We start from the raw sequence: 67477 nt of genomic DNA, 5'->3' as shown, positions 1-67477 counted from the left end.
TTTTTTAAAACCGATAAACATTTTTTTGTTTATACACAATTTAAGGCCAAAACTATTCCAAAAAAAAAATTTTTTTTTTGAGAAGCCGCCATTTTGTCAATAAATTTTTTTTTGCTTATTCCTTCGATTAATTACAAGAATATACAATACTTTAATCAAATCCGTTTGGTTTTTTCATTTCAGATAATCCACTTCGGAGATATAGTGGTCACCGTAAAACGTCTTTTTTTGGAGGGGTTCCTGGAAATCTGCTGTAGCAGCTATAAAAACTGTCATTCTTGCAAATAAAATTTTTTTAAATATTACTCAAAGTTACCATAATATGTGTACAAAGGCTTAAAACAATTAATTCAGAAGTTTTCTCAGGAAAATTTTTTTAAAAACCTCATTTTTCAGGGCTTCTAACTAGATGTAACCCCTTAAATTTTTACAATTAGATTTCAGTGCCATTTGGTGCGTAAATATTTTCCAGAAGTATTTTTCTTTCCTTTAGTAAAGTAATTATTATTATTATATTATGTTTGGCATATCAGCCGAATCGGACCATAAACACGATTTGTAGCACTCGCCAAACCTTTCCATAAAATTCTTAAACTTATTTTTTTAAGCACGGTAGACCTAAGTAGCTAGCGGGCTCCATTAATTAGTGAAATATTTCACAATGCTTCAATAAATAATAATAATAATATTATTTTAAGATATGTCTGTATATAATAGCTATACAAATTTTATTAAATATTCTGTTAAGATTGGATCAAGCTAATGTTGTCCTCAATAAAGAATACGCAACGATTGATTAGTTTTTTATCTCGTAAATTTTAAGGAAAGTTGCATCGTTTATTTACTTTCATTTTCGTCATATTTTTTAGAAATATTTTAAATTGTACTCGTTTACAAATATTTAAAGCCTTTTTTTCAATTTTAGTTACAAGAAGTATCGTTAATTTAATACTATATTTTAAATATTATTTACAATCGTAAGTCTAATTATTTTTGTAGAAAATAAAATATGCAAATAAATAACAATCAATATTTATAATTAACAAAATATATATAGTATTTAGAATTACTTTACAAAAATAATTTACTAATTTATTTGTCTCAAATATTCACATTAATAATTCGGCTAAATTGTCCGTAAGCCATTGAGCGCTCTGTACAATCTCCCTCTTCTTCGCTCTCTCTTTCTTTCCAATCGCACTCCCTTTCGTTTTTGCTCAGTATAGCAATTCTTTGTGATGGTCATAAGCACTCGCCCACACCTTAGTCTTCGCTAATTCTGGCCATTCTATCAATTTTAGATCGTCACTTATATTCAAACATTTTATGCTTGGTTCACTTTTCTTGAGCTGTTCCCACGTCAATGTCGCCATACCGGATATTTGCTCGTCGTTGGGATTTCCCCTGCGCGCGAATTGTGTCCAAAAGCCGATCATGCGTTCTATTGTGCGATATTCGCGACTTTCCTTTGGCAAACGATGTGAAAATAGATTTGAAAATATAAAAGAAAGTTCGTCACCATGCGCTGCACCCCTTACGCCGCGTCCAAAACGAAAAATACGATACGGATGTGGCAATTCTTCAGAGTCGAAATCGAAGCGATAGAGATAAAGTGGCGCTCCGGCAGCGTATGCCCAACGAGAGCGTATCAGGCGGTAAAGAGGGAGGTGAAAGTAAGAATGTTCTATTATCTAGGAAAGTAAAGGCAAGTCAGAAAAAAAACTTTAAAAATTATCACATTTTTAACTTATAAGTACTCACTTTTTTATATTCTTCAACCGTTGGTATTTTGCCATTGACATGCGCCGTCTTTAGCTTCTCCACAAATTTTTCGTTCTCATCACTGTCGGCAACTTCAAAGGGCACAAACTGTTCCAATGAATAGGTTTTATGTTTTTGAGCCAAGCCCGCGAATAGTTTAGCGCCTGCAATGATATGTTGTTGTTATAAATATTGCATATGGGTTATGAGTTACTTTTATCAATTTTAAATAGAAGAAGGTGCGGTATTTTAACCCTCCGTTGGGCACTCGGGTCTGGCCAGACGGGCTTTTTCGACATTGAACGTGAATTTAACATATTTCTATTATAGCCGAAGTCATTGGCTTCTAGGCAGCTTCCTAAAATTTAATTTTTTTTCGATTTATGGATATAAACTTTTAAAAAGGATCCTTGAAAAGGACGAAAAAAAGGTCAGTACCGGGTGCTCAACCGAAGGTTTTAAAAAAGGCGTCCAACGGAGAGTTAAGGCAAATGTCTGCTTCAAACCTTTAATTTTTCTTTTTGCATAAATTGAGTAAACTTATAAAAAAGTCGTATCTAGAAACCCAAATTTGTTAAAACAAAAAATCGAAAATCATTCAACCGATTGTAGTACTTTTTTTTGTTATAAACCTTTGAAATGTTTACTGCCGCTCTGCATTAATTAAATTTGCCCATTATTTCTTATTACTCATAAAATTTTAAAAACAGAAGGAAGATTTTATGCAAAAAAAAGTTTGTGTGTATTTTCGTTAAGTGGAAATAAGCAGGCAAAGAGCAGATGGAAAATACCTCTGTTTTCTATGCTTATTTGTATATATCTTTCCGCTTTGTTTAAATTTTCATAAATCTCATATAATACTAAGTACGCACCCTGTAAAAAGATCAGACCCTCATCGGATGTATGGCCAACCAATAGTGGTATCGCATTGCCCCACGCCGTTTTCATCATTTCTCTAATCGGTTTTGGTATCACACATTCAGGCGTCACGTATGGCTCCACGCAGTACACGAAAGGCGACGATATATTCCGTGCGCGATCCTTCGCTGTTAATGTCCGACTCTCCAGTGCAATCAGATCTTTCGCTTTACATTTTTTCAAAAAATTTAGCACATCCTTATCGTCATCCACACCTTTGTAGCCAGCCAGCTTGGCGAGATCAAAGCCACGATAAACTTGATCCTCTGTGTCCCACAAAGGCAAGGCATTACCCGACATTAAAATGACGCGGTGGAAGATGCCTTGCGTCTGTTCGGTAAGCATCATACAATGCGCAGATGTAGCACCAGAACTTTCGCCAAAGATAGTAATACAATTCGGATTTCCGCCGAAGCTTGAGCAATTGTTTTTCACCCATTTGATAGCTAGCACTTGATCTTTGAGGCCAGCGTTGCCAGGTACATTTAGTTCGGGTGTTTTGAGTGAAAGAAAGCCTGTGTGGGTGAATGAAGAAAATTAAAAATACATTTAGCAGATATTTTCTTACGAAAATATTAAATATGTACACACACTTACCCAACACCCCCAGGCGGTACTGTATCGTTACCAGCACAACATCTTTTTCCATGAAATAATCAGGTCCACACCAATCACGTGTAGCCTCACCGGTGTAAAATCCACCGCCATGTATCCATATCATAACAGGCCGTGGCTTATCAGGTTGTGTCTGTGCGAATGAAATTTATTGCAAATTATGTTGGGTTGAATATTTTGTCATGACTCCTGCATACTAACATTATTCGTATACACATTGAGGTAGAGACAGTCTTCCGATCCTTCCAATACTCCGGTTATGACATGGTTTTGTACCGCCATTTCTTTGGTATTTTTACAATCTCTTACTCCCTCCCATGGTATGGGTCGTTGAGGCGCTCTGAAGCGTAGCTCGCCTACAGGTGGTTGCGCATAGGGTATGCCCTCGAAACTGTAGTAGGGAATGTCGTAAAGAGTCAACCGTTTAACGCCCTCCACTTTTCCATACTCAGTCTCCACAACTGATGTTTCGTCGGTTGTGTGTCGATTCTGTTGGTACTTGTGTTCGTAGACTCTAGAGTTTAGATGAGAAAAAAAAAGAGCATTGAGAAAAGCTGCATTAAATTACGAATATTAAATGCGAGTACATACATATGTACATACATACATAATAATTTTATAAATTTCTATGAAAGAACATCACCCAAAAACTAATAGGCCGATTTAGTATTTTTTGGAAGGTTATTAGCTTCGGATGGTTCATGTATTCCATTCGTTTTAACAGAATGATGTCTTCTACAACTACATAATATGTCGTACATATATATCTATTTAAAAGAATAATTTATTAAAAAGCAGACATAAATGCTACAAAAAAAACAACGAAATTGCTGAGAAAACTTCAATACGAATCGAGTTTACGAAAGCTTTGCTAAAGGGTGTTTTTTTTAGAGGTTAGGTTTTCAAGATGAAATAAAACGTATATAATTTAATGTTATGGCCAAGAATTTAGCTTTATTATAAAGATAAGGGTTTGCCATTATGTTTTAAAAATGATTTCGGGCAAGTGGCCGCCGCGGTTGGCTTGAATAAATTCCAGCCGAGAGGCCCAATTTTCGACCACTTTTTGCAGCAATTGGGGCCGTATGTCAGCAATAACGCGCCGAATATTCTCTTCCAAAACGTCAATCATCTCGGGCTTATCTGCGTAGACAAGCGACTTCACATAGCCCCACAAGAAATAGTCCAACGGTGTTATATCGCACGATCTTGGAGGCCACGCCACAGGTCCACGGCGCGAGATAATGCGCTCACCAAAAGTTTCCTTCAATAAATCGATTGTTGCGATGGCTGTATGGCATGTAGCGTCGTCTTGTTGGAACCAAAGGTCGTCCACATCAACATCGTCCAATTCAGGCACGAAAAAGTCATTAATCATGGCCCTATAGCGCTCTCCATTGACTGTAACATTATGGCCGGCTTCATTTTTAAAGAAATATGGACCAATGATTCCCTCTGCTCATAGAGCACACCAAACAGTGACTTTTTGAGTATGTAACGGCGTCTCAGCAATGGCTTGTGGATTATGTTCACTCCAAATGCGACAATTTTGCTTATTGACATACCCATTCAACCAAAAGTGAGCTTCATCGCTGAACAAAATTTTCTTGTGAAAATCGGGATCGGTGGCCATCTCGTTTTGGGCCCATTCACCGAACGTGCGACGCGCTTGATGGTCGTTCGGCTTCAATTCTTGCACGAGTTGGATTTTGTAAGCCTGCAAACCAAGATCCTTCCGCAAAATCTTCCATAAAGTGGATGGGCACATCTCCAATTGCTGCGCGCGATGGCGGATGGACTCATTCGGGTCTTCTTCGATACTCTGCTCCACAGCAGCAATAGCGTCTTCGGTGCGCACTGTACGACGTCTCTGAGGATGCGTATTATCCACTAGAGCAAACGTGGTGCGAAACCGATCCATGGTTAATCGAATTAGTGACTCTGATGAACGATTATGTCGACCGAATATTGGACGCAGCGCGCGATGCGTCGCGCGGACCGAACCATTATTTTTGTAATGAATTTGCACGATTTGCAAACGTTGTTCAGGTGTAAGTCTATTCATTATGAAATGGCAAACCAAACTGAGCATAAATCAAGTGACAGCTGTCAAAAAGACCATCTACGAAAAAAGTAGTGCCAACTTGAAAACCTAACCTCTAAAAAAAACACCCTTTACTTATTTTTTTCTTTTTCGAAAATATAAACTTACTGAAGTAAATAATAAAATAAAGAGGTCAGCCAAAAATTGTTTAAGCAAACTGGAATAAACAGATATTTTTGAGTAGCGTTGCCACCTAATTCTTAGTTACAAAATAGAAGCTCACTACAAAACTTAATTAATAGCTATTACACAAAAGGTGCTTAAAAAAATTTAATAAATAATTTTTTAACGGTGTTGCCATCTAATTTTTAATTATTAAATGGAAGTTCAATACATAACTGAATTAAATATTAGAATATGGATATTAAACAAAAGATGTTTAAAAACACTTTAATAAATAAATATTTTTGAGCGGTGCTGCCACCTATTTTTTGATTAAGTTCATTACAAATCAATTACATTGGTTGACAAATTTTGTTCGGGGCAGGTTGACTAATTAGTCAACCAACCCCAGTCGCTCCTACTTTCATGATCATCTCTCATGGAATTGCTCTATAGTCTTCTGTCACTGAGGACTTACAAAAGAAAATCTGAAAAGGGTAATTGTCCATAATATATCATAGAAAGAGCTTGCCACGCGATTATCTTCGATAATGAAAGCATAAACGCCACGTCAAAGCAATACCAAATCCCGTACAAAACGTTGCATCGTTATGTAACTAAACTAAAAAATAAGTTAGAAAGTAATCCTAACCTCACGAGAGCTGATTGAAGACGGCTGCTGATATTTATTATGGATTGACACCGTATGAGACACGCAAGTTTGCATTTGAATACGCAAAAAGGAATAATAAAACTATGCCTGAATCATGGAAAACAAAATTAATGGCTGGCGAAGATTGGTTTGTTAATTTTTTAAAACGTCATCCCTCATTATCAATAAGATCACCTCAAGCTACGAGCCTGAGATTTAAAGTGAGAGAATTAAAGATTGTTTGTTAGATTTATCAAAGTTCTTTGTGACCTGAAAAAGGATCTTGAATTTAAGTCTGTTTATTTTAATTAAAAAGTTTCTAACATTTAGTAAATTTTTGTGTTTTATTTTATTCCAATCCATCCTCTTAATTTGTACTAATTACTACCTAAGTCAACCTACCCCATGCATATAGTCAACCTGCCCCGGACATGGGGTATGTTGACCAAGCGTCAGGGGTTTACAAAATAAGTATTATAATAGTGAATATATAGGTCATATTATCGTATCTTAGGTACCTGAATAGTTCTTTTATCGGTAGCAATTGTTGTTTTTGTTATATTAAATTAAACATCAGAGATATACGAGCTTAAGTCAAAAGTTAGTCAACCATCCCCGGGCTCCCCTATATACTAGAATAATTTTTGAATGGTGTTGCCACCTAATTTTTAATTATTAAATAGACGTTCAACACAAAACTGCATAAAATATTAGAATATGGATATTAAACAAAAGGTGTTTAGAAAACTTTAGTAAATAAATATTTTTGAGTGATGTTGCCACCTAATTGCAATAAAAAATAATATTAAACAAAAGGTGTTTAAGATAACTTTAATACAGAAATATTTTTGAGTGGTGTTGCCACCTAATTTATAATTTAAAAATTTCAAGGTTCGTAGAAAAACAGAAATAAATATGGAAATATGTACATACAGTGGTGGTCACGATTTTAGCACACTATACACAACCTTGACACTGTCCCACTTTCCTCTTTGCTTTTCGACAATTCACTACGAATATTTTTCTCTGGGTGTTGTTTACAATTAAAATAACAAGAACCGTTATAATCCGTAGCATTTGTTTTGCAATTTTTTTCTTAAAATTCAGTTGAGTGCAAGAGCTGCTTGTTTGAGCTGGACACGAAGTTAGCACATATCAATAAATAATTCCTCCCACTAAATTTTTTCTAAGTATTTGAACTTTATGGTAAGTTTTTATATTTTAGCTATTATGTTGATTGTAATTAATGTGAAAAAAAATATGTTAGACATGGCGAAAGGTTCTTGGTGCTCCGAAGCGCAGCGGGAAGTAATTCAACGTATGAATACTTCTGGGAGCTCTGTGTCTGAGATATCCCGACTTCTAAGGTGTTCACGCAAAATGATTTATGATGCTCTGGCTCATATTAAGCGCCATAAGACATTTAAGAAGGTAAAACAACGCCCACGACGCCGAAAGACAACAGCTAGGGAGGATTTACTAATATGCAAAGCCTCGCGAACAGACCCTTTTAAGAGTTCTAATGCCATGAAATCGCAATATTATCGGAATATGGAATAAATGTTTCTTCCAAAACCATTAGAAGGCGTTTAAATGAAAACGGGTTGCGTGGGTGCATAGCTCAACACAAACCTTTGGTGTCAAAAAAAAATTTGGAGGCCAGGCTGAACTTTGCAAGGGAACATATCCATAAACCAATAAATTTCTGGAAATATATTTTATGGAGCGATGAATCGAAGTTCTGTCGTCTCGGATCTGACGGGAAATAATATGTTTGGAGACCGCAAAATAAGGAACATGATCCTCGCTACACATGAAAAACGGTGAAGCATGGTGGTGGAAGCGTCATGGTTTGGGCATCATTTTCCTGGCGAGGTGTTGGACCCATACACAAAATAGATTCGCGTATGGATCAATATGTTTACAAAAACATACTAACTGATGTCATGATTCCTTATCCGGAGGAAAATATGCCCTTAATATGGCGTTTCATGCATGACAATGATCCTAAGCACACTTCACGATTGGTGAAGAGTTGCTTGGGGGATCACAAAATTAGTGTTTTGAAGTGGCCAGCTCAATCACCGGATCTCAATCCGATTGAGAATTTATGGAATGATGTCGAGAAGCATATTCGAGCCGTGCAACCGAGGAATTTGAACGATTTGTGGTCGGAGATTAAGACTGCTTGGTATGGAATACCCCAGACGAGATGTGCTGCCCTAGTGGAAAGTCTACCACGCCGATGCGATGCTGTTCTCAAGAGTGGTGGATATCCAACTAAATATTAAGTTTTTCTTTCACTAATGTGTTGTTCTTTGAAAATAAATGAGAATTATCCATATGTGTGCTAAATTCGTGTCCTCCATTATTATAGGGTGCTTGTATTTAAACCAGTTTTAATAAGTAAGGAGAAAAAAACAAGGTCCTGGTTATAAGGCCACTCTTTCTCCTTTCTACAAAGACCCGCCAGGGATAAATATTGCCGCTAGATTATTTGAATATAAGCAATAAACGCAAAATGAATGTTACTGCATTATAGTGTGCTAAAATCGTGACCACCACTGTATATGATATAGAATCATTTGTTAATGGTGTTGCCAACTATTTTTTAATTGAAAAATGGAAGTTCAATACAAAAGAGGGTTAAGATAAATGTGTTTAAGATAACTTTAACAAAAAACAATATTTTGTTAGTGGTGCTGCCACCTAATTAATAATCACAAAAGAGATGTTCGCTGAGAAACAGAAGAAAATATGGGAATATGGATGTTAAACAAAAGGTGGTCCGGAAAATTTTTGTGGAGAAATATTTTTTTAGCTTTTAATAAAAATAGAAATTCATTGGAACTCGGAAATACATAAATTAATATCAATGTTAAACGAGATGTGTTCGAACCAAAGAAGAAAGAAGATAAGGAAACTATTATTAAATTTGAGTATTTTTTATTCATTTATAGCAGAGATATCACGTCTTCTTTTTCTTTTTCAGAAATTACTTTTATATGGGAGATGCGCTTGGCTACTGACCGATTTCGCCCATTGTCAATGCCAATCTACCTTAGACTAAGAGTAGAATGAGTACTAAGTTTTATTGAAATGTATTCATTTTGGCTCGAGTGTACACGGACAAACGGGCAGAGATGTTTAAATCGACTCCGCTCATCATTCTATTACAAACAATCGTTGAACAAGTGAGTGGAGATATAAAAACATGCAAGTGGCAAAAAAACTTGCAACATCACGAAAACCCTTAGTTTGTTTATTAGGACTATTTTACTTCTTTTGCTCCATAATATTATCTCCTTAAATATGTTGAATTCGTTTTTTTATTACCATGTAAATTAAGTGACGTAAAATCTCTTAAATGTTTTTCGGTAGATGTCTAGAATACCATATACACCGTGCATGCATTTCACAAGACTAAGAGAATCTCCCCAATGGGGCCAACAATGGAAGAAGTGTTCCAGTACTTTGATTTACAATGCCGTGAGAAGAAAAATTCTATAAAGAAAGTTTAGTGAAACTTCCCTATTGCCCCCAATGATTTCCCAATGTGCTTGCTTTACATAGTGGCTTTTTTTATGAGAAAAACATATGCTAAATACATGCTAATGGATCAATTAATAAAACTTTTGTCTAAAACCCATTACGTTTAATAGGGATTTTAATTGTAACTGTATCTTAATTAAATCGCATTCACGGATTTTGATAAAAGTCTTTCTTCCGTGAGATTTGCGACGTTGATGGTTGGTTGGTTGGTTTTATTGGTGACTCTTCCAGAATCCAACTAGTGCTTCCGCACAATTTTGTTGCCACATCCTCGCTACCAACTTGTTTACTCGTACCAGTTATTTACGGCATGACTATATCCAGTCTGTGTCTGAGTGCTGCACTTGCTAGTTGTTCCGACGAAAAAAAATATCCAGTCTGTGCGGTTTCAGAATCTTATTAGGTTGCTGACATCTAAGCCAGACAGTTGTTCGAGACTCTCGACAGTTGACGTTGAAGTGCACGTCAATTTTTGATGAAGACTCAAAAACAGGACGAAAAACTCCTCTAAAAATATGTGTAAAACATTCTGACCGAATTTGCCAGATGTTAATATCTACGTCAAGAGCCATATAAAAATAGCTCACATTGTGGAAGGGTATGGTTATACCGTCGGGAAGGGGATTTAGAATATAAATATATATATTTTTTTAAACTATTTCCAGCATATATATTTAACTACATACATATAATAGCGCCCGCCAGCGGTGGTTCTCAATGTCACCCACAATTAATAAAATTATTGGGTCATTCATCCCAGAATATGGCAACAGCTTTAGTACCCGTTAGCTGTTTACTATATTAGAAATCGTCTCTGAAGGCCGTAACAAGATTTGTAAAAGAGTCGTACTGAGTATTTCAGACAAGACAGTAGATTGTATTGTATAACATGAGCTCTGGAGCTTAAAAGAACTCTAGACTCTTCAAAATCGCTGAAAAAAACAAACTTATAAGCTTCTTCTTGAAGTTATCGAACTTTTGGATCAATTTCAAGAAAGAATTTAGATTCGGTTGGCTCCTTCACAACAACCTACTCTGTAGATGAAACGGATGAAGTTTTAAAGAAAAATACGCTTTATTCAATAGAATTGGAAGCTAGTGATGAAGAAAGATAGACTAAATGCAGTTGAAGTTTTAATAAATTTTATAAAGTATACAGGGTGAACGATATGAAGTGTTACCTATTCAAAACACCATAACTTTTTTGTGTGAAATTAGTTTTTATTGATTTTAAAGACAAAATTGTTCAAAAATGATTACAATTCATAACAACATATATTCACTTTAGCTCGATATGACCACCTTTTGCCTTGACTATAGCCTCCAAACGATCAAAAAATGAGTTGCATGCTACACGAATGTGATCTTGTAATATTTTGGCCCATTCTCGTATAATCGTTCTTTTCAGCGCATCCATACTGGCATATTTTTTAGTCCTCATTTTGCTCTCCAAAATGGACCAGATGGAATAGTCCATCGGTTTTGCGTCTGGCGAATTCGAAAGCCATTGTGTGGACGAAATGAAGTGTGGAACATGATTTAACCATTCTTGGTTCACACGAGCTTTATGAGACGGTGCCGAGTCCTGTTGGAACGTCCATGGTCTACGACCGAAATTTTTGCGTGTCCACGGCTCTAAAGCAGCTTCTAAATCATTTTCCCGATAATACCTAAGGCGCATTCACTTTGACACCAGGCTCGATAAAAACGATTGGAAAGCGTCCGTCAACGGTCACTGCGGCCCAAACCATTACTTGCGATGGGAAATTGCTTCGAGTGGCCATACGTAGGCTCAAATTCACGTACGAGCATTCAGTCAAGTAAACACGATCATTTTGAGTGCTTTTGAACTGCTCAATTGGGAAATTTTTTTCATCAGAAAACACAATGTTAGGAAATTCGCCACGTTCGTGCAAGCGCAACAACTCCTTTGCTCTTTCGCACCGAACTTTTTTTTGCTGGGGTGAAAGATCGTGTGCTTTTTGGAACTTGTAAGCCTCGACCTTGAGCTCATTTTTCAATAAGCGTCGAATTCTGTCTTGCGATATTCTCAGTTCATTGGCCATTTTTCTTCCACTTCGACGTGGATTTCGTTCAAGTCTGAATGTTCGAACTTTCCGAACCATTTCTGGTGTTGTTGCGGTTTTGTTTGGTCCCCGTCCATAGCATTTTGCAATGCTACCAGTATCATTGTAACGTTTTATAGTGCGTTACACAAACATTTTATTCACTTTGAGGTGACTCAGCTCTCGAACAATGGCTGGTTGTGATTTTACAGCCAAATATAACGCAATCACACTATTACGTTTGACTTCCATCACAACAGAAAAAGAAAATTCAACAAAACTGAGGCACAAATGCTTATAAACAATATTTTGAACTGTCATTAGAACAATTTTGACGTTGATGTCATAAGCTGATTTACAGATGCAAGCAGTGCGAAGTTGGTAACACTTCATGTCGTTCACCAAGTATATGTTGGGGGTCATATTTACATCGAAAATGTCGTTCTCTAAACTTATAGACTTTGTGCTTGCCAAGTCTAGATCTATGCTTGGATTTGTAATAAGGAATTCAAATGGGTTCCAGGATATTTCTACGCTGAAGAATTTGTATTTTTCCTCTTGTCAGATCAAACCTAGAATATTGCAGCATTATTTGGGACTCATTCTTTATGGGTTCATCTTTAAGAATTGAGAAGGTTCAGAAACGTTTCACCAGTTTTGCGATTCATTCTCTTCGTTAGTCTTGTAGTCTGCCCGTATATAAAAGTAGATATCTTTTGTTAACATTGCCAATTTTAGAAATGCGAAGAAAAATTGCATGGCTAATATTTATAAGGGGCATAGCTACGAATCATACACATATCAAATGCCACTTCTTGCTGGAGCTAATACTTTTTAACTAATCCACTCCTAACCCATTTACTTTGTCAAAAGACCAATTTTAGTCGTAATGAACCGCTTGCACGTTGTCTAAGGCAGTCTAACCAATTAATGCAGTAAAAATTTAGATACACTCTCAACTCACTAGAGATTTTCAAGTCAAAACTTAATTTGGAGATACACTTTTTGAATTGTGACTAATGTATCTCACCATATTGTTTACCATATATAATGTTTAAGCTTTAGTATTAGTAATAATAAATAAATAAATAATAATAAAATTATATCCGAAACCAACTTCACATCCTTTGCGTATCATTGGAAAATTGTATCTCCTATAGATAGAAAGAACATTAAAGCAGAATGCGGCTATACAGTCTGCTTTATGTTTATTAGACAGCTTTACTCCTATGAAAACGTTTACTGCAAAAGCCAGACTCCTTTCTTCGCTTGGTTTGCGCCAAAAAAAAATAGGCATCTTGTTGTTTGTGTTTTATTTCTAAACCAAGATCTAGAATTTTTTAAGTTTTAGCATTCCAAGGCATCTATCATAGAAGTACCCGATTCCATTTTTCTCTACAAAGGCTTACACTAAATAAGAAACAGAGAACATTTTCACCTGCTCAGAATTATCAAACATTTTGCAATGCTGGTTATAATGGCATTAAAAATTATGCTGCAAATTTTATAGCTCTACGCTATCTTTATGATTTTTCTTTATCATTGAAAGTTGTCTACTGCCTCATAGTGCAATGCATAAAAAGTTCTCGCGTTTCAAATAATGTTTTTCTCATCCCAGTCTTTGTCTCACTAACTGTCTGCAAATGAGTTTCCAGCCCTTTTCGCTAAATGAAAGCAGGAAATTTTCAAATATGTTTTGGGCCGCTATGGTTCACTTGAAGAATTTAACTAAAACGATATCCATTTTCCTAGAACCGAAGTATTCCAAAAAACTATCAAATCGCAAATGACAAATTGGGGAGGAAGATGAAAGAAAAGAATCATCAAGTCGTGTGCGCTACACGATTATTAATAGTCTATTACAAAGCTGCGGAATTGCTAATAATAAAAATAATTAATAATACTCAGCAGACATATTCATTCCCGGAATCTACTTAAATAAATTAAATGCTTCTCTTATCGTTTTTTTTTTTCAAAATATTGGTATGTGCGCTTGTGCAATGTGTACATATCTCAAGTTCAATGCGTGTGACCGCATGACTCACAAAACTTTTATATTAGTCGGAAGCATTAGGAATAGCAATGCCTCTGTGAAAAGATAAATCAAGTATTCCGCTAAAAAGTAGAGAGAAACTCAACAAAAGATCTATTGTGCATAGTTATTTATATAATTAAATCGCTCGAAACAATTTACACGTAACTTTTGAGGCAAACCATCAGTCATTAAGCAATTGTTTATTGAGAGAGGATAGTACCGTGAAAACTGAAAGATGCTGGAATGATAGTTAAAATCAGCGCATTAGCATTTAAATGGATTATTAAGTTTTTAATTTGTTTTACGTTGTTTAAAAAACAGATATAAAGAGGCTAAGGGAACATTAAGAAGCAATGGGCTTGAGATGCCGCTAATCAATCATCCAATTTCCTTTTTAAACAACTTTTCTATTAAATAAAAAAAACAAGATCGTGGGAGATTGTCAATGCGGTTTTAGAATCGGACGCTCGACAACAGATCAATGATTTATCATGTCGCAGATATTCGAAAAATGTTATGAATTCAACAAGAATTTACAGTGTCTCTTTATGGACTTTAAGCGAGCGTTTAATAAACTCGACAGAAAATATATCGACCATCACCTAAAAGGACTGGGTATACCACAAAAATTCATAACTTTTATACACTCAAACGTTAAAGTAATAATGAATGGCGGAACATCTGACGAATTCCAAATGAAATCCGGCAAGGGGACTCACTATCAACGCTTTTATTTAATTTAACACTGCATTCAACAATAAACGAAATATCTCAAAGTGGGACAATATTTTATAAATCATTTGTGTTGTGCGCATACGCTGATGACATTGTGATTCTTGTGAGAAATAGCTCTAGGCGCTTCAGAACGTTTTCATGCGCTTAGTGCAAGCTACAAGACCAGCAGGCCTCAATATATCGTAAATGAAGAAAAGACGAAGTATATGACATGATCCTTTCATGATAGTCACATCAGAATCATGAGTTCATGCAAAAGTGTAAATACTTAGACGTAGTACTCAGCATAAATAAGGATTCGTCTTTATCAATACAATATCGTATTCGAGCAGCTAACAGAGCATACTTTGTCCATATCAAACTTATGAAGTCTTCATAGATATCAAAGGAACAAAAACTCCAGATGTACAAAACTATAATACAAGTAAGACCGTTACGGTGAGTATGGCTGTGAAACATGGGTCCTTAAAGTTAATTACGTGAATTTACTGATGCGATATAAAAGAAAAATTCTTAGAAGAATATTCGATCGTATACGATTAGAAGACGGTACATACCGTACACGGTATAACCACGAGCTCAGTGTTTTAATCTCGGGAGGAAATGTAACCTGGTTTATAAAGTCCCAATTATACGGTGGTATGGACAAGTTTTAAAATTGGACAGCGAAAGAACGACCAAAAGTATCTGAAGCAAACCCTGAAGGAGCAAGAAGGAGAGGTCGGCCAAGGAGACGATGTGTGCAAGACGTAGAAGACGATATACGAAAGATGAAAATCTCACAACATAGAGCGTAAACGGACTGCCAAGAAGAATGGAGGCGTATTGTAGAGGAGACAATCGTCCACCTCGAACTGTAATGCCAAGATGATGATGATGATTAAATAAACAAAAATGACTTTAATATGAATGATGTACGACGCCATTTGTAAGAATTATTAATTTTCCGATAGGGAGATTATTTTGCGCTACCTTGTACGAGGTGTGTTCAAAAAGTAACGCGAATTTTGTGTTTTTTCAAAAATTAATTATTTATTCATTAATATCTATTTTGTCCCCTTCTAAGTAATCCCCATGAGATGTTATGCACTTGTGCAACGTTTTTTCCAATCTTCGAAGTCCTTCAAAAAATCATTTTTTTTATCTTGTTCAGCTTCTCCTTCGATGCCGTCTTCTTCTCGTCAAGCGTAGCGTAGCGTTGTCCTTTGATGGGCCTCTTCAGTTTCGGGAACAAGAAAAAGTCACAGGGGGCTAGATCTGGGGAATCCGGTGGCTGTGGCATCATAAGTGTATTGTTTTTGGCCAAAATGCAAGGCGCACAAGCAACGATGTGTGAGCAGGGGCGTTATCGTGATACAAGAGCCAATTTTTGTTCTTCCACAAATCGGGGCGTTTCTGGCGCATTGCTTCGTACAAATTGCGCATAACTTGCAGATAATATTGCTTATTGACCGCGGCAAGAACTCATGATGCCCAACGCCCCTGTAATCGAAGAAAACGGTAAGCAAAACTTTTACATTCGACCAAACTTGGCGCGCTTTTTTCGGTCTTGGTTCGTGCGGCAGCTTCCATTGAGATGATTGAGTTTTGGTTTCCACGTCATAACCATAAGCCCAAGATTCTTCACCAGTTATGAGCATCTGGAGCAAATTTGGGTCGTCGTGGACAGAGTCCAACATCTCGTTAGCAATGTTCATGCGATGCTGCTTTTGGTCGAAATTGAGCGGTTTTGATACGAATTTTGCGGCGACCAGTCTCATGCCCAAATCATTGAAAACAATCGAATGGCACGAGCCAATCGATATGTCTAGGTCCTCAGCAACTTTTCTAACGGTGATTCGACGATTGGCCAATACCATTTTCTTCACTTCTTCAATTTTTTCGTCTGTTGTTGAAGTGCTCGGGTGTCCGGCACGCTTTTCGTCGTTCACATCTTCTCGGGCCTCTGAGAACATTTTGTACAACCGATAAACGTTGCTTTGGTCCAAAGTAGCTTCTCCGTATGACACAGTCAGCATTCGGAATGCATCCGCGCACTTAATTTCGTTTTTTACACAAAATTTTATACAGGTTCTTTGACCTATCTTTTTGAATAGGTAAAAATCGAAGACGAGCCGAAACACGTGCAAGCGAAGCAGCTGTCAACAATTAGCTGAACATTCAAAATGGCCGCACTTTCGTCCAGTTTGGAAGAAAGAACAGCTAAGCTTGACTCTTTGGAATAATAATCGCACTCTTTCATATATGCATACCTATATTTTATAATAAAGGGGACTTTTAAAAGACGCACATAGATGTTGTTTTAAAATAAAACATGTAAAAATTTTGATTCTTTTAGATTTCATTATTATTATTCAAAATAGCCTTTTAATAATTTTCAGTGAAAAATGCCATCATTAAATGTCCGCCACGAACACGTCTACAGGTAAAATCTGCCAAACAGTTGATTCATGAATGCCTGATTTTAGAGAACGTCGAGATATCGCTGCTGAAGGTTGTTTAGCAACTCTTTGCACTACAGCGGTAATACTCTCAACAGAAGGTCAGGTTTTTGGTCTCTGTCTCTACCCTAGGATACGGTACGCTAGACAGGGCAAGTTTACTGGGGCGGCAGCCCTTGGTCAGGGAAAACCCGAGTCATATCGGTAACGTAGAACCGGCTGCCATGGTAATGTCTGTCTCGACAGAACCAGTTACTTTTTCTCACCAACCTTTGAATTGTTGACTCATTCGGTTGGTTATTTTCTCAAAAAAAATAACGAATTTTGCGATATGTTGATTTTAAAGATCGACCTTTTTCATAAGTTTTTTCGTTGTAACCCACTTTTTTATAGCGTAAAATTTGGAATTTGTCCACTTGGAAAATATGAAAGATGACAAAAACAAATTGTACCTTTTTAGGCGTCCCCTTTGAAAGGCCTTTTATAAAGTCTCCTAATATAATATGTACAGCCATGGACAGATAAATAGCACAAACCTGAACCTTATATGTTATATTAAGTTTTTAGTACGAACTCTGCTTTGATCAAATAAATTTGATTGTTTACATTTATTACCGTTATTAAGCTTACAATTAGTTATGCGAGGAATTTACCGTTTTTTTGGATGGAATTTTTTGCGTTCTATTTTATTTATGCTTATTGCTGTTTTGAAGTGGACACAAAAGTAGCACATTTTAACTTGTGCAGCGGAGAGTAAAACTTTAATATTGTTTCAGCGATTTTTAGTATAATTTTTTGATTCTTAAATTAAATTTTAAAGTAAGTACTAAAAATGGGATGTGGAAAACATTGCTCGCCGGAGAAAAGAGCTCTCGAAAAATGGTTTATAATGCTCTTAATTTAATTAAGAAAAATTCATCCTATCTAAGCAAAAAACGGAAAGGAAACCAAAGTCGCGAAAAACTGATGTTAATGTGGATAGAGCTATAATACGCAAGAACAAAGCAGATCCTTTCAAATCGGCAGGGCAAATAATGCTTGAAATAAACCAAGACTCTGGTCTACAGGTGTCCAGGAAGCTTGTAGGAAGGCGACTTAACGAAGCCCAGCTGTTTGGCCGCATAAGCAGAAAAATACCACGCCTCTCAAAAAGACATATCAAACACCGACTTGCCTTTGCAAAAGCCCACAAAGACAAATCTATTCAGTTTTGGAAAAACGTCCTTTGGACCGGCGAAACCAAAATAAATACGATGGGACCAGATGGGAAAACTACTGTACGTCGTCCAAAAAGTCAAGCGCGAAATCTTAGATTCACAAAACAGACGATTAAGCACGGCGGAGAAAGCATCATGGTTTGGGGAGCTTTTTCGTGGCATGGTATTGAGCTGATTGTTCGGATAGTTGGTAAAATGGATAGATTTCAGTATCTGGATGTACTCCAGAATAAAATGGAGCCATTTGTGTGAGTTTATGCCATTAAATTCGACATTTATGCAGGGCAATGATCCAAAGCATACTGCAAAGACAGTGAAGCAATGGCTCAGAAGAGAAAAAATTAATGTACTGGATTGGCCGGCGCAGAGCCCTGATCTCAATCCAATAGAAAATTTGTGGAATGACGTTAAGGTCAAAATAGCTAACAAAAATTTTAAAAATTTTGATGATTTGTGGGCCGCATTGGAGGAGGCTTGGTACTCGATACCAAAGGAAAGATGTCAGCGACGGTGGAAAGCATGGAGCGACGGCTTGAAGAATTGATTACTGATTACGGTGAATATTGTACAAAATACTGGTAAAACAATATTATTACTAAACTATCTGATTTGTTTACTATTTTTGCTTTTATTTGGAATTTTTTAGGATGTGCTATTTATGGTAGTAGCCCGATGTGACGGGTTCAAAAAACCAATTTTTTTTTACATTTTTCGAAAGAAAAAGATCTTAAAAATATATGGGAGGTTGAATTAGTTTTAAAGGTGACACACAGATGGCGCTATTTATCACTTTATCGCGTTGGCAATACTGAATATATATTCATGACAAAGTCTCATCCCTAGGCTTTGTTTATCAGTATCTGTCATTTGGCTGAAGTATAAACAACGCAGTGTTTTCGTGCTCCGAGTATGTCAACTTTCGTGCCGTCGAAACGCAATTTGCGGGAAGCTTTGCTTTTCTGCTTCAATTTGAAAAAAAATACAGCCCAAGCCCGTGAATTGCTGCAGGAGGCCTACCCAGACCATACTCCGTCGATTTCAACATGTGAGTACTGGTTTCGACGATTCAAAAGTGGTGATTTTCACACCGAAGACAAGGAGCGTCTTGGCCAGCCCAAAAAGTTCGAGGACGCGGAATTGGGGGAATTGGTAAACGAGGACTCGTGCCAAACCCAAGAAGAGCTTGCTGAATCATTGGGCGTTGATAAATCAACCGTTTGCAAGCGTCTAAAAGCGATGGGAATAATCCAAAAGCAAGGACATTGGGTCCCGTACGAGTTGAAGCTGCGCGACGTCGAACGGCGATTTTTTACGTGCGAATTGCTGATCGAGCGACAAAATCGGAAGGGTTTTTTGCATCGGGTGGTGGCTGGCGACGAAAAATGGATCCACTACGATAACTCAAAACGCAAAAAATCATGGGGTTTGCCCGGCCACGCATCAACGTCGACGGCCAAGCAGAATATTCACGGCAAGAAAATCATGCTCTGCATTTGGTGGGATCAGGTCGGCGTCGTATATTTTGAGCTGCTCCAACCGGGCGAAACAATCACGGGGGATCGTTACCGACTGCAATTGATGCGTTTAAGCCGGGCATTGAAAGAAAAACGGCCGGAAACGGTAAAAAGGCACGACAAGGTTATTTTGCAACATGACAACGCTCGGCCGCATGTTGCTCAACCTGTCAAAAAATACCTTGGAACGCTTGGCTGGGAAGTGTTACCCCACCCGCCGTATAGTCCAGACATAGCTCCCTCCGATTATCATTTGTTCCGGCATATGAGTCTCGATTTGGCGGACCAGCGGTTCTCCTCGTACGAGGCTACCAAAATATGGGTTGAGTCATGGATAGCCAAGCAGCGGCCAGAATTTTGGAGAAACGGCATCCGGAAATTGCCCGAAAGATGGGCGAAAGTTGTAGCTAGCGATGGCCAATACTTCGAATAAAATATTTTGTACCGTTTTTCACAATAAAGCCCCAAATCTTCGAAAAAAACATTTAAAACTAATTCAACCTCCAATACTATAAAAATTTCAGACAGAAATTTTAATTATTTTTAAAGTTATAGCTAAAATAAGAGAGCGCGCCGTAGTGTGTATGAAAGCGTATGACACGCCAGCAGCAGCTGTTGTCGAAACTTTAAACGCGTTTTTCTCAGAACCATGTTTTCGAAATTTCGGGGAATCACTGACTCGAAACTATTCAACCTATTTGGCTAAAAATTTAACCCGTTATTCTAGACACACATATCTAGGTCCCGGCCCTTTAAAACGTTTAATTTTTTAATAATAAATTTAATTTAAACAATTTATGAAGAAAAAAAATTGGATTTTGAGAACTTTTTTCACAAGTCCACCATTTTGCTTTTGTTTTTTTATTTTTATGTATATTTTAGGTTCGGGACCTAAAATAAAGTCTACAGAATAATAATCTCTTTGAATTTTTTATTTCAGATGACTTTGGAAGGCTGTGTGTTTCCCCGAACTCATCTTTTTTTAAGGACTCCACTTTGACGCCAAAAATTTTAAACAAATTAATATAAAATTAACTTTAAACAAGTTTTTTATATACTTCAAAACACCAATAAAAACTTGTAAACACTTTAAAACGATCGCATTTTATTTTCTTTTAAAAAAAGATTGATGAAAAAACGTCGAAGTTTCGGTCGTTACACCGGACTACTACCTTATGTGTCCAGAAGGTTTCGTGAGTTATCAACATTCTCGTAAATTAAATCAGAACTGAGATTCTTTTGGACCATTTTTTTGTTTTAAAGTGGATGTAAATCAGTTTTTTATTTTTTATGTTACTTTTTTCCCAATAAAAAATAATTATTTAAAAACATATTCAACTCTTTGCTTTCAAAGTCTAAATGCGCTATGTATGCTCGCTAATAACTATGCGGGGAATGCTTTGATTTGCATAGATTTTTTCTTTTGTATTTTAAAGCAAATCTCTCTTGCAAGGTTTTTTCTCGACATGAATTGCGTAAGCTTAAAAACGGCGTGTCTATAAAACAAAATATGTGGAAAAATAAAAATAAAATCTTTTCAAACTGCAATAAATCACACATGACCCAACCGTTCAGAGAACTGTTTTTTTGTAAAATATATTGTATTTAAAAAATATTTGCTATCATTCAGTGCTAATAAAATATGTTTCCTCTTACTACTAAATTTTTTAAAACAAAAGCAGCATTTTGTCAAAAAAAAAAGCCTTTTAAGGGTATGTTCGCTATGTGACAAACAACATTAAGCAGGAATAAGCAGATAAAGCTTATATGAAAAATGTACCATATACATAAATCGATGTATGTAAAGTACGTTTTCTGATTTCTGCACCTGCTGTTTTTTTATTGTGTTGCTTGCTGTTTTTTCGTAAATGCTTTTCTTAGCGCCAGAGCTGGTTATTTGCCTGCGTTTTATAAAAATAAGTCAGTAAACACCAAAACCAAAACAAAAAAAAATTACTTTGAGTTATGGAAATTTATATTTTGACCCGAATAGCCTACACAGACGCTAGTGTTAAACGGGATTAACGACTTAATTCCGAATTATCTCAGGAATTAAGTGCAATTAATGCGAATTGGCAACTAGACTTAATTCTCATAATTTAAGCGGGTTAGGGGAATTTTCGATGGCAGCATTGCCAAAAAATGACGGTTAAGATTTATTGGGAATGAAAAATAATTAAATTTTTAAAGAGAAGAACAACCAAGACTGAAAACAATCATTACAACATTAAAATTGTCCAACAATATGATGAGCACAACAGGTGGTTTGAAAAATTCCGAAGTGGTGATTTTAGCGTGGAGAACGAGGACCCTGGCCGGCCACCGAAAAAGTTTGAGGACGCCGAATTGCAAGCTTTTTTGGATGAAGATGATGGTCAAACGGAAGAAATGATGGCGGAGCAGTTGGGAGTGAGCCAAAAAACCATTTCCAAACGCTTGAAAGACATCAAAATATGGGTGCCGCATGAACTGAATTGATGACAATGCACCGCCACATCGAACAAGAGCGACACGGTAATTGGTGGAGACATACGATTGGGAACCGCTGGTGCATGCGGCTTACTAGAGACTTGGCGCCTTCCGATTATCATTTGTTTGCATCGATGGGCCACGCACTTTCCGAGCAGCGCTTCAATTCTCACGAAGAAGCCGAAAAGTAGCTCGATGATTGGTTTGCGGCCAAAGACGGCCTATTTTTTTGGTGCGGCGTCCACAAATTGCCTGAGAGATGGGAAAAATGTGTCGCTAGCGATGGCTATTATTTTGAAAATAAAATTTTCAACCATTTTTTGTTAATAAACGTTTGAAATTGAAAAAAAGGTATATAGGCATATACCTGGTAAGTATTTTATAGCATTTTCATTTTATTTTTCAGTTTAAAATGCGTTTTTCCAAATTCAGATGACACGCAGAAAGAAGCGAAATGACAGCTAAAATCCGTTTTCCTCGCCTGCGATCTATCTTTTACTGACAAAACTATCCAATAAACATATCAGCTGTTCACTAATCCGCCTAACAGCCGTCTGTCACATTACAATTTTAATCAGAATTAACTGCGCAACTAATCCCGATTAGCGCTGCCGTCTATCTAGGCTTTTATACTGCTCCTTGTTGCTCCCTCATGTATGTACATACATACATATATACTCTTTGAAATTTTTCAGTTTGAGAGGCTTGCTCCCCACGTGTACTAGTCGTTTAACACGTGCATTTCACTTACTTGGAAAGTTGAGCAAAGGCGTACAAAAATTATGGAATTACCTAAGGTCAGGTAGCTCTGAATTGAGAAACAAAAACAACACATATCCCAATGTGCAAATATAGTTTGTGTATACGAGTATATACAGGCAACGACTTGTTACCTCACTGGTCATTTGTTAATGGTGTGAGGCATTTAAGAGAGAATGAAAGTAAAATTTTAGGAGGCACATATGTGTGTATGTGAATATGTGTATGCACATAAGTATGTATGCATGAATTAACATGAAAGTTTTGTTAATAGTTGAATTTTATGATGACAAAGCCAAAACTGTTGTTCGTAAAATGTCGTGCATATTTAGATATCATTTTATTGTATAGATACGTATACAACATTTTATTACGAATCATACACTGTGCAACAAAGTGCAATATTTTTTTAAATAATAAGTTTTTGAAAAAGGAGTAAAGGGGTTTATGAATAATAGGGGTCTGTCATATGTCATTTTTTACTTATTCTTTTTAATTTAACTTACATATACCTCCGATTTACCGGTAGCGCTCGAATTTTACTGCTTCCTAGGAAGAAACGATTCGCAAAATCACGCCTGAGGTGTGTAAGGTTTTCAACAATTTTGCGTGCAAAACAACAAAGATAATTCTGGCGGAATATATTAACCCTCTACTACTACATATAGGGGTATTTTTTCTCCTTTTCACAGAAAACTCCTAAAACAGGTATAAGAACTTAAAATATGACAAACAAAATTTTTGTCATGAAATTTCGGTACGTATCTCTGCATAGATATACCGCGTATGAAAGTAGGGGTTAATTAAAAATACAAAATTGTGTGTGAAATGAAATAAAATAACTATAAACATAAATAAATCGACTATTTGAAAGTGAATGCTTTGCGTTTGTATATTCTAACCTGCTTTTCGCTGCCCCAGATATTTGAAAAATGTCATGAATACGAAATAATGCTAAGCTGCCTTTTTATAGACTTCAAACAAGCGTTTAACAAACTTAATCGAAAACATATTGAACATCGTTTAAAGATATTAGGCATACCTTGTAAACTAGTACGTCTGATTAGCATAACTTTAAGTGAGCATAACTAAAGTGAGAATCCAAGAAAATGTCACCGACCGTTTTGAAGTAATCTCAGGTGTAAAACAGGGAGATGCGCTTTCATCCCTACTTTTCAGCTTGGTACTACACGCTGATTTAGCTGACATATGCACATCCCGGAGGCACAATTTTTTGCAAATCTGCACAAATTTGTGGCTATGCGGGTGCCATCGTAATTATAGCTAGAAACAAACAGGCTGTGCAAGAAACATTTATGCATCTAAGATCATCTGCTAGGATGGTAGGACTTATCATCAACGAAAAAAAAAAACCCAAATATATGGAAGGTGCAGCGCGCAACGCAAAACATAACTAAGAAATCAGCAGCTATAGCATTGAAATGGTTAAAAATAAAATCGGATCAGATCTTCGAAACAAGTCCACAAGGCGACAGAAGCAGAGGCCGGCCGAGAAAACGATGGAGAGATGACATTGAAGGCGACTTTGGAGCTATGGATACATCGGATATCAAACGCACAACTGATGACCGAGTGGCGTGAAGGCGATTTGTGACGAAAGCAATGGTTCACCCCGAACTGTGATGATATGATTTTTGTATTATGTATTTTTTTTTACTTATAGAAAGGTACAAATATGAGCCATATGTGAAATAGGTAAAGGGTTAATGTGATCCAAAGAAAATTCTCCTTTAAGTTTTTCACAACAAAACACTTTTGTGGATCATATCTTGTAAACTGCTTAGGTCCTGCATTATTTTCAATCTAAGAAAGCGTGACAGATCAATAAATTCGCAACCTACTTAAATTATCTAAACTGTGCATTAAAGACAAAATATAAAGTTCTTAAACTCTCCATACAAACACTTGATATCAATATGGATCGATTTCAGATATATACGTGATCTACAGTATCAGCCAAGTTCAACCTAACCTAACCTTGTAACTCATATTTAAATATCCTAATAATAATAAGTAGATGATCTACTTTTTCGCGTTTAACCCAAAATCCCTAATTAAAAAGCGCGATTTCCCATACAAAATTTCTCTGCCAAAATCTGAGATTATAAAATAATCCTAGATAATAACGATACTTTTTGACATACAGCCCTGTGTTTTCAGTGTTATCGATAATTATTATTACGAATGTAAGGAGAAACATCAAAATAAAAACTAAATGAAATGGACGCCGGCAAAGAAAACAGGTCTGTAAGCATAATTCTAATAAAATTTTTGTTAGATATTATTAATTATGGATTCATTTTACAGAAAAAAGTGTGTATCCACAATTGTTTTGTCCTCTTATTACTTACTATATTATAGAATGTAATATAAAATATCCCATGCTGCCATAATTTTTTGCAACCTCAGTAAACGTCGCATACAGATTTCCTCCAACTGTTTATTATTAGCAGCCGATTGCGCAATTAAATTAGCTATTCCTTCTCCTTGTATTTTCTTCATATCGTTAATAATAATTAAAGAAACCAAAAACACCGAAATATTCCACCAAAATAATTTCTATGAAGAAAATCAATTTTGCAGGTAATCTGCCATATGTGAGCGGGTAGATTAATTTGGTGGATTTATAAGTGATTAATGCATATGAAAACGTATAATAAGAGGGAGTAAAGTATGATTAGCTTATCTCTCAAAAAAAATGAAAAACCGCAAAAATATCGCATGACAGATATTATTTCTTGATTTTCCCAATCATAAACCGTTGTCAGAACTTTACTATTTTTGTATTGTACAGTGTTCTCACTCCATTTCAAACTAAGCTACCTACCTACGCTATAATTTTCTTATTATTACAATTGCAAATACTTTGCATACTTTTGCTTTGGATATAAACCAATTCATCTCCTTTCAGAAAAATTACATGCAAGAAAAAAAGCATGCAACAAATAATGCATTCGTCAGAGTTGCATTTCTCATGAGGGTTAAACACCAAATTGATAAATGTTGTGTGAGGCCTAGGAGCGCCCATGTGCTCTCAATACTAGATTTTGATGCATGCATTTCACACCCTTATGCTCATTCATTTCCAAAAAAAAATTATTAAAAAAAAAATATTCTCTATCGCTGGTAACTCGGAAATTGCGGGGTGGAAAAATTGATGCGCGAATGCATACGTGAGTATGACGTAAAAATTGAATAAACAAGAAATAAAACGTATAGAATATTCTATTATTACGTCAGCAAATCAGCTGATTTTGTCAAGCGCTAAATTTGGCGAATGAGGAACGAAATTTGTGATAGGACCTATGATGAAATGGCCAGCAGGTTTCTCTAGCTGTCTCATTCTGCGCTGCAATAACTCAAAAACCGGAATTTCAAACCGAATAATTGTAAAAATATGAAATACCTAAGTATTTATGGAATATTCACGAGAACTTTGAAAAGCTCGATGTCGCGCGAGCTAGCAGAAGCCGAAATCACATGGGACGGCGCACAAACAATAGCTCAGAACTGTGTACGATGGAAAAGTCTTGACGAGGCCCTATGCTTCTGAGCGGAGTGAAGAAGGGTGTAAAAAAAAAATCTTGGAATATTAAGAAAATAAATGTTCGATTTTTCTTTTTTGTGATGGATATTCGCATCAAATTTGATTTATCAACTAAGATTGAAGTTTAAGTAGGCAGCTGATATAAAAAATCACATCATTTGTAATTTGTCATATGTGATGAATATTTACTTCATCGTTCTGAGTATCATTAAATTGCGGCTATATGCTTAGTTTACCCATAAAATCCACAAGTTAAGGGAAATTTCCATCAACTTTTTCATATTGGCATTAAAATGTGATACCCTGTGTTCTGCGCATTGTTGACTGTTAATGTGTCAATGCACTGTGGAAATCTTTCTACGTAATACAAATTTTCCAAGCTTCTTCAAGGTTGATGTTGATCAACATTTTCCAAAAACAAAAAAAAACATTAATTTTTATTATAATTTGCAATATGCGCAAAAATCTGAATGCAATAAACAAAGTGTATTTATTGTTTACACCGCTTTTGCTTGAATACGAGGGTGGTGTGAAAAGTCCGTGCAAAAATAAAAACTATTTTTTTTTTTCGACATAGTCTCCTTTAGGCTTATTTTCTTGTTTGCTGGTCCATTTCGAATAATAATATAAGAAAAAAAAATATATAGAAATTGAAAAATAGCCATTCGTTTCTGCAATCTTCTGCTCGTTTGAATTAAATATTTTTCACGCCAGCCATTTCTTCAAATTGAAGAACAAATAGTAGTCTAAGGGACCGAAGTCTAGAGAATAGGGAGATGTGAAATGAGTTGGAACCCTATTTCCATTCGTTTTGCGACCATAACTGCAGAGGCCTGAAATTCCACATACGAAATTCATTTTCCTCCATTTTTTGAAATCACTCGACTTTCTCGATTCAAACGAATGCCAAGCACAAAAAAATAGACCGATCGTGCTAAAACTTGGTGTGTGCTTCTAAGAGCAGCTACTAATTTCCCTCTTGCGCTGGACACTATCAACTGACTGTATCGTGTAAACCAATTTTTAACGAGCTCTTGCTTGGAAAATTTTCTATTCAAACTTTTAGCAGAGTGTGTTTAACAATTGCATATAGCCAGAATATTTTAGTAAATGCAAAGAAAATTAATAACAAATTAATTTAATAAATCAAGGACGTGCCTTTCTTAGGACGCCGTTTTGGACCTCTACCTCTAAGCAATGTGGAAGCAGTCCAGGGGTGGAAGGAAAAATCCAAGAGAAGAGGGGTATGTTTAGTGGAAGCACCACACACGTAGTAGCGACGGTTACTATATGGAGCGAAGGCATTTTTAACCCAACCTCACCGCCAAAAAACATAACAAATTAAAAAAAATGTATTAATACTTTTGTGACATACATATTTCAAAACAATCAGAAATGCGCAGTGCAACAAGACATTTCTTACATTTCCATGCAATTTCACATCATTTGTTCTGTTTCGCGCATATTTGACATCTTCGTTGAGGCTTTTGTTTATTTTGTGTAGGCGAAATTTTTCTTGAAAAATGTCTTGCCAGTAGACGCAATGATGTTTTGTCTAAATAAGTCCTTCCGCGAGTTAAATATTCAGGAATATTAACATTTTGTAGAATTTCTTCTGCAATATCCAGCCAAAATTCGGAATACGAATATTACTTAAAATTTGGACTTAGTTTTGCTTTTCGAAATAAACAACATGCTTTTTTACAGTTAATTCAGCAAGCGTACATTGCACGTTTTTCCAAAACAAGAGTTTTTAAAAATAATCGCCCCAGTAGTGCCATCTCTCTGACTTTGCACGAACTTTTCAAGGCACTCTCGTATGTATGCAAGTAAATTTGTTTTGCCAAACCAGTTAGCTACGACTATTAGTCATCACAGCTGATTTGGTCAACTAACTGACTAACTTCTTGGAATGCAATGTACACGTGTGTGTATGTATGTTCGTGTGTATCCGGCATATAACACAGGTAGCAGCGCAGAGTGATTTCGTTTAGACTGGTTTTGAGTATAAAAATAACTCAAAATTCAAAACACGCAGATGGCTTGGGATGGGCGCTAAACTTCAAATGTCGATTTAAATGAGATGCTGCGGACCACTGCAAGGAGACAATATAATCGAGTTAGCATTTTCTGTCTGTAGGCCAAGAGTCACAGAGTTTCACAGCAACATTTGAGACTTTAGTTTTTCATAGCTACATATATGTATGTATGTGTGTATAGATACATACAAATTTTGAATGAAAGTGTAAACACGTGTGGACTTGTACTTTTATAAAAAAAAATGGTTTATTGAGCCCAAAATATTTACTATTAAAATCAGAAAGGTAGTTTTGCCAAGAGTCTGCATATACATCATTTAACTGTAAATAATTTTGTACTACATATACACAGATTAAACGTTTTTTATATTATATCTTTACGCAATTTCGAATTTCATCACAAACAACAACACTCACTTCAATCGCCATCGCAATTTCTCTATAAATCCAATATTTGACTGCATACTGATAAAACACAAGAATTGTGTCGAGAGTTATGGCTTATGATATTTTATATCCCACCACACTTTGAAATTCTGTAGATATGCGTTAAGTTTGTAGGATTATTCATAAACTTAGTCTAACACTCCGGCCACTTAAGGCATATTATCTATCATTTGAGTTATGTATCAATGAAGCGCAGTAAATCGATCAATTGATCAGCACCAAAAATATGTACGTGCGCAAGTATATGTATCCACAAATATCACAATACAATGTAGGCAATAATTATTTAATTTTCCGGCACTTTTTAAATATTATATTTTAGCTATGGCACCACGAACCGATACACGCAAACAACAACTGAATGGCAACACACAAGTAACTCTACTGAAAAAAAAACTTTTGAGCGTAGCGATCAAAGGCATAAACAATCGCAGCTTCAATAGAGCGCTAGCAGGCCGCGCGGGCACTACCCATGCACGTACATATGTTTGTATGTATGCAGGAACAACGAAAAGAAATAATGCACAGGAAGAGACTGAGAAAAAATAAAAGATTACTCATACATATCTATTGAGTGGATGATACCAAGTAGGAAAGATAAATAACAAAAAGTGATAAACAAATTTCTATATTATACTGTATTTTACAAAGTCGGACAAACAAACAAAAATTAAATAGCAGCACTTGGCGCGCACTTGAACTAGGCTGCGTGAGTACATCATTCTTGGAGTGAGTGTACGTAAATGCTCTGTGAGCGGGAGAACGAATATAAATTGCTCTTTTAGTGCTCGTAGTATGTGTTAAGACTTTTGACTTCCCCCACGCCCATACATAGGTATGTACTCATGTGCATGTGTACATACATATCTTGCGCTCACTACCGGCATGAGCAATTCATTGTTGATACACACGCCTGCCTGAAATATCAATTAATAGGGAGATAAAAAGTAACACAAAACAAACATATGTTTTGACAATTTACAATGTATGTATGTAAGCGTGTACTTGAAATTTATTTACTTGTGCACGTATATATTCTTATGTATATTAACCAGTTAGCAATAACTTGAGAATTTGAATAGAGCCATGTGACTTTTTGAATTAACGCTGAATTTAGAGTTTATGTTTGTTTGACCAAGATACAGCAGGCGGAAAAACTATAGTCCCACAACATTTTGAGCAGTTTTAATTACTTTTTCTTTGTTTCTTTTTAACATCCATTAATTTTATAAGAATATATACATATACCATATACATCATAGAATATACAAAATAATAAAATAAAATATAATCATACAATATCATATAACCAAAAATTTAAAACTTTTTAGTCAGCATTAAAAAAAACCGTGTAAACAGTTTTATAGCCCAGTAAATGTAAATTTACTTTATTTAAAAGGTGCAAGTTTGAAGTAATTTAAGGTTTTCTTTGATTTTTGAAAATTATTTTCTCTGACAGTGTTACGTATTTTCTCCATATGCGCATTCGGTATGTGGAGAAAGTGCACAATAAAAAAAAATTCTCAAAAATCAATATGATTTTAGAGGCACTTGAAAGTCGCCAATTGAAAGTTGTCTGCGAGCCGAATTTTTATTTGATTCTTATTAAAAAGAATGATGCAAATTTTTCGAGTTTTTAAAAAACCTTCTGAAAAGTTTTAAACTTTGATTTATATGAATTTTAATTATATGTATGTATGTTATGTTCTTTATTTAAACAATGCAAAATACAATGGGTACTTGTCTGTGTCAGAAGAAAATAATCGTTTATTTTCTCGTAACTTCAAAATATATTTCGTTCTGCTTTACGCTGCATAATACATAGTTCTACTCAAGGGCTACGACGCTAGTGCTAACTCAGGTTAGTGTCGTTCGAAACTTTCCCGTAAACGCAACTAAACAAAAGCGAGTGAGAAGTACGCAAAACGTTTTGAGGTGGTATTTTTATGAACGCATTCGAAGGGATCGAAATTATCTTACGCCGCGGCTGCAAAAGTGATTAAAAAATCAAAAAAGTTTGTTGTGATATGGAATCAGCGGTATAAGGTGTACAAAAATGTTGATGAGTTTTCCGAGCGCGGCTTGAAGCGAGTGACGACGAAAAAGCAGGAAAGTGACTGTCCAACTTTTTAAGCGAGACGCTTCTTTGTGACTACGCCAAGCACAATCAGTTCTTGCTAAACAGGAAATAGATGTGAGTATCAACACCATCGAACGTCGACTGAAGGAGGGGGACATATCGTACCGTCCCACATCATCAAAACCACTGCTCTCAGAAAAATACATTGAGAAACAACAGAACAAGAAAATGGCGTCACACTATTGGACTGAATTTTCCAGTCCCCAGATGCCAACCCCATTGAAAATGTGTGGGGAACTATGAAAGCGCATCTTCCTGGAAGGCCAGTCCCTTATTTAAAGCAACTCGTGCGTGAAGTTCGCAAAATCTAGTCCTGTTTGTCGACGAGCTACGCAGAAAAGCTGGTTCAAAGCATGAAGAAGATGCCTGGCTATACTCGATAACGATGAAGACTACACGGCTTATTGAGTAATTGAGACTCGTGGTTTTGTGCATACTTTCATATAAAAAAATTTAAATATATATATTTTATACTTCATGAATAATCGCGGTTCCTTTTTTCTGACACAGACTGTATGCTGTCAGTCGGAATAATTTAAGTAAGTATATGACGGTGCATTTTCTGCTTTTTTAATTCAAAGGGTTCAGGTTCAAGTGTATTATTATAAAATGCAAAGAATAACTAAAACTTTAGTATGCATAAAATATTATTATTTAAACTCAAAAGTGTAGTTATGAAAATTCATTTAAGATCATTACCCTTTATTTGAGACAGCAGCATAAATATTTTTATGAAATGGGCAGATGTCTATGACGTGTTGAATGTTTTCGCGGTCATCCAAGTTATAAACTGTGCAGGCGGTAGAAAGTAAATTTTTAAAAGGTCTCGCATTTAGGTTAAGAAGACTTCGTCTAGCACGAAAAATTAAGTAAATAGCTAATAACCTAATAGTAGGCAGAAACATTATCAATGAAATATTGAATATCTCAAAGTCTTAAGTTAGCATACAAATCGTGTGATTCTGACTTAACAGCAGAGTCCAGAAAAGTCGAAAGTTTTTTATTCTTAAGATTATCTAAAAATGAAGATATGAACGCAGTTAAAGTCTCTGAAGTAAAAGCACTAAGAGGCTTCATATTTAACATTAGTGAGATGCTCTTCCACTTTTTTACCCAATGAGCGTCGAGGCGTACAGTCTCCTTAGCAAGGATGCGTGGAAGCCTGTGACTTCTTCTTCTTAATTGGCGCGATAACCGCTTACGCGATTTTGGCCGAGTTCAAGAAAGCGCGCCAGTCGTTTCTTTCTCTTGGACACGCCAAGTGAAGCCAAGCCCTTCTCCACCTGATTTTTTCAACGCAGGGGAGGCCTTCCTCTTCCTCTGCTACCATTAGCTGGTACCGCATTGAACACTTTCAGAGTCGGAGCGTTTGTGTCCATTCGGACGTCATGACCCAGCTAGCGTAGCCGCTGGATCTTTATTCGCTGCACTATGTCTATGTCGTCATAAAGCTCATGCCGCTCATCGTTCGATCGCCTGCGATATTCGCCGTTGCCAACGTGCAAAGGTCCAAAAATCTTACGCAGAATCTTTCTCTTAAACACTCCAAGCGTCGCTTCATCGGATGTTGTCATCGTCCAAGCTTCTGCGCCATACGTTAGGACGGGCATGATGAGAGTCTTGTAGAGTGTTAGTTTTGTTCGTCGAGAGAGGACTTTACTGCTCAGTTGCCTACGTAGTCCAAAGTAGCACTTGTTGGCAAGAGAGATTCTACGTTGGATTTCAAGGCTGACATTGTTATCGGTGTTAATGCTGGTTCCTAAATAAACGAAGTCCTTTACAACCTCGAAATTATAACTGTCAATAGTGACGTGGGTGCCGATACGCGAGTGCGCCGATTGTTTGTTTGAAGGTAGGAGGTACTTCGTTTTGTCCGCGTTCACCACCAGACCCATTCGCTTTGCCTCTTTATCCAGTTCTTCCCTACAGAGCATGCAAGTTCTATTGGGATATATTCAAGTAACCGTAAGGTAATGGTTGGAGTTTACATTTGAAACAAGAGACGATGATTCGAAGAAGATGATGATCCATTTTTCAGCGCCTTGTTAGAATTTTTGTGATGATTCTAAAATAATTCTCACGCTTACCTGATATTAGCCAGTAACTTTACCTATTTATTTATTCATAAATAAGTAAATAAATAAAAAATTAATAATACTATTACATTAAAAAAAGTGCGTGTAGCGTAGTACACATAACAGAAGTGAAACTTTCAAGGCACACAAAGAAAGAAGGACAGTCCCGAGAGAGAATGAGAGAGAGAGAGAGAGAGGGGGAGAAAAAGAATATATATCTAAATAAATTCACAATATTTGCAGAGAATACCAATAGATAAAATTTATATTACAAAAAACGGAGAAAGGTCGACCGGTGTAGGTAAACGCCGGACACAAACCGTGGCAACAACGCACACTACTCCGAGCGTTTACCACCCGCACAAATGCAGCGATGGCAGGACCGCAGGAAAGGCACAAATCACCGCAAGGCAATACCAAATAATCCGACGCTGGAATGGATAGCACTTTATAGTACGCACAAGCACTAGCCAGGAAACGGAAATGAGTGTCAAGAAGTAGGCACCAACAAAACGCCAAAGAAATTGGGAATAAAAAATGCCCCAAAAAGTAGGCACCAAGGCAATATAAGGCCAAAAAGTAGTCACCAACAATATATTTCCTACAAGTTTGCACCAACAAACAAGCGCCATGAAGTAGGCAGTGTTATTTCTCACTAAAAATTAGCAACCACAAGGAAAAACTCTAGTGTATCTAAGATATATATAAGGTATAGCTCTCTCTCCTTTTCCTCTACGTTATATCTTTTTTCTCTCTCGCGGAACAAAAATGCCCAAAACGTTGCATAGCCTTGAAGTTTTACTCTCTATTCTCGCTCGTCGATCGACGCCTAAGAAGTTTCACTTCAAAAATTACTCTATCAGCCGGTATAGTTATTTTGATATTTGTTTCTCCTCCAAAGATCTTTTTTATGGTCTTGAATAATGAAAATTTATTATGGTTGTTAAATTTTGTACAAATCTTTTTATTAACTAAATAATCAACAGACAAATAATTCAAAGCAATACTCATTTAGTATAAACATCAAACAAATTTAATAGCGGAATGTTCTCAAATTCAAGGCGCATTCTTTAAAGGTGGTAACACTAGGCCAACAACAATGTTTTATACTTTGACGGTCACAGAAAAGTATTGGCAAAGCAGAAAACAAAAATTGCATTCGCCTTGTTTCATTCTGGGCTGATAGCCAAATGGATAGGGGGAAAAAAAAACACAAATCAACCGATTTACCGATTTACACCTTAAATAGATTCGCCTGGCTCAAAATCAATTAAAAATTTTAAAAGTACTTCATTTGATAGATTCCTGATTTTAGATTGTTGAAATATTTCCGAAAGATTGGAGGCAGGTATGAAAGTAAGATTCTTATATCTTTAAGTTTTTCCGCAGACACTGATCTTTGGATTGAATATAAAATAAATAAATCAATATCTTTGGTCTTTCTCTACTCGGTGAAAGTTCCAAAAGATAATATTCAATAAATACTGATTATCAAAAGATTTTTTGTAGAGCATCTTTTCATTCAAGTGACAGATTCGCCCGCAGTATTTTTTTACTTTTCTTGTCGTCAAATTCTCAAATGGTTTGATCTTCCGGACACGAAAGAAAATTCTCAACATCGTTCACAAAAGGAATTAAAAAAAATTAAAGCGATTTTTAAGTTACTTCAAATTTACACTTTGTTACATTAAATTGAATGGGCTGCACACCCAGAAGTTTTCTAAAGATTCTTATTATGCCGTTGACAATGGAGATGACATTTTTTTTAAATTTGTTAAATTTTTGTGAGATTTGTACAAAGTTTAAATTTATTTTATTGAGCTGAACTAAGTTTTTATAAAAAATGTACGAAAAAAATGCAGCATGAAAAATATTGCGAAAATTGTTAACAGTTAAAGTGACTTAATTATGTGACCACAAGTGTATATAAAAGGTTCGGAATCCATTTGTGCATTGCAGTGTTCGAAAACAAAGGTAAAATTCGATATATTTTTCAGTGGTACTGTTACCAAGGTGAAGAGGTGGATCAAGCGGCCAAACAAATTTGTGTTGGACGCATTGAGGTATTGAATGCAAAAGGAAAGCGGGGAATGGCAGCCGTTTTCCAAACGGAAGTTTTTGCCATCCTGAAAATAGCCGAATGGATAATCGAGAGGAAATGGAGCGATAAACAGATTTGAGTTTTCAGTGACAGTCAGGCTGCTCTGAAGGCCCAGGAGAACGCGAAGCAAATCACAAAGATTGTTCAAGAATGTAAGAAGAAGCTAGGCAATCTACATAAAGAGCGATGGTCCGGTCTAGAGCGCTGCAGAACTGCAAAGTGTTTTGTGACAAGTCCGAACAGAAAACTGTCAAATTTTCTACTAAAACTTTGAAGGAAAGACGTTCGGTTGATGGTCGGTATCACTACAGGGCTCAACCCATGGGGTCAGCATATGACCACCATTGGAATCATTGAGTACCCAATGTGCCTGTCATGCTTGGAGGAGGCGAATAGCACTGAGAACTTTCTCTGTGAGTGTCCTGCCTTTGCTAGAGCACGGCTACGAGTTTTGGTTCCGATGTCAAGAGAATATGAGTTCGTTCTCTAAAACTAGAGAATATTTACAGATTTGTCAAATAATCTTGAAAATTATCACATGACTAACTATCTCTATCTCTGTCTATATTCTTGCCTATCTCTTTCTCTGATACTTTTCTCCTTCCCTTCTTGACTATATATCGACTTTCCAGAGCTCTAAATACAATGGGCTTTTTAGCCTGAGCGTTTTATGATCCACCAATCAAATTTAAATTTCAAAGCGGTGGTCACAAAGATTTCGTTCTGATAATATTATATAAAAGTTAAAAAGGAAGCATGCTCTAGTAGACCAATGGTCCAGTATGACCGTTGACCAGGACTTACGTTGACCAAGACTTAAATATTATTAAGAAGAATTAACCTTTATCGGATAATTCCATCTATGTGAATTTCAATAAAGTCAAATAACGCTCAGAACGTTTTGCTTCCTGAGCGTCGCATTCAAGTCTTAAAGATGCTTGAACTGGACTACATACCTTTTACTTTATATTTTTTTGACCCCACACACTTCTCTAGCGTTCTATGTATGATATGATCAAAGCTGCTTGTATCTCCGCACAAGAAATTGAAGATACTTTCCTGGTTATTGCTTAGGTAACAGCTGTGATAAGCCATGTCATAAATGCCTCCCAATCTCCTACATACATACCTGCAAGACCACGAGAGTACAATGAAATTGAGCTTTGCATTAGATGAAGCGGGCATCACAATTCTTTAGTCAATGCGTCCGTGTCGCTCGTGTCAGTTTGTGTTTCTATGGCAACGACTGATACGTTGATTTTAAATGATATTATAAATGAATAGTACAGCCTGCCCTTGTAAAGGTATTGAACTTCTGCTTCTTAATTGTAACAACGAAGAAAAGGTGGTTTTACGATAGTAGTAGGAATACTAAAAGGTAAGAATGCTAAATATTGCGAAGCATTAAAAGTACAGCTCCCGACGAAGTGCATCCTTGGAAGTGGCACCTTGGAGCCCCTTTCACTTTACTGTAAGGAATTTTGCGAATATTAATTTGCCCTTTTTGATTGTCCGTACTTGCCTTCCCTTAAATATTGTATATTGCGTCACTTAATTTTATTGTTCGCTGGGTTACGCTGGCGCTAGGTTTTTTCATATATACAAACTTGCACATACAAGTGTCGCATGACTTAATGGCATTGGCATTGGCATTCGTTGAACACAACACACATACATGCCTATGCCAATGATGCGCCGGTGTCAGTCAATATCAACTCGATAGAAATGGTGAGACAACGTTTTTATTATGGAAGCTTTCCCAATTCAATTATTTTCTCAGTGCACTCTTTACTTTTATGATTCCTATTGAAAATTTTTAACATCAGAATTATTTGAAATGGCATTTATATTGAGATAAATGAGAGATATTTGCTTGGTGGTTTTGTCAAAGAGGCTACTTCTTGACAGGTAATGGCAAGCGTCCGCTTGCGGTTCTAGTATGAGATGGCTGTTATGAGATGGCTTAAAAACCTGTATGCGGTTCCCGGCCGCCGTAAATTTGCCTCCATTACAGAATAAATAGAATAATAACAATAAGAAAATGCAAACCGCAAATTGCTTCGATATACTTGCATTATCATTATTTTTGATATGGCACGCCGGGGTTGCGCGACACTTACTAGGTAGATGATGCAATTCATAAATTTTTTATTGTTTTTATTTAGAGATTGAAAGCCCAGTCACAGTATGACGCGTGTGGCCAAAAATTGTAAAAATGGATGGGGTAGGTTAGTTTAGGTTAGCCAGGGTGCTTGTCTAAGACAAGACACTCGGTGGCCGTAAGGCACATTCTGATACCTGCATTTGATTTCCATCTCCTAACTAACTACTTAGGTTTGCCTGAGGTAAGTCTATGTCTATGGCGTCGACAAAGACACTATAACGGCTTGGGGGCCTAAAGAAACAATTTAAAGATAATTGTTGCGACTACACTCCCTATCCAGTGCTATTATCCATCATTGAGCCGTCAGTATAAATATGGTGACCATTACCTTCTGAAAGCATCACATGGAAAAGGTAGGTATCTCAGACCCTGTCTAGCTTGTGAAGAGGAGCATGAGACGGCTGACCACTTTCTGTGCGAGGTCTTGAGGTCTTTGGCACTGATGTGTTAAGAAGTGACCCCCTTGGCTCCTTGCCACCACAAGATCTACTCAGATTTCTTCGGAGGTTGGGTAAATTTCGTTCGGGAAACCTTGATACCTCATAGGAACCCTAAAATAACTGATTGGTCACTTTTTCATAAGGTTTTCAGCAAGAAGCAGAACAAGGATAAGTTTCTAACTACCACTAGGGACTACAACTGGGCATGCAAGAATACACTTAGAGAAGTCCTATCAGATGCCTTTAAAGTGGCCAGTATCCTGTAGCAAGAAAGACTTTCCTCTCTGGTGGAGTAAGATGAAAGAGAAGGTTGGGAGAGTCGTCAATAAATGTTATCAAACAAGGAACTTTCAAGATTACCGAGTAATTTTGAAAGAGTTCTAGAAAGTCATTACAGATACGAAGCGCAGCTCTTGGAAAGAGTACTGCGAATCTATTGAACAGACTCGGCCAGACTCAGCAGAGTCCTCTCCAAGGACCACTCTGTGTAAAACTCTTGTCAAAAGAGAGAATGGGGAGTGGGCTAAATCTTCAGGCGAATCTTTAAAAACTTTGTCCATGCCCATTTTCCGGAAAATTCTATTGCTGCAGTCTGTAATGAAGGCGCGAATCGGCAGGAGGGGTTACATTCAATGTCACTGAAATCTGTCCTGTTTGTCAATAGAATAAACTGGGCAATCGATAAATTTTCCCCTTTCAAATCTCCAGTTATCGATGATAACTAAATCTTCAGGCGAATCTTTAAAAACTTTGTCCATGCCCATTTTCCGGAAAATTCTATTGCTGCAGTCTGTAACGAAGGCGCGAATCGGCAGGACGGGTTAGTTACCTTTGATGTCCCTGACATCTGTCCTGGTTGTCAATAGAATAAACTGGGCAATCGATAAATTTTCCCCTTTTAAATCTCCAGTTATCGACGATATCATGCCAGCGATGCTTCAGAAGACTAAAACCTTGGTGGTTCCCATTCTTTAAAAGATCTTTTTGGCGAGTATCTCGCTAAACCACGTTCCTGCAAGCTGGTAGAAAACCAAGGTGGTCTTCATTCCTAAGGTAGGAAGGAGAAACCACGCCTTGGTCAGAGACTTCAGACCCATAAATCTTACCTCCTTTATTCTCAAGAAGTTCGAAGGAGTGATCGACTATCACATTCGAGACTACTGTGAAACCAGACTTTCTCCAGCCCAACACGCTTACCTGAAAGGAAAATCTACCGAGACAGCCTTACATGAGGTAGGGATTGTAGAAAAATCTTTGGAAGGAAACCAATTCACTTTGGCGGCCTTTATAGACATAGAGGGTGAATTTAGTAATGTTACAGCTGAGTCAATTGTCACTGCTCTAAATAGGCTAGGGGTAGAAAGACCTATCTACCTCTGGATCTCGTCCGTGCTTGGTGGTAGGAAAATAAATGCTGTGGCAGGAGGGCGGCGTCCTCTCGCCTCTCCTTTGGCTAGTAGCTGTAGATGAAGCCTTAATTCGCTTAAACAGGGGTGGGGTTAAGGTAGTAGCATACGCCGATTACTTGGTCCTGATGGTCTCAGGACCCTTCCCATCAGTAATGGCTGAAATTTGGAAAGGTCACTGGCTACACTCAGTAGTTGGGCTGCCCGTAGCGATCTCAGAGTAAACTCTGACAAACCGGAGTTGCTGCTATTCACCAGGAAATACAAGCCTCCACCTTTTGAGCTTCCAAGACTAAACAATCAATGTCTTACACTCTGAATAGAAGTCAAGTATCTTGGTGTAATACTTGACTCCAAGCTTCACTGGAAGCTGCACATAGAAAATCGAGTTTAGAAGGCCAGTATAGCCTTCTACGCCTGTAAATCTATGTTCAGCCAATTTTGACATATAGTTGACTTGTTTGGTGGGTAGCTCTTCAGAAGTGCTACAACATCACTAAGTAGAGAGAGTGCAGAAAACTGCATGTGTGGGCATCACTGGTGCTTGTAGAACATGTCCCATTGCTGCCTTCAACGTCATTCTGCACTTAATTCCCGTGGATCTTCAAGTTAAATCCATTGCTGCTCAGACCGCTATTAGGTTCAAGGAGATTTGGCCTCTGGAGGCAACTTCCTGTAGGGCATAGTAGCATCTCCCTTCCTTCTCTGTACTTTGCACTGATCTCTCCATCCGCAAACTGGGTTTTGAGGATTGTGCTAGGGCTACCTTTCCGAGCAGGCAAGATTTCCAGTTAGTATTATGGCAATACATAAATAAGTTAACAGAAGAGCTTCTCTTTATGGGAGCTTTTGGAGTAATTTGACTGTAATAAGTTCAAAGCGTGGGGATTTAATTGTGTTCAGATTTTTAATGGTCACTTCAAATTTAGAGAATGCACGTATGGGTGGCTCCATTTGCTAGGTTTGTGTTAGTACAGAATTTACGTCTTCTAGGGTACCGGGTGAAGAGACCATTAAGTGTGAGGTAAATACTCTTTTTAAGTGCCGGGCAAATGTCGCTGCTTTTTCGAAGCATTATTTTCCATTCGAAGGGCAGGTAGCCAGAGTTTAGTTCTTTTTATAGGCTGCTAAAAGCCCTCCCGAGCGAATATTCAGAATCTGTTGTAGCGTTAAGACTACAGAGGTAGCGATTAAGTTGTGTGCTTCGTTCATTAACAAAAGCTTCTTTAAGTTGCCTTGTGAGTGCATTTAAGTTTTTTGTTTATCCACCGGGTGTCTAGGTCGCTGCCATCACTGTTTTTCTCGTAGTTTTTCTTTAATACTGGGAGAAATTTGTAGTGCCTTTTTTGGGAAAGAGATAGGCGCGGTCGAATTTCAAGCAGCTTGTCGTAAACAGCAGTTTAAATGTTCAGCAGCTTCAGGAATATTAATTTCCATTTTTAGTGGGAGTTTTAAATTATTCGGTGGAGATACTACATAGATATCGAAAGAGATTCCAGTCAGTTTGAGCTGGTGTGTCGCCAAGGGGGTTATGAAGCTCAATCTTTACGGGAGAATGGTCAGCGGAGAGCTCGAAACAGCTGGAGACAAAATAGATCTTTCAGATCACAGTGTAGAAGTCGCTCATAATAATAAAAATAAAAAAATATTATAACCACTGTACGCCTGCTTTGCTTTAAGAGCAAGCAACAATAAAGAGATATTAAACAAAAAAACAAAAGAAAAAGCATTGAGCTACAGCAGCGCAGGCACTGTATGGCTAGTTTTGATAATAAAAACACTTCCTTCTGGAAGCTTTGGCCCTTTGTAGTAATTTACTGCGCTCCACTTTAGCTGATATCCATTATTACATTTTCTGAGTAAACAAAACTTTTATGACAATGCTATTTTAAAATATTGGCTTGCATCTTTTCAAATATTTGAGCAGAATATATTTTTCTTGGTATGTCGAGGTTGTCTCGCTTGCACATTAAAATACAGGCATGCAAATATGTCAGTGCAAAGAATTACATTAATTGTTGCACTTTGGACGTAATATTATATTTAAGCTTACAACTAATCCACTTGCGGCAATTGCATTTAATTACAAGTTTGCTCTCGAATTAAGAATAAATGACACCATATTTGTTTATATAAATAGCACCACCAGATACTGAGTTTATGCTTTTGCCACTGATAATAAGTGTTTGATATTAAAAGAAGTATTCAAGTGAAATATTATTTTGCTCAACTTTCCGTTTTAGTATTAGTGAAGCTTAGCTTTCATTTTGCAAATTCGTTTCAATTCTAATTAATATTAGATAGGTTGGTGAGATTTTGTGACATTTCTACGAATTCATTTTAGATAATTTTACGTTATATCGCAAATTAGTAGTACTTTATTGCCCCGCACAGGTTCGCCTGAAAATTTATTTGCAAAGCTTTGTTGTTGTAGCACTCAATCCTTGTGAGCAGAACTAGGAAATAAAAATCAAATGTAATTTTTTTTCAATGATTAAGTCGGCACACAAAAAAAAAAAAATTTTTCTGTACACCGGGCGCCACCTACGGGCGTGTTTTTCGACCCGCTGAATACGAATTTCAAGCCAGTTTGGGCCGTCCAGCCTTCAATTTCGAGTAAATTGCAAACAAATCCAAAAAATAGCGAAAATTCAATGTTTTGGCAAAAGAAAAAATTTGAGATCTAAGGAAAGCATAATTTTTTATGTATTTTGATCCGTTACATACTAATTTCGATCGTACTTACTTTTATCGGAATAGAGAAGAGGAGTTCCGGAAGTTTTTCCAATGTTAAAAGCTTGGTTGATGAATTAAAACCTAATATCTATAAAGACGATGAGTGGATACTCTTTATAGATTCATCAACTAGAAGTCTCAAAGCTGTCTTGCTTCACATTGGAAACATATTAGCGCCAATTCCAATAGCCCATTCGACGAAGCGTAAGGGGACCTATGAAAATTTGGAAATTGTATTGGACAAGATAGAGTATTCAGAACACCAATGGCAAATTTGCGGGGATCTCAAAATCGCAACCCTTCTTTTAGGCCAACAATCAGGATTCACAAAATATCCTTGCTATCTATGTTTGTGGGATAGCAGAGACAGAAAGAATCACTATGTGAAAAAGGAATGGCCTACGAGAGTGCAATTAAATGTCGGTACTCAAAATGTAATACGAACACCATTAATTCAGCCTTCAAGCTATCTGCTACCGCCACTTCACATCAAATTAGGTTTCATGAAACAATATGTCAAAGCTCTGGACAAGGATGGTGATTGTTTTCAGTACTTGAGAGAAAAGTTTCCGGCGATAAGTGATGCCAAATTAAAACAGGGAATTTTTAATGGACCCCAAATTAGAACTCTATTTCAGGATGCTAATTTTATAGGTAAAATGAATGATACGGAGAGACCAGCTTGGGTAAGTTTAAAAAATGTGTGTCATAACTTTTTAGGAAATAATAAAAGTGAAAATTACAGGACAATAGCCGAAGAATTAGTGACAAATTACAAAAACTTAGGATGCTTAATGAATCTAAAATTACACTTCCTAGATTCTCACATCGACTGCTTTCCTGAAAATCTTGGGGAATACAGTGAAGAACAGGGAGAACGCTTTCATGAAGACATAAGTGAAGTGGAGACTAGGTATCAAGGAAATTGGAATATCAACATGATGGCAGACTATTGCTGGACACTCAAAAGAGATATACCAAAAGATAATAACAAACGAAAGAGAAATTTTGAAAATAAAAGAGTTCGATACCACCGGACAACAGTTTGAAAGTTAGGAAAATCGTTCTTCTAATTCTTTTTATACGTCATTTTCATAGATTTTACAATTTTTTTGCATTTTCAGTCTTTAATCTTGTATTTTTTTAATAAACAATACAATAAAATTTATTTAATTGTGTTTACAAGATTTTTTTCAATTTTTTAAGCAGCAATTTTCTGCTATTTTATCAATTTTTTGCTATTTTTGCTATTTTATTCGAATTTTTGCTAATTTTTGGGGTTTTTTGCAAGTTACTCGTTATTGAGGGCTGGACGGCCCAAACGGACTTGAAATTCGTATTCAGCGGATCGAAAAACATGCCCGTAGATAGGTGGCACCCGGTGTACAGACAACTTTTTTTTTGTGTGCCAGTGTTATTTTTTAAATAAAATTTGCACAGAAAAAGGATATCCCGAAAAATAGCGAAATACAAGAAAAAATGTAAAAAAAAGGTTTGGGAGACCTAGCAAGTTCCTTTCTTTTTAGTGTATTGGTTATAAACTGGTTTTCCGCACCAGCTTTATGAAAGGTGATAGCAGCAGTACTAATGCAGAAAGTTGCATATACAGTGTAACCTCTCCTAACGGACACCTCTATTAGCTGAACACCTCCCTTTGGGGGGACATTTTTTCTGTACCAAATCTTATGTACCGGCAGAAGTTACCGTCTTTTGAATGGACATCTCTCTTGGACGGCCAAAAACTGACTCACGATGTGAGTCCGTCCGAGAGAGATTTCACTGTATTTTGTTTTTGCTTTTGCTGCATAAATGTCAAAGTCAGCTGATTATTTCAAAGGCAAATTATTTCAAGAAAGAAATTTATAAATAAAAGTTTTCAATTATGATTATTTAAATTTTTTTATTAAATTTTAGTGAATATTAGGAGCTGAAAATTTATTGCACCTACAGTTCTCAAGTTCCTCCCTGAAAGTGGTGTCATTCGATTCAAATGCGTTTTTTGGTTTTCTTTTTTCAAAAAACGGATCTAGCAGTTTTTTAAACTAAAATATGTAAAAATTTAGATCTTTTCAAGTTTCACTATTATTATTCAAAACATGGCTCTTAATAATTATTTGTGAAAAATGTTCACCCTGAGCTCGTCTACATATAAAATCCACCAAATAGCTGTGCTATGTCGTCAGGCGTAACAAAGAAGTGAGAGCCAAGATGACTAAATCTTAGCGTAGCGAAAGCAGGACAGTTAAACAGAAGGTGGTGAGATGATTCCACCCCATCCTCCAGATATTTGCCGCGTACCATGTCCGGTAAGGGCACTCACAAAGGTTTGGCTAACCTTAGAAGCTCTCTTCAGCGCATTCACTTTGCACGTGACCAGAGGGATCTCGCGACCTTTAAAGTTTGTGTACTTGCCCAGCGCTCGCTGAGTTGAAGCAAAACCCGCCTTTCCGGGAGCAGACTACTGGTAGTCAAAGAGATCCCCTCATTTCGCGGGGAAGACACCTCACAGATTCCCTGTCAGCTAATCTGCACAGTAATCTCCCGCAATTTGTTTGTGATCCCAGGTATCAAAATAGACCTATCATCTAATAATTCGGATCCAATCGAAAAAGAAGTCAGGCATATCCCATCCAATTTCGAATGCGCTCTCAAGGAGCTTTGAGTTCTATTTATGGGACAGTCAAGGAATAGGCGTTTACTTCCTTTGAGCAGCTAATCAGCTGCTTCTTTGATTGCGACTGCCTCCGCTTAGAACACGTGGCAGTGGTCTAGTAGAGTGAATTCGGTATTTGGTAGTTTGATGGGCAGCTTCTTGCAGAATACTCCTCCCCCAATACTTCCATCGATCTTCGAGCCCTCCAGGAACAGGTTTACAACGTTCTTTACCCAAATGCTAGAGTGTGTTGTTCTGCATGAGAATTATCGGTATCGATAACTACGATTTGAAAGTCGAGAATGGCAACTTTTTTTCATTTCTGTGCAGTAGGGTTTGCCAAGTCATCATCAACGCTTCCATATTGTGGAAATTTATTTTGAAAAAGAAGAAACAAATTTGTTCGGAAAGTTCATAGAACGAAGTGTGGAAGGAGATGCCGAAATGAAGATACGTCCTCGTTCTTAGCTTGTTGGCCGTTGTCCTTCGACTATGGGAAACATTTTACGTGAAAATCTTGGCTTATAAAAACAGCTCGTGCAAGAATGGAGACCATATGACCATCGTTCGTGGCCTTTCCGCTGATTTAGATTTATAGGAAAAAGTTGTCAAAAATTGGTATGATGGAGTGGATAAATGCTATGAAATTAACTCACAGATTGTAATAAAAAAAGTTGAATAAAAATAAATATTTACATTTCATATAATCCATTTAAGAGATCCCGGTGGTCTAGAATTAAAAAAAAAATCAATTTTTTTTAATATTTCGGAAGTATAGGCTTTTAAGAAGAATGTTCCATGGCATGTTCCACAGCCGTTTTAGCAGGTGGAGTCAAATTCGTCACGCGGCGGCATCAATGATCGCATCATTCACTCTCAAAACTCTAAACTCAGTTATCTCAAAATTACTTTTCTCGGCCGGGTGTTGTCAAAAAACAAAGAAACTGTTCAATCGAATCCTCCGAAATTTTAATATGTTCTTCACAACATCAATGGCTATCACCCGTACCGGAATACTCGTAATATCATTATTTCAATTATTTCGTTTTTTTTTTATTAAAAAACTTAAAAAAAAACCGATTATTAGAGTGTCAAATTCAAAACCGCGCCATTTTGTCAAATGTTTTTTTTTTATTCTGTACGGGACATAGGTTTTTGGTTTTTGTGTTTCAGATATGTAAAGAGAAGAGCCAAAATGGACAACGCCGTCCAGGTCCAATGTTTCGGGAGGGTAACTTCAGCGACATTTTTAAAACTATTAAACTTAAAAAAAAAAATTTTTTTAAATTTTTTTTAAATTTAAAAAAAATTTTTTTTTAATTTTTGTATCTAAAACAAGTTAAATAAAAAGCCTAAGAAATTTAAATATCGTTTTTCATTTTTTTATTGAAAAACTTCCTGAAAATACCCTAAATTTTCGAGCTCTGGACCACCGGGACACCTTAAGTGCTAAAGCTCTTCAAAAAGCACCCGATACTTTAAGGACGGACAAGAAGTTCTTTACTAACGATTCAAAGTTAGCATTTTCATAAAATAAAAATCCAAAACTGTTTGTTTTCTCTGGTGAAATGAAAAAAATATTCACCTTGACTGACCTTTAAGCATGGCCAGCTCATTAAAAAAGCTAAGAGTGCGCTTGCATTTAACTATTCAACTTTTAAAAATATAAAATAGCCAATATGCTTTTCTAATTTACATATCCATAAGAATACTTGCTTTATTTCATATTTGACATTCTGCAATGTTTATATAAATTATATCACCCGAAAAATTACGATAATATATAACAAAATCTATTAGTATCTAACAAATTCATATCTCATATGTGATTATCAATTTTTGCTCTGGCATTAGCACTTCAACCGAATCAGAGGCGCAACTATGTTAATTAGCGCTCGAACCTTTTACAGGCTCTTCCTCAGTATCAGATACCGAACCGTAGAGCATTTGTTTGTCATACAAAGCATCCCATTGCGCCAGTTTAGCAGCATCTGGTACTTGCATTACTTGCACCTCATGACTAATATTTAAACCAACATCGGTTTTTGTCTTTTCTATCGGCAGCCATACATTCGGTTTGATTTCAGCACAATTGGGATTGCCCAGTTTGGCAAAAGAGGTGTATATGCCAACCATACGTTGGATAGTCGCATACTCCCGCGTATCTTTCTCCAACTTGCAAGACTCAGTTAGGTAAAATAAATACGAGAGATCGTCGCCATGCGTCACACCATTCACGCAATCATTGCCGCAAAAACGTAAGCGATGGTGGTTGAAGGTGGGCGAGTCGAAATCGAAACGATAGAGGTACGTGGCGGCAGTGGCATATTTACTGCGTGCGAGTGCTGTGCGGTGTAGGCCGTGCCAGAACATTTTGTGTGAGCAAAGCTGTTACCAAAACAAAAAAAAAAAGAAATATTTTATGAGAAATTGGAAACACAACTCTAACATTTATACTCACGTGCATCAAATCGAATATGGGATCTTGCTTTAGCTGCTTTGCCACCACCGCGTCTTTCCTTTTGCCAAAGTACATTTGCAGTATGCGTGAACCTTCAGCTTGGTTCCGGCCGCTTTTATGCGGATCTCTTACTTCTGAAGGTAAAATTAATTCTGGTTCTTGTCTAACTAAATCGATAAATTGCGGAGCCATCTTCAGGCGTGGATATATAAGCAATCCCTCAAATGAGGTGCCACCCATTAGAAATGGTATGCCATTACTCCATGTTGATTTCAACAAATTCAATGGATCGGTTGGCAGTATGCAATGATCGGATTCGTACGGTTCAATAGTTGGTGCAAAGCTCAGACAGTCAAAATTACGGGTTTCTTCCTCATTAAGTAGTGAATGATCGACCAATTTTCCTGCATCCAAATTTTCTAAATACGTAAGTATTGCGCGGTCTTCGAATGCTCCCTTATAGCCATGATATGTCGCCAGACGGTAAGCCATATCTGTTTGCTGCATATTAGCCCAAAAGTTGAGGGCACAACCAGACATCAAAATCACCTGTTGGAAGAGGTCACGTGCCTGATCGGACAAAGATAAAATGTGTGCACAAGCAGCGCCAGCGCTTGCACCAAAAACGGTGATATTATTGCAATTGCCATTGAAGTAGTAGATGTTCTTCTTTACCCACTTAAGGGCGAGCAGTTGATCTTTGAGAGCGGCGTTGCCGGGCACATCAAGTTTCGGATCACTTAGGCTTAGGAAACCTAGAATTAAAGGAAGCAAAGGACAAGAAAAGTAAGAGCTGTTTAAATATAAAGAAAAGAGTAAATAGTCAAAAGTATTTAGTAGGGCAAAAAGGCAAAAAACAAAAAAAAAATAACAGAATTAAAGAATTCTTACCCTTCAATTGAAGGTTTTCGCTGCGGAGTAAATAAGGGAGAGAAAGCGGCGCAAATAACAGATCAACGTCTAAAGTACAGCCAGACTGACGTAAATCAGTTGAAGTCCCAAAACTTATCGGATAATATAAGTTCTGACTAAATTCTATCGGCGGGATGAGAGCAGCAATACACTACGACTTCAGTAAGTACCCATGTTAGAAATGAATACACCGTTTTTTTTAATTTTATTTATTTTTCAATCCCCTTTTTCCCCCTTTTAGAAACATACACTTCTCCCAACGCTCCGGCCATTTTTTATACCTCCAAAAAATAAAATTTATCGAACTCTCCTAAATACGCCTCTGTCTCGGCGATGACTTCCTTGTTTGAACCAAATTTTTTTCCCGCGAGCAATTTCTTCAAGTTGGGGATCAAGAAAAAGTCGCATGGAAATAGATCGAGTGAATACGGGGGTTGCGGCAACAATTCAGGGTGCGATTCATGCAGTTTGGCGGCGACAACTCCGGTTGAATGCATTGGTGCGTTATGGTACTGAAACAGCATCTTCTTTTTTGCCAAATGCGACCGTGTCTCCTTCAGTTTTTTGTAAATGTGGTTCAATAACTCACTGTAATATTGTCCAGTGATCGTTCTTCCTTTTCCTAAAAAATGCATGAGGATGACGCCGTTCGCATCCCAAACCGAAAGTTCCTTCAGATCTCGCTTAGATCGCACCAAACACTGCTTCAAAGTTAACAGCCGCATCCGCTTGTTGTCCACCGTGAGCGATTGCGACACCCATCGGGTCGACAATTTTTTCATCGCCAACTTATCATGTAAAATATTAATTGCCGTTCTGGTCGAAACACCTAAGGCCTCGGTTACTTCGCGCACTTTCGTTCGCCGATCAGCGCTGTAGGTCCCTCCATTTGTGGAAAAACGCACATCACAAGTCGGAGGATGATATGTATATATAAAAATATATCAGGGCCGTTAAGTGTGGTATGTAATTTGTTTTTTATACTTCTGCTGTTAACTTGTGTGGATTAGCCTGAGCCCAAACTATAAACGGCAATGAGTGTTGTAAAAAATTTGTGAAACAATAGTTAGATGTTTTGCCACTTGTTCCCCCGATAGTAAATCCGATGTTACCAGAACGACCCGGACTTAAATCCGACCAAGAACAATCACTTGAACACCATTCTCAAAAAAATTATGGCGAATTTTTTAAGCCGTTACTGCAACAGCAGAAAACTTTTATCACTAAAATGCTATAAATAGGCTTATTATCATATCAGTATGGAGTATGTATGTATGTATGCAATATTATATTTCCAGTGCTGTATGCTATCAATTTGTTTTATTGCAATATTTTATTGGAATTTTTTATTGCAAAACTAACAGAGACAATCCGGCTGACTCAGAATTAAAAGTTCGCTATAGCGAAAATTTGAAGATTCAATTTTTAATTCTAAATTTTTATTTATTTATATTTAGATGTCTTTCAACACAAAAGTTCTTTCAGTATGCACACGACCAAATTTAAAAAACTTAATCTAATCAAAAGAAGTAAAAGTGGCGTTTGATGAAAACTACACTTCACTGTGACTGGGTGACTCGCTGCCATCTGACTTCTCTAACCTGACACGGCAAAAGTTCATGCAAGTAGCAGAACTAAACGATTGAGTTTTTATAAGAAAGTGCAATTGCTAGCATTTGCTGATGATATTGATATCAGTCGATGCACTCGTGAATCGCCCACGTCACTGTTGACAGTTATTGTTCCGAGGTTGTAAGAGACTTCGTTTATCTAGGAACCAGCATTAATACCGATACCAATGTCAGCCTTGAAATCCAACGAAGAATCTCGCTAGCCAACAAGTGCTACTCTTGATTCAGTAGGCAATTGAGTAGTAAAGTCCTCTCTCGACGAACAAAACTCACACTCTAGATGGCCCACCCGTTCTAACGTATTACGCAGAAGCTTCGACGATGACAACATTCGATGAGGCGTCCCTTGGTGTGTTTGAGAGTAAGATTCGGCAGAAGATTTTTGAACTTTTGCACGTAGGTGAAGTCGAATATCGTAGGCGACTTACGACAACCCAAACACAGTGCAGCGATTAAAGGCCCAGCGGCTACGTTGGCTGGGTCACGTCGTCTGAATTGTTGCAAATGCTACGGATCTGAAAGTATTCGATGCGGTACCTGCTGGGGGTAGCAGAGGAAGAGGAAGGCCTCCACTGCGTTGGAAAGATCAGGTGGATAAGGCCTTAGCTTTACTTGGTGTGTCCAACTGGAGCCGGTTAGTACGAGAAAATCGCATAAGCGGCCAAAATTTCATAAGCGGTTATAGTGCCAATCAAGAGGACCATAAATAGGTGTGATATTGCCAATACACATCAGTTGCACGTCCGGGAACTTGCTTCCAAAAATCCAAATTTCACCGGAAATTTGTCGCTTCTTTCAAGCTTCTGCTACCTCGGCTGCAATATCACGGCAGATGGCGGAGCAGATAAAAATGTCAAATGCAGACTAAACAAACCAAGTGCGGCGTTGCGGCGAATGCACACAGTATAGGCGAGCTCGCAAATCTCCAGGCGCACTAAACTGCGAATATTCAGCTCATTCAGGAAGTGAAACTTGGCTGGTTTCGAACACAATCACACAAAGGTTACAATATTTCGGCAACAAATGCCTCCTCATTATCTGTAGAATATTCTGGCCGAACACCATCACCAACGACGCGCTGTCGTGATCAACGAATGAAGTGCCCATCCTATGGCAAATCAAACGCAGAAAGTGGCAACTGGTAGGAAACCGCTTAGATAACCACCAGATAGCATCACGGAAAAGGCACTGGACTGGAATCCGCAAGGAAGCAGAGGTCACGGTCGGTCAAAGAATAGTTGGAGAAGGTCGATGCGACGCGAGTTAGCAGATGCCGACATCACTTGAGACGGAGCAAACACAACAGCACGGAACCATGTACGATGGAAGAAACTTGCCGAGGCTCTATGCTCTCGAGAGGAGTTAACAAGGATATAAAACAAAAATATACACAAGGTGGCGCAAAATTAATCAGCCTATCGGAAGATTTATACTTTTTGCAAATGTTGTCGTTCGTCAATCATATTTGACACTTTTGAACTAGACAGCTGGAGTAAGCAGACAAGCAATAAAGCGCGTAAATATAATTTTTTTTACATTTAATAAAGCAATTATTTAAAAAAAAAATGGATGCTTAATTTTGCGCCACCTATCCCAAGTGCAAAGCTGATCCTACATAGAATGCCTATCTCTATGCGTGCGTTTGACAGCTGAAATGAATTCACAGACAACACTAACAAAACACAGTAAGAAAGTGGAATAAATTTCAACTTTCCTAAGTAAAATGGCACACCTTTACGCAGTCCCACTATCAATAGCCGTTAACTTACCCAACGAGGAGAGCCGATAGTTCAAGGACACAAACACAACATCTTCACGCATTAGGTAATCCGGTCCATGATGATCGCGAGCTGCACGACCTGAATGAAAACCGCCACCAAAAATCCAAACCATTACTGGCATTTGCTTAGTTACATTAATCTAAAATTGTTCGCATGAAAGCAAAGCAAGAAAATGATGGGAAATATTACTGCACTTGAATTTGTCGTACTCCTTGCTAACACTAACATTTTTCGTGAACACATTCAGGTAAAGACAATCTTCGCTACCCTCTATTTGACCAGTTTTCAAATTCTTTTGCACCGGCTTGGGCGGACTTTTAGTGCCATCAAGCGTCTCTTTCCAATTTCCAAAGGGTACAGGTGCGCGAAAACGTAATTTTCCAACAGGTGGTTGTGCATACGGAATGCCCTCAAAGCTGTAATACGTATCGCCATAGACAGTCTCCCGCTTCGCACCGCGGATGCGGCCTTGCGGCAATTGCAATTCCACTGTCTCTAAAATGCCAGAGCTGGTGGTGTGTTATGTGAACATACAGGTGCATGCGTATGAGAATTAATAATTGTACTGGATATTAAAGTTCAAATTATTATGCAAAAACATTTATCACACTTACTCTGTTGCCATTTTTCGAAGATATGAGCGTAGCGCGTTAGCTGTTGGCAGTTTGTGCAATTTGTTGGTAAATCTTTAAACTCTGCAAAACATTTTTGTGAATTGTTAAGTGTAGTTGTTTTCTCTTTTCAATTTTTTTGTGATAATTTAAAATTACCAAATTAATAATTTTGAGTATATAGAGTTCGACGGTTATAGGCCGTAACTTCACTTCACAATTTTTTGACGAATGCTAAGCAATTCCAAGATCGACAACTTGTAAACATTAATAGCAGCAGCCTTGCCACATACAAAAAAATACAAAAACAAAGGAATTTCATGCTGGACATTTTAAAAATACTTAACACGACCAAGAAACAAAACCACGTTTTTAAAAAAACTGCGCTCAATATCATTAATAATATTTGAATTTCAAACTAACTAAATACTCGCCATTAAAAAATGAATTCAAAACGAGGAAGGAAACACAAAAAGCAAACATAAAAAAAGAAATTACTGACCAGCAAAGCACTTTATTCGCAAAACAAAAAAAAATTTATTATTTTTTTAATTTCACTTTTTTATTTGTTCAAAGAAACATTGATTTTCAATAAAGCAGTCAATTCGCCAAGCTCGCATACGATAGGTGCTGCTCTCTTACCAAACCTGTAATACCTGAATCCCGTACGAGTATACGCAGAAAAATTTCCGCTTTTACAACAGCCTAGGAGTATATGAAGTACTAAATTGTTGAATTAATTAACTAATCTAAAGGGCTATTGATATATATTAGCTGCTTTTGAGTGCGCTGGAAGTTTGTATTGACATAAAAGCTATTCTAATCAGTCGTAAGCATTAGGTAAAGAAGATTGTGTGCGTGTGTGAATGTGTATAAAAGCGAGAGAGAGCGTCTCTCAAAAGTGATACCTATGTAAATGTCTGTAGTGAATAATAATTCCTAGACCATACCTTGTTTTATGTCATTTTTGACATTTCTCAAGAGGACAGATGTACAATTTTAACCATGGATACCTACACTATAGAGCACCACGTTAAAATTATGAATTAAAGTAAAGTACTCATTAATTTTAAATTAAACTTTTTATGAAAATTGTCGATCTTGAAGAAAACCATATCGCAAAAAACGTCCGCATGAGTCGACAATTCAAAGGTTGGAGAAAAAATTTGAAGAAACAGGTTCAACCGAGGATAGAAAAAGGACTGACAGACCAGACTAAGTTTTTTGAAACGTGGTCTATGTGAATAAGCCAACAACAGTTCTAAAGCTGAAAAGCAACATTCGGATCGAGATTGATGAGCTCAATGCGATAATGTGTGAGCGAGTCTTGAAAATTTTAATTCTCATAAAAACCTGGGTCTATGGTGGACATTTAGATATTGAATTCTTGAAATATACTAGCTAAGAGCCATATTTTGAATGAAAATAGTTAAACCTGAAATATTCTAAATTTGTATATGTTTTATTTTAACATATCTAGGCGCGTCTTTAGAAATAGCTTTTTTTACTTGTTCAATACCACTAAAGTAAAAAGTTTGACGATTACGAAAAAAACAAGACTCTTAGGCCAATAAGCAACAAAACTGTTTTTGATTCTAAAATATACATACATACTTATAATAAAATATATATTGTTATAAAAAAGCCGTATTTTCAAAATGTTGCATGAATATATTTGAAAAAATGTTTGGTTCAAAAATTGTGGCTGTATTGTCTAACGAAAATTTTTCTTTAAGAGAAGAGCTCCTCCGTAATATCTTTCTATAAGCTTTCCTCAAACAGGAGCAAAAATTATGTTGTCTAACGAAAACTCTTTTTTACGAGAAGAACTCCACCCTTTCCTGAAACAGCAGTCATCTTAACTCATTCTCGTTTTCATACCTTTTGTTGTCTTTTCTAATTTCTTATTAGTATTTGAATTTCCTGCATTTACAATAAAGCAAAAAGCTAAAAAACCATATTTTTCTCTATTCCACACTTTAAAATATTTTTCCAGATTTTCACTGAACACAATCCTATAAATACTTGCGTTGTTCCAGTACTCACCTCAGATAAAGACAGAGGTGAGTCACTTTTTGAATTCCTTTTAAATACCAACCTCGACATATGCAACGTAGGGACCACCCCAACCTTCACTTTTCCGAGCTCGATAAATTTTCCAGGCTGGGAAGAGGTCTTAGACGTTACCCTAAGCACAAATAATATTTCCCGAACAGTCAAATTGGAGAGTATCCGGCAAGAAATCCTTTTCGGACCTTAGTTGGATTCTCTTCGATATCAATCTGAAGCTTGAGAAACTGACCCCATATAGAAACCCTAGAAGAACAAACTGGCACATATTCCGTAGAGTAATCCAGTCTAAACTTCAACACATAAATAAAACTATAACCTCAAGTGAAGACTTAGATGAGAAAGTAAGAGCATTCAAAGCTTCGTTGACAAATGGGCTTGAAGCTTGATGTCCCGCCACATATGGCAAAACAACCTATCCTACCTGTTGGTATGAAGATTTAAGTCAACTATGGAAAATGACAAGAGAAATCTTAAATATCTGCTTCAAACCCTACAAAGACTGCCTTAGGGAATACAAGAAAGTAATCAAAGAGGCTCGGACAGAGGCTTGAAGAGATTTTTGTAGTTCCATAGAATCGACCAAAGATACGGCCAGACTAGGCAAGCTTTTATCCAAGGAACACTCTTGCCCTTCTTGAAGAAAGATAACGGAGAGTGGACAAAATCCTCGGCCGACACAATAGAACGTCTTGTAAATACACACTTCCCAGGCAACACAGAATATATTGAGAACAATACTGACAGTGTTCAAACATCCAAACTATCACCCATTATAATCAACCACATCGTATTCCAAGATAGAAAATTATGGGCGATAAAAAACTTTGAACCATATAAGGCAGCCGGACCAGACGGGATATTCCCAGCCAAACTGTGAAACACTCGAGAAACGACGATTCCTTAGCTGGACGTCCTTTTCAGAAAAAGCCTTATGCTAGGGCATATTCGAAAAAGCTGGAGGAGAGTTAAAGTGATTTTTATCCCCAAAGCTGGTACACGCGGCCATGATACAGCGAAAGATTTCAGACCCATCAGCTTATCCTCCTTTATTCTCAAACTCTCGAGCGATTGTTGGATGTATATCTCAGGGAGAAGATTACAGACACAACGATTTTACCATGTCAACATGCCTACCTCGAAGAAAAATCCACAGAGACAGCTCTTTATGAGGTTGTAAGTACGATTGAGAGGAGCATAGAATACAAACAATACTCACTAGTTGCTGTTCTCGACATAGAGGGGACGTCCAACAATGTTAGCACAAGATCCATAATTGAGACTCTTAATATGTTAGGCACAGACATAAGTCTCAACGAATGGATAGAGAACTTGCTTAAAACTAGAATAATCATCCTCCCTCAGGGAGGAGTCTTATCCCCTCTGCTGTGGTTACTAGTTGTCAACAATATGCTTACCAAATTCAACCGAAGGGGAATTAAAGTAGTGGCGTACGCGGACGACATAGTGCTCATGGTTTCAGGAATGTTTCCAACCACAATCAGTAAGATTATGGAAGGAGCTCTGATATTACTCAGCAATTGGGCCACGGACTGTGGTTTAAGTGCAAACCCGAGAAAAACTGAACTGATGCTATTCACTATGAAAACCAAGTTATCAAACTTTAATCTCCCAAAACAAAAAGCCGTTAGTATAACGCTAACCCAACAGGCAAAATAATTAGGTGTTATCCTAGACTCCAAACTCAGCTGGAAGTTCAACGTAGAGTATAGGGTAAAGAAAGCGAATCTAACACTTTACACGTGTAAGAGAATGTTAGATAAAAAATGGAGTTTTCAACCAAAACTATCCAATTGGTTCTACACAGCCATTGTAAGACCAATACTAACATAACCTGCAATAGAAAAGAAATACAACAAAACTAAGCTAAACAAGCTACAAAGAACAGTATATATCTTAACTACAGGAGCGCTTAGCACCAGTCCTACTGAAGCGCTCAATGTACTAGCTCATCTGCTACCATTAGATTTACACATTAAAACAATCGCTTCTTGCAGCGTGGCGAGACTCAGAGACATAGGAAGCTGGACAACAAAGTCGTACGGTCACAGTAAGATTCTCCTACAAGGACCCTCGCTGCTCAAAAACAGATCAGACTACACTGTCCCTGACCTCAACTTTAAGAAAGACCTTACGGTACGTTTTCCACCGAGAGCCGAATGGAGCAAAGGGAAGGTGATTGAAAGATACGATATCGAAATCTATACCGATGGTTCTAAGAGGAACTGTGGTGTGGGAGCTGGCTTCCATTCGGAGCCGCTCAACCTATCTCAGTCAATTCGACTTCCTGACTATGCCTCCGTGTTCCAGGCAGAACTGTTGGCGATCAGAGAAGCATGCAAATCACTAAAACCCTACAAGGAAGTTGGTGCAAGAGTAGCTATCATCTCAGATAGTCAATCAGCTATAAAGACCTTAGACTCCAACTCCATTTCATCCAAACTAGGGTAACAGTGTAGAGTGGAGCTGGAAATGTTTAGTTATTGGCTTGAAATCACTTTGAACATACAGGGTAATGAGATAGCGGATGGGCTAGCAAGAAAAGGTTCCACACTAGAAATAGCAGAGGCGGTGGCAGTCTCCACCCCACTGAACACATTAAAAGCATCCATTGCGAAAGAAGGTGGAAGCAACAAACTACATGTATTACAACAAAAAACACATGGCCGTCATACAAAATCCAAAGGACGAATGATCTGTTAGGATGCTCTCGGCTAAACATCTCATGCATCACTGCAACCCTTAGAAGCCATTGGAAAGTAGGGGATCATGCAGCTAGACTCACTCTACCCTTCAATCCCATCTGCAGAAGCTGTCAAGCGGATGGAGAAAAGGAGAGTCTTTTCCACTAGTTATGTGAATTTCCAGGGCTAGCTAGGGCACGACTCCTTTGATAAGCCTTTCTTGCAGCAAATTAATGAGATCTCAGCCAACGAGATGGAGAATTTGCTGCTATATTCGGACCTCACTAAATGGATTTGACTTAGAAAAAAAAAATAATCATTATACGAGGGCGATGGTAGTAAAACGTGGCTGGTCACTAATTAGGTTTATTTCAGTGGAATACTCAACCCCTTCAAACAGCAACAACATCAATGGCTATCGCCGGTACTAGAATAATATCGCTATTTTATTTATTTCGTATTTTTTTATTAAAAAACTGAAAAAAAAACCCGATTTTTAGAGTGTTAAACTAAACACCGCGCCATTTTGCGAAACGTTTTTTTGAAGTGAAACTTCTTTAGGCGCGTCGGGGGCCCCAAGGCAGATTGAAAATAGGCGAATGAAACGGTAAGTTCGGAGCGTTACCGAAATCCGTCAAATGGGCGGGGCCAAGGAGCAGCTGCTCCTTCCCACTCTCGCTTATTCGCTCTCTCTCTGTCGCTCTCTCGCATCGCAAGCGCTGAACGAAATGTATATAGCACACAAGTAAGCATTGAAGTAGACTGGCGACATGCAGGCAACCGACAATCGACAACCGACAACGGGTATTATAGATAGCCATAGCCCGTGCAAATGAGTGCTGTGTGTGAGTATCAGATAAAGCGCCGATTGAATGTGTGTAAGCGGGAAAGCAATAAGAAACTGCTGTGAAGTAAATAGATGGTAGGTATGGAGGAGACGAAGCGATACAATGAGTGCGTTTGCCAAACGAGTGACGATAGTTGAAGTAGAAGGTTGTAAAAAGACATTTCAACCGTTTCGGTGATCAAAGCAAATTGATTAACGCGCCAAAAGTAGGCAAAAAATACCATTGGAAGTGCAAAGAAATGTCAGCGTCAAGTGCAACACTGCACCCAAGTGTCAAATTTGAAGCTAATAAGGACAAAAATAAATAGTACAAATTTATGTGGAGTGATATAGAAAAAAAAAAATGAAAACCTGAATTTATCACGAGAGAGGGGGGAGAGATCTAAACCGGGGCTCCCATTCATGGAACAACCAACTTAGAAGTTTCACTTCTACCGTGCGTGAGTCTGACAGACCATAGTTTTTTTTTTATTTTAGTACGAGATATGTGTATGTAGCTATAGTATTTTTTTTTTAATTTTTGTGTGTAAAATAAATTAAATAAAAAGCCTAAGAAATTTAAATATCTTTTTTTATTTTTCATTGTAACAAAAAAAATCCTGAAAATATCCAAACTTTTCGAGCTGTAGACTACCGGACTACTCCTTACGTGCTCAAGCTCTTAAAAAAACACCCGATAATTTAATACAATAAAATTCCAAAATTGTTTGTTTTCTCTGGTGACATGAAAAAATATTGACCTTGACTGACGTTTAAGCATGGTCAGCCCATTAAAAAAGCTAAGAGTGCGTTTGCATTTAACTATTCAACTTTTATATATGGTAGCTATTGGAAAACCCTTTAAGAATATAAAATAGCCAATATGAAGTACTTTATTTCATATTTGACATTCTGCAATATTTATATAAATTATATCACCCGAAAAGCTACGAACTCAAATATAGCAAAATCTATTAGTAACTAACAAATTCATATCTCACATGTGATAATCTGATTTTGAGTTGCCACCAACACTTCAACGGAATCAGAAGCTCAGCTATGTTAATTAGCGCTCGAACCTTTTACAGGCTCTTCCTCAGTATCAGATACCGAACCGTAGAGCATTTGTTTATCATACAAAGCATCCCATTGCGCCAGTTTAGCAGCATCTGGTACTTGCATTACTTGCACCTCATGACTAATATTTAAACCAACATCGGTTTTTGTCTTTTCTATCGGCAGCCATACATTCGGTTTGATCTCAGCACAATTGGGATTGCCCAGTTTGGCAAAGGAGGTGTATATGCCAACCATACGTTGGATAGTCGCATACTCCGGCGTATCTTTCTCCAATTTGCAAGACTCGGTTATGTAAAACAAATACGAGAGATCATCGCCATGCGCCACACCATTCACGCAATCATTGCCGCAAAAACGTAAGCGATGGTGGTTGAAGGTGGGCGAGTCGAAATCGAAACGATAGAGGTACGTGGCGGCAGTGGCATATTTACTGCGGGCGAGTGCTGTGCGGTGTAAGCCGTGCCAGAACATTTTGTGCGAGCAAAGCTGTTACCAAAACAAAACAAAAAAGAAATATTTTATGAGAAATTGGAAACACAACTCTAACATTTATACTCACGTGCATCAAATCGAATATGGGATCTTGCTTTAGCTGCTTTGCCACCACCCCGTCCTTCTCTTTGCCAAAGTACATTTGCAGTATGCGTGAACCTTCAGCTTGGTTCCGGCCGCTTTTATGCGGATCTCTTACTTCTGAAGGTAAAATTAATTCTGGTTCTTGTCTAACTAAATCGATAAATTGCGGAGCCATCTTCAGGCGTGGATATATAAGCAATCCCTCAAATGAGGTGCCACCCATTAGAAATGGTATGCCATTACTCCATGTTGATTTCAACAAATTCAATGGATCGGTTGGCAGTATGCAATGATCTGATTCGTACGGTTCAATAGTCGGTGCAAAGCTCAGCCAGTCAAAATTACGGGTTTCTTCCTCATTAAGTAGTGAATGATCGACCAATTTTCCAGCATCCAAATTTTCTAAATATGCAAGTATTGCGCGGTCCTCGAATGCTCCCTTATAGCCATGATATGTCGCCAGACGGTAAGCCATATCTGTTTGCTGCATATTAGCCCAAAAGTTGAGGGCACAACCAGACATCAAAATCACCTGTTGGAAGAGGCCACGTGCCTGATCGGACAAAGATAAAATGTGTGCACAAGCAGCGCCAGCGCTTTCACCAAAAACGGTGATATTATTGCAATTGCCATTGAAGTAGTAAATATTTTTCTTTACCCACTTAAGGGCGAGCAGTTGATCTTTGAGAGCGGCGTTGCCGGGCACATCAAGTTTCGGATCACTTAGGCTTAGGAAACCTAGAATTAAAGGAAGCAAAGGACAAGAAAAGTAAGAGCTGTTTAAATATAAAGAAAAGAGTAAATAGTCAAAAGTATTTAGTAGCGCAAAACAACAAAGTAACAAAAAACAAAAATAACAGAATTAAAGAATTCTTACCCTTCAATTGAAGGTTTTTGCTGTGGAATAAATAAAAGAGAGAAAGCGGCGCAAATACCAGATCAACGTCTAAAGTACAGCCAGACTGACGTAAATCAGTTGATGTCCCAAAACTTATCGGATAATATAAGTTCTGACTAAATTCTATCGGCGGGATGAGAACACCAATACACTACGACTTCAGTAAGTATCCATGTTAGAAATGAAGACACCGTTTTTAAAAAAAATTTATTTATTTTTCAATTCCCTTTTTTCCCCCTTTTAGAAAGATACACTCCTCCCAACGCTCCGGCCACTTTTTAACACCTCCAAAAAAGTAGAATTTGTCGAACTCTCCAAAATACGCCTCTGTCTCGGCGATGCCGAGCCATTTCTTCAAGTTGGGGATCAGGAAAAAGTTGCATGGAAACAGATAGAGTGAATACGGGGGTTGCGGCAACAATTCAGAGTGCGACTCAAGATTTATAATTTTTGCAAATGTTTTCGTTCGTCAATCATATTTGACACTTTTGAACTAGACAGTTGGAGTATGCAGACAAGCAATAAAGCGCGTAAATATATTTTTTTACATTTAATAAAGAAATTATTAAAAAACAAATAGGATGATTAATTTTGCGCCACCTTGTACACGCTAATTGTGTATCTTATAAAATGAATGAGGAAGCCATAAGAATTTACGAGCACTTAATTCGACTAATTTCATAGGAAAGATGAAAAAATATCTCAAGTGCAAAGCTGATCCTACATAGAATGCCTATCTCTATGCGTGCGTTTGACAGCTGAAATGAATTCACAGACAACACTAACAAAGCACAGTAAGAAAGTTGAATACATTTCAATTTTCCTAACACAGCTTTACGCAGTCCCACTATCAATAGCCGCTAACTTACCCAACGAGGAGAGCCGATAGTTCAAGGACACAAACACAACATCTTCACGCATTAGGTAATCCGGTCCATGATGATCGCGAGCTGCACGACCTGTGTGAAAAGCGCCACCAAAAATCCAAACCATTACTGGCATTTGCTTAGTTACATTAATCTAAAATTGTTCGCATGAAAGCAAAGCAAGAAAATGACAGGAAATATTACTGCACTTGAATTTGTCGTACTCCTTGTTAACACTAACATTTTTCGTGAACACATTCAGGTATAGACAGTCCTCGCTACCTTCTATTTGACCAGTTTTCAAATTCTTTTGCACCGGCTTGGGCGGACTTTTAGTGCCATCAAGTGTCTCTTTCCAATTTCCAAAGGGTACAGGTGCGCGAAAACGTAATTTTCCAACAGGTGGTTGTGCATACGGAATGCCCTCAAAGCTGTAATACGTATCGCCATAGACAGTCTCCCGCTTCGCACCGCGGATGCGGCCTTGCGGCAGTTGCAATTCCACTGTCTCTAAAATGCCAGAGCTGGTGGTGTGTTATGTGAACATACAGATGCATGCGTATGAGAATTAATAATTGTACTGGATATTAAAGTTCAAATTATTATGCAAAAACATTTATCACACTTACTCTGTTGCCATTTTTCGAAGATATGAGCGTAGCGCGTTAGCTGTTGGCAGTTTGTGCAATTTGTTGGAAAATCGTTGAACTCTGCAAAACATTTTTTTGAATTGTTAAGTATAGTTGCTTTTTCTTTTCAATTTTTTTGTGATAATTTAAAATTTCCAAATGAATAATTTTGAAGTATTTTCCATGACAAAATAAAAATTTCTTTTGACAAGTCTTAGTAAACAGAAAAATTATAGGTATAAGGGCGTACAATTCAGTCGATTGTATATAGAGTTCGACGGTTATAGGCCGTAACTTCACTTCAAAATTTGTTTACGAAATTGCTTAAGTTCCAAGATCGACAACTTGTAAACATTAACAGTAGCAGCCCTGCCACATACAAAAAAATACAAAAGCGAAGGTATTTCCTGTTGGACATTTCAAAAATACTTCCAAGAAAAAACCACGTTTTTGAAGAACTGAGCTAATAATTAATAACATTGAAATTACAAACTAACCAAATAATCGCCATAAAAAAATGAACTGAAAACGAGGAAGGAAACACTAAAAGCAAACATAAAAAAAGAAATTAGTGACAAAGCACTTTATTCGAAAAACAAAAAAAAATTCCATTATTTTTTAAACGTCTCTTTTTTATGTGTTCAAAGAAATATTATTAATTTTCACTAAAGCAGTCAATTCGCCAAGCTCGCATACGATAGGTGCTGCTCTCTTACCAAACCTGTTATGACCGAATCGCGCAGAAAAATGTCCACTATTTTAACAGCCCAAGTGTTTAAGAAGCACTAAATTGTTGAACAAGTTAACTAATCTAAAGGGCTATTGATATATATTAGCTGCTTTTGAGTGCGTTGGAAGTTTGTATTGGCATAAAAGCTATTCTAATCAGTCGTAAGCATTAGGTAAAGCAGATTGTATCCGTGTGTGAATGTGTATAAAAGCGAGAGAGAGAGAGATAGAGAGAGAGGAAAAGAGCGCTAAGAAAAACGAGAAAAAACCTAAGGTAGACGTTCTGGCTGCAAGAGTTTCGAAAGAGCGAAAAGAAAAATTCTCTTTTACAAGTTTTCAAGAACTTTTTATGAGCAACGTGCGACATCAAATTATTTTTGAGTGCACTGCAATGTTGCCAGAAGTGATAATTTATCTGAACATTATGCATTCTCTTCTACTAATAATTAGAAAAATCTCCTAATGAAGATATCGCAATATATGGTAATCAAAATTTTATAAAAAAAGTTAAGCAGGGAAGATATGTTGCAACATTTCTGCATTTTTTATTATTTGGTATGTAAATTTCCCTCTTTTTGTAATTTTTCTAAATTTGTTGCATTACATATACAAGTAGAATAGCCGAATGGGTTGGTGTGTGACTATCATTCGCAGTTCGGAGTGCGTCGGCTTGAATGGATAAATGGATAAAAAAAATTTGCCATTCGGAGTCGGCGTAAAACTCAAGTTTCATTTTGTGGAACAATATCATGACGCACGCCACAAATAGGGGGCCAAACACCCAAAAAGTGTGTATGCGCCAATTATTATATACATGTATGTATATAATGAGAAGGCAAGGGTGACCATATTAGACACATCATCTATCATGTTTTTCGGAGGTAACCGTTTAGTGCTGAAGGAATAATAAAGGCCGCTGTAGCCGAATAGGTTTGTGCATGACTATCATTCTGAATTCGAAGTTCGAATCTCCGTGAAACACCAAAATGAAGAAAAACATTTTTTCTAATAACGGTCACCCCTCGACAGGCAATGGCAAACCTTCGAGTGAATTTCTGCTATGAAAAAGTTCCTTAAAAAACCATTTACCGGAGTCGGCTTAAAACTGTAGGTCCCTCCATTTATGGAAAAACATCAAGACGCACGCCTCAAATACTAGAAGGAGCTCAGCCAAACACCCAAAACGCGCCAATTAAATAACTTTATGTGTATATATTTAGATATACTTTAAAACCAAACTTTTTTGGTTTTATAAAAAGCGTCTTTCAAAAGTGATACCTAAATGTCAGTAGTGAATAATTCCTAGACCATACCTTGTTTTATGTCATTTTTGACATTTTTCAAGTGGACAGATGTACAATTTTAACCATGGATACCTACACTATAGAACACCACGTTAAAATTATGAATTAAAGTAAAGTACTCATTAATTTTAAATTAAACTTTTTATGAAAATTGTCGACCTTGAAGAAAAACATATCGCAAAAATCGAGATTTTTTCGATGTAAAAATCGTCCGAATGAGTCGACAATTCAAAGGTTGGAGAAAAAATTTGAAGAAACTGGTTCAACCGAGGATAGAAAAAGGACTGACAGACCAGACTAAGTTTTTTGAAACGTGGTCTATGTGGATAAGCCAACAACAATTCTAAAGCTGAAAAGCAACATTCGGATCGAGATTGATGAGCTCAATGTGATAATGTGTGAGCGAGTCTTGAAAATTTTAGTTCTCATATGACAACCTGTAGACGTACTTATTGTGGACATTTAAATGATGTAGTTTTTCATTGTTAAGAACCGTATGATAAATCAAAACAAGGACCTGGTAGAATCTAAACTTTTACATGTGTTGTTTTAACATATCTAGGCGCGTCTTTTGAAATAGCCTTGTTTACTTGTTCAATACCAGTAAAGTAAAAAGTTTGATGATTACGAAACAAAAACAAGACGCAGCAAAACTGTAATAATATAATATATGTATATTGTTATAAAAAAACCTGTATTTTCAAAATGTTGCATGAATATATATTAAAAAAATGTTTGCTTAAAAATTGTGGCTGTATTGTCTAACGAAAACTTTTCTTTAAGAGAAGAACTCCTCCGTAATATCTTCCTATAAGCTTTCCTCAAACAGCAGCAAAAATCACGTCGTCTAACGAAAACTCTTTTTTACGAGAAGAACTCCACCCTTTCCGCAAACAGCAGTCATCTTAACTCATTCTCGTTTTCATACATTTTGTTATCTTTTTTAATTTCTTATCAGTACTCGAATTTCCTGCATTTACAATAAATCAATCAGCTAAGAAACCATATTTTTCTCTTTTTCACACCTCAAAATGTTTTTCCAGATTTTCACTGAACACAATCCTATAAACACTTGTGTTGTTCCAGTACTCACCTCAGATAAAGTTATTTTCACTTTGCAGATAGAAAATGTACTGAGGTGCTTTGGTTAATGAAAAACCCGCGATAATGCCATTATAAAATCAAATTAAATGAAACTTTTGGGTTATTGTGGAGTGCTACGCACTCCGTATGAGTTCTAGGGTTTACATATTCTTCGATATTTCAGTATAAAAATATTCAAATAAATGTGAAAGAATATAAAACTGTCTGGGCTTTAAAAGATTGGTGAAAAAGTATTGAAGGCGACACTTAATAACCAGGACAGGAAGAAATATTTGTACGGCAATGCAGGAAGAAATATATAATGTATCACCTCATTTCAACACGCAACAAATTTTATCTGTCAGTTCATTCTTTGCTTACAATCGACTCAAAGAATGTAATATAAAAAATTAATCGAATATCGTAGAGTGAGAAAATTGTCGGTTTTGTAAAGTTCATCAGAAATAGTAATTCATAAAAAATTCAGAAGGTGTTAAAGGGAGCTAAATGTGCATGGAAGGGTTTTAGAGTTTAAATGGCGTCGAACAAAATTGAAGTTGAGCCATTTGGTGAATGTGCAAAAAATGCGGTAGTACCAGATATCAGTGAAAAAATGCATGCTTATGTAAATCAAGGTTTGATAAAGAATGAAATTGCTGATAATGTAGGCACTTCAGATTAATGAGAATCTCATATTTTACATGAAGATTGTGTATAGTTGAAAAAATTCTTCGAAGACCTATTGTCGCTTTTCTTAACAAAGCATCAAAAACAGTATTTTGCAGAAATCATTACAGAGATGGTGTCAAATTATTGGATGATCATGGATCATTAGAATAAGTGTACTTATGTAGTAGATATAGTTGGTGGAGATAATATTGAGTAAACAATTTTAAATTAAAAATTCACATTATTTAATTTTAGCTCAACCTGTGTCATAGATTTAATTAAAATTCTTTCTCCAATTCTTTCTCGTTTCTTTATTGCTTTAAAGGCGTAATTTACTAGATTTACTTGCTGATTTTGATATATCTAGTTTTTGTAGCTCACAACAACTCTTTGATTATCTTTACGTTTGTATAATATTTATGAAAATACATATGTGATTAATTCATGAACTGTTTTTGTCAAATTGGAAATTTTTTAGAGAACAAAAAAAAAAAAGTTGCGATGAAAAAGATTCATTTCCTGCAGTTTTTTAAATAAATTTTTCCATATATTTTTTTGTTATTGATTATTTTGTTCTTTGCTTGCACGATTTTTGACAACAATTTTCTGGCAGCGCTCTTGCCTTTGGCCACAAATATACAAGTAGATCGAGAATATAAAGGGAATAAACATATATGTCAAGAGCGATAGAATACAAGAGAGGCGTTACGTCACACAGATACAGTTGCCTAAGAGAAATCTGAAAATGCGAGCAAGAAGAAGATGTTACCCAAATACCACACGACTAAATTGTACAAGTGTGACGTCACATTCTGTCAAATTCACTGTGAGTGGAATAACAGTATGCGATGGGCGCCACCCATGATGCAAAGAATAATGAGATGGCGCCCATCGTGGTCCCGTTACTTTGCGCTCAGCGAATTTGACAACTAGTTACGTGATTTTAGCTCCAGTATGGCCAGATTACCATTTTCGTAACTCGATTTATCATTTTTTTGTTGTTATTTTTATTATTTTGTGTCTCGGAGTTTTAGTTCTTTCTTCATGACATTTTTCTAGTTGTTCTAATTAAAATGTCATGTTTATAATTTTGTAAAATATACATTTTTTAATAATTATTTAAACAATTCACACAGTTTTATTTAGCTTTACTTTTTTTTAACATCTGGTGGCATTGCCCGCGAGTGCAGGTGTTGTTGGTGTTCTTCTGCTTTCGGCAGTCAAATCTCTCTCTCGCTACTGCAGTGTTGCCTAGCTTTGGATATAAAAACGCATTAAAATGCCTATTCAAAGAAAATAAACCAACAAATTTTTACTGAATCACTTAAAGAACTTTGTATGCGAGACAAATTGTCTTTAAAATGTGCGTTTTTTTAAATAAATGTGTCAAGCTTATGTACAATTTAATTTATGAGGTTTTTTTTAAGCGAGACTCTTTTGTTAAGGGAACGACTTTTTTGCTATATTTGAAGTTATGTAACTATATTAGATAAGGTACTCTCTTTGTAAAAATGTCAGTATGGTTTCTTTAGTATTTTCTGGTATTTTGTTTATTTTTACAATGAATATAACTCTTAATGCCCTATGTCTCACTAAGGATTGATGACCGGAAGAAACGATTACACCTCTATGGTTTTAATTCGCATTCAATAAATATTCAAAGGCTTTTTAAAATGTGTAAAAAGGCTTTCAACCTTAAGAAGAGTTGAGAGAGGGGCATTTAATATTTTTGCATAACCTTAAATGGAGCCAAAAATTAAATTTGCACTTTCAAATTATCAAATTTTATAAAGGAAAAAAATTTTCATTAGCACTAAAGTCTTCTCAGAGATCTGGTCACATTGCCCATGATTGCGGTTATTGTTGATGTTTATGAATATTCGTTTCTTCTTTGAAATGTGCGTTAATAAGAAGAAACGGTAAAAAACGTTTTAGTG

The 67477-nt window shown here is 36.9% G+C and overlaps 3 protein-coding genes across 7 annotated transcripts; all 3 read right to left on the bottom strand.

The window, feature by feature from the left end:
• Positions 1 to 620: 620 nt before the first annotated feature.
• On the bottom strand, positions 621 to 29393 carry LOC128871301 (esterase B1). Its single transcript, XM_054113324.1, has 6 exons — positions 28965 to 29393; positions 3496 to 3808; positions 3277 to 3427; positions 2634 to 3194; positions 1762 to 1925; positions 621 to 1691 (listed from the first exon to the last, which is right to left on the bottom strand). Exons 1-6 carry the CDS (start codon positions 29009 to 29011, stop codon positions 1218 to 1220), a joined length of 1710 nt encoding a protein of 569 aa, XP_053969299.1. The 5' UTR covers positions 29012 to 29393; the 3' UTR covers positions 621 to 1217.
• A 16998-nt stretch (positions 29394 to 46391) lies between these two features.
• LOC128871266 (esterase B1-like) lies at positions 46392 to 52863 on the bottom strand. 3 transcript variants are annotated; one of them, XM_054113323.1, is made up of 6 exons: positions 52762 to 52863; positions 52109 to 52189; positions 51721 to 52003; positions 51483 to 51633; positions 47171 to 47925; positions 46392 to 47097 (listed from the first exon to the last, which is right to left on the bottom strand). In XM_054113323.1, exons 2-6 carry the CDS (start codon positions 52117 to 52119, stop codon positions 46594 to 46596), a joined length of 1704 nt encoding a protein of 567 aa, XP_053969298.1. In that variant the 5' UTR covers positions 52120 to 52189; positions 52762 to 52863; the 3' UTR covers positions 46392 to 46593. The 3 variants fall into 3 exon arrangements, with proteins under 3 accessions (XP_053969298.1, XP_053969296.1, XP_053969297.1); XM_054113321.1 differs by having other exon boundaries at positions 52748 to 52849; XM_054113322.1 differs by lacking the exon at positions 52762 to 52863 and adding an exon at positions 52265 to 52485.
• A 5418-nt stretch (positions 52864 to 58281) lies between these two features.
• Positions 58282 to 62580, bottom strand: LOC128871232 (esterase B1-like). Of its 3 annotated transcripts, none has more exons than XM_054113315.1 (6): positions 62472 to 62580; positions 61756 to 61836; positions 61368 to 61650; positions 61130 to 61280; positions 59346 to 60100; positions 58282 to 59272 (listed from the first exon to the last, which is right to left on the bottom strand). In XM_054113315.1, exons 2-6 carry the CDS (start codon positions 61764 to 61766, stop codon positions 58769 to 58771), a joined length of 1704 nt encoding a protein of 567 aa, XP_053969290.1. In that variant the 5' UTR covers positions 61767 to 61836; positions 62472 to 62580; the 3' UTR covers positions 58282 to 58768. The 3 variants fall into 3 exon arrangements, with proteins under 3 accessions (XP_053969290.1, XP_053969294.1, XP_053969295.1); XM_054113319.1 differs by having other exon boundaries at positions 62477 to 62574; XM_054113320.1 differs by lacking the exon at positions 62472 to 62580 and adding an exon at positions 62253 to 62277.
• Between the last annotated feature and the right edge of the window lie 4897 nt (positions 62581 to 67477).

The sequence above is a fragment of the Anastrepha ludens genome, chromosome 2 (genome assembly GCF_028408465.1).
Source record: "Anastrepha ludens isolate Willacy chromosome 2, idAnaLude1.1, whole genome shotgun sequence".
Taxonomy (NCBI): Eukaryota; Metazoa; Arthropoda; class Insecta; order Diptera; family Tephritidae; genus Anastrepha; species Anastrepha ludens.
The sequence above is the reverse complement of the archived record's forward strand: the minus strand, read 5'-3'. Positions and strand labels throughout refer to the sequence as shown.

Excerpts from the sequence above, each read along its gene's own strand:
- LOC128871301 (XM_054113324.1), bottom strand. The coding sequence starts at position 29,011 with ATGCAGTCAAATATTGGATTTATAGAGAAATTGCGATGGCGATTGAA. Across the intron at positions 1,926-2,633 it reads GGGTCTGATCTTTTTACAGG|GCGCTAAACTATTCGCGGGC; the intron begins GTGCGTACTTAG and ends ATATCATTGCAG. Across the intron at positions 1,692-1,761 it reads CGGTTGAAGAATATAAAAAA|ATAATAGAACATTCTTACTT; the intron begins GTGAGTACTTAT and ends TTACTTTCCTAG.
- LOC128871266 (XM_054113323.1), bottom strand. Across the intron at positions 51,634-51,720 it reads TGAATGTGTTCACGAAAAAT|ATTAATGTAACTAAGCAAAT; the intron begins GTTAGTGTTAGC and ends GAACAATTTTAG. Across the intron at positions 47,098-47,170 it reads CCATATTCGATTTGATGCAC|CTTTGCTCACACAAAATGTT; the intron begins GTGAGTATAAAT and ends TTTTGGTAACAG.
- LOC128871232 (XM_054113315.1), bottom strand. Across the intron at positions 61,281-61,367 it reads TGAATGTGTTCACGAAAAAT|ATTAATGTAACTAAGCAAAT; the intron begins GTTAGTGTTAAC and ends GAACAATTTTAG. Across the intron at positions 60,101-61,129 it reads CTATCGGCTCTCCTCGTTGG|GTTTCCTAAGCCTAAGTGAT; the intron begins GTAAGTTAGCGG and ends CTTTAATTCTAG.